The sequence below is a fragment of the Halichoeres trimaculatus genome, unplaced genomic scaffold, assembly GCF_033239565.1.
Source record: "Halichoeres trimaculatus isolate MK-OKI-2021-1 unplaced genomic scaffold, fHalTri1.1 fHalTri1_scaffold_1, whole genome shotgun sequence".
NCBI classification, from domain to species: Eukaryota; Metazoa; Chordata; class Actinopteri; order Labriformes; family Labridae; genus Halichoeres; species Halichoeres trimaculatus.
This window is the reverse complement of record NW_027437179.1, coordinates 41,652,772-41,723,988: the sequence shown is the minus strand read 5'-3', so window position 1 is coordinate 41,723,988 and position 71,217 is coordinate 41,652,772. Positions and strand designations below refer to the sequence as shown.

At 40.2% G+C, this 71,217-nt stretch overlaps 5 protein-coding genes across 5 annotated transcripts in view; 1 reads left to right on the top strand and 4 right to left on the bottom strand.

The window, feature by feature from the left end:
- LOC141797159 (dihydropyridine-sensitive L-type skeletal muscle calcium channel subunit alpha-1-like) overlaps positions 1-16,393 on the bottom strand; it is a 23,931-nt gene extending 7,538 nt beyond the window's left edge. Inside the window, exons 1-28 of the mRNA XM_074678631.1 lie at positions 16,206-16,393; positions 14,376-14,481; positions 12,167-12,306; positions 11,801-11,943; positions 11,560-11,712; positions 9,393-9,598; positions 9,212-9,315; positions 8,959-9,104; positions 8,759-8,840; positions 8,029-8,189; positions 7,705-7,930; positions 7,389-7,596; positions 5,533-5,653; positions 5,232-5,346; positions 4,854-4,956; positions 4,672-4,741; positions 4,437-4,569; positions 4,009-4,138; positions 2,178-2,237; positions 1,955-2,061; positions 1,746-1,833; positions 1,561-1,668; positions 1,437-1,489; positions 1,215-1,361; positions 786-987; positions 554-712; positions 361-471; positions 146-229 (exon numbers count right to left, since the gene is read on the bottom strand). Of these exons, the coding sequence (XP_074534732.1) occupies positions 146-229; positions 361-471; positions 554-712; positions 786-987; positions 1,215-1,361; positions 1,437-1,489; positions 1,561-1,668; positions 1,746-1,833; positions 1,955-2,061; positions 2,178-2,237; positions 4,009-4,138; positions 4,437-4,569; positions 4,672-4,741; positions 4,854-4,956; positions 5,232-5,346; positions 5,533-5,653; positions 7,389-7,596; positions 7,705-7,930; positions 8,029-8,189; positions 8,759-8,840; positions 8,959-9,104; positions 9,212-9,315; positions 9,393-9,598; positions 11,560-11,712; positions 11,801-11,943; positions 12,167-12,306; positions 14,376-14,481; positions 16,206-16,393 (3,654 nt within the window). The remainder of the gene's footprint in view (positions 1-145; positions 230-360; positions 472-553; positions 713-785; positions 988-1,214; positions 1,362-1,436; positions 1,490-1,560; positions 1,669-1,745; positions 1,834-1,954; positions 2,062-2,177; positions 2,238-4,008; positions 4,139-4,436; positions 4,570-4,671; positions 4,742-4,853; positions 4,957-5,231; positions 5,347-5,532; positions 5,654-7,388; positions 7,597-7,704; positions 7,931-8,028; positions 8,190-8,758; positions 8,841-8,958; positions 9,105-9,211; positions 9,316-9,392; positions 9,599-11,559; positions 11,713-11,800; positions 11,944-12,166; positions 12,307-14,375; positions 14,482-16,205) is intronic.
- A 3,375-nt stretch (positions 16,394-19,768) lies between these two features.
- On the bottom strand, positions 19,769-24,076 carry LOC141789587 (membrane-spanning 4-domains subfamily A member 4A-like). Its single transcript, XM_074669082.1, has 5 exons — positions 23,903-24,076; positions 22,590-22,700; positions 22,031-22,087; positions 20,091-20,234; positions 19,769-19,894 (listed from the first exon to the last, which is right to left on the bottom strand). Exons 1-5 carry the CDS (start codon positions 24,074-24,076, stop codon positions 19,769-19,771), a joined length of 612 nt encoding a protein of 203 aa, XP_074525183.1.
- A 2,703-nt stretch (positions 24,077-26,779) lies between these two features.
- Positions 26,780-34,798, bottom strand: LOC141789582 (membrane-spanning 4-domains subfamily A member 4D-like). Its single transcript, XM_074669067.1, has 7 exons — positions 34,625-34,798; positions 33,233-33,343; positions 32,955-33,011; positions 27,477-27,620; positions 27,164-27,280; positions 26,941-27,048; positions 26,780-26,833 (listed from the first exon to the last, which is right to left on the bottom strand). The coding sequence occupies exons 1-7, from the start codon at positions 34,796-34,798 to the stop codon at positions 26,780-26,782; spliced, it is 765 nt and encodes a 254-aa protein (XP_074525168.1).
- Positions 34,799-36,369: 1,571 nt separating this feature from the next.
- apobec2a (apolipoprotein B mRNA editing enzyme, catalytic polypeptide-like 2a) lies at positions 36,370-46,380 on the top strand. The gene is made up of 4 exons (XM_074677839.1): positions 36,370-36,608; positions 41,346-41,570; positions 42,981-43,288; positions 46,129-46,380. The coding sequence occupies exons 1-3, from the start codon at positions 36,397-36,399 to the stop codon at positions 43,282-43,284; spliced, it is 741 nt and encodes a 246-aa protein (XP_074533940.1). The 5' UTR covers positions 36,370-36,396; the 3' UTR covers positions 43,285-43,288; positions 46,129-46,380.
- Positions 46,381-59,592: 13,212 nt separating this feature from the next.
- On the bottom strand, positions 59,593-62,077 carry elf3 (E74-like factor 3 (ets domain transcription factor, epithelial-specific)). Its single transcript, XM_074678637.1, is given in 9 exon segments — positions 59,593-59,698; positions 59,788-59,983; positions 60,080-60,199; positions 60,286-60,372; positions 60,453-60,562; positions 60,649-60,784; positions 60,890-61,123; positions 61,650-61,804; positions 61,963-62,077. Coding segments are annotated over 8 exon segments (1,137 nt in total). The 5' UTR covers positions 61,798-61,804; positions 61,963-62,077.
- Positions 62,078-71,217: the final 9,140 nt, after the last annotated feature.

The window sequence follows — 71,217 nt, the reverse complement described above, 5'->3', positions numbered from 1 at the left end:
AGCCTGTCACATCTTTACGACAGTGTGCGTGAGACTGCGGGCCAGAAGGTAGCCAGTTCACGAAGGATCGGTTCATTGGTCACAGCTTCAGTCAGCAGGCGATACTTAAAACCCATAACGAGAGAAAGGAAGTCATGTGACTCACGTCAATCTCACTCAGAATGACGTCGACCACACTGCCGATGACGATGACGAAGTCAAACACGTTCCAGGGGTCTCCGAAATAGCCCTGAAACAGCAGCACAGAGTGAGGAAGAGAAGGCATTAGAAACAGGAAGTGCACTGTCTGAGATCTGTCCAATCAGAAACCAGATGTGACATGTCTTTGAAGCATCTTTATAACCTTCCATAGACACAGACCTTCGCTTTGAAGGCCATGAGCTTCAGGATCATCTCCACCGTGAAGAGGACGGTGAAGATCACGTTCAGCATGTCCGACAGGTCGCTGACGTGAGCCGATTGGTTACAGTGCTGAGGCAGGTAGACACTGATTGGTCAATCAGAAATAATCTCAAAGGAGTGTTAAGGAGTGTGTGTGTATGTGTGAGTGTACCTGCATTCCCAGACACATGGTGTTGAGCATGATGAGCAGGAACATCAGGTATTCAAAGTAACAGGAAGTGACGATGTACCACACCTGGTACTGGTACGGGTTCTTGGGGATGTAACACCTGAGGGGGCGGGCCTTCAGAGCGTACTGCACACACTGACGCTACACAGACAGCGGGGGTTACATAAAAGAGTCCTGTGTTTCTGTGTGTGTGTGTGTGTGTGTGTGTGTGTACCTGGTTCTTGTCCAGCTCACAGTTCTTGTACTCCTGCTCTCCCTGCTCCTGGAAGGTGACGATGACGAAGCCGACGAAGATGTTCATCATGAAGAAGGCGATGAGGATGAGGTAGATGATGAAGAAGATGGAGATCGCCACCCTGTTGTTGTAGACCGGACCCCGATCCTCCAGGTGGGAGTCTATGGCCTTATACAGGAGTCTGCAACAACACGTTCAACCCATCAATCAATCAATCCATTGATTTCTATTTATACCATCCCAGAAAACGTGAAATTTAAAACATCTAATCTCATCTTAACCCGCCATAAGTACAGAGCTTTGAAGCATTTAACAAGTTACAACGAAGAGGAACAACTTCCCTCTAACAGGCAGAAACCTCGGACAGAACCAGACTGGTGTTAGACAGACATCTGTGTGTGGTCTGACCTGGGCCAGCCCTCGAAGGTGGAGATGGTGAACAGAGCCAACATGCCGTTCAGGATGTTGTCAAAGTTCAGCTCCGAGTTGGTCCAGCGTCTCTGACGGAGCTCCATCTCATGCAGCGCCCCCTCCTGGTACTTGATGAACCAGCCCCTGGACACAGGAAGCAAAGAGTCAGACAGGTAAGGTTGAGGAACCGAAGGCAGGTTTGTCGTCTCTCTGTCGTACCTGCAGCTCTCCTCAGTCATCTGGTCTGGATCTGTGCACGAGTAAAACTTCCCCTGAGGGACAAACAGAGCGGGGATCAGCAGGCATCACTAATCGCTCACAGAGCTGATCATCAGATCCTTACTTTGAAAAGTTGGACTCCGATGCAGGCGAACATGAAGTCCAGCAGCATCGTCACCAGCACGATGTTCCCGATCGTCTTCACCGCCACAAACACACACTGAACCACGTGCTGCGGGAACAAACAAGACATGTTCAGTACAGCCACACACTCACACACACACATTTACCACATTTACACACACATACCTTTAGACCTTTGGCTCGATTGATGGCTCTAAGGGGCCTCAGGACTCTCAGCACCCTGAGGATCTTCACCACAGAGATCGCACTGGATCTACAGACACACACAGGACACACACACATTAAAGAAGATTAAAATCAGGATAAGGAATCAACTGTATTTGCTCTCAGTTCTGTGTGTGTGTGTGTGTGTGTGTGTGTGTGTGTGAACTGACTCCATGCCCATAGACAGCAGAGACACGCTGACCACCAGCAGGTCGAGGATGTTGAAGGAGTTTCTGCAGAAGGATCCTTTGTGGAGGATCGCTCCGTACGTGGTCATCTAAACACACACACACACACACCCACGATACACAATGATCATCAGAGGAACACCTGGACAGGTGACTTAGACACACCTCATTAAAGTTATTCGATATGGAGTTGTTTGTGTCGTACCTTTAAAACGATTTCTGCCGTGAAGACTGAGGTGAACACGATGTCTGCGTACGCCAGCACCTGGAAAGATTTACAGCTCAACGTTACGGAAAACCCCAGGTGAGTGTTATAATCCACAGAGCAGGAAACAACTTCACTTTGGCTTTAGTTTTGAGAAAACATTGTTTATAGTGATGTAAAACTGCAGTTTCGTGTTGATGACAGACCTTGATGTCTAAAGATACAGACCTGATCAAAATCTTAAGACCAGTTGAAAAATTGCTAGAATTTACATTTTGCACATTTGGATCTTAACGAGGTTTTAAGTAGAGCTACAACATGCAAAAGTAAGAAGGAGGAGTGTGACAAAAAGAGCTTTGAAAAAGTAATTTATTGAAAACAACAAGTAAACTGAAATAGGCTGTTTGTCAGCTGATCAAAAGTTTAAGACCAGTTTAGGACTCAGTAATGAGTAGCTCCACCGTTCTTGTTATTGATGCCAGTGTTTCCAGGAAGCTTTTGGGAACATTTCTCCAAGTGGTGAAGATGGCTTCATGAAGGGCATCAACTGTCTGGAACTGACGGCCATTTTTATAAACTTCCCTCGCCATCCATCCCCAAATGTTCTCAACATCTGCACGTAACCAGTCGCGTTTGACCACCCTGCTCCACCTGAAGCTCCAGTGTTCACTGAATGAAAAAGCCCAAGATCATGATGGACCCCCTCCACTGTGCCGGGTAGAAAACATCTCAGGTGAGATCTCCTCGTCATGTCAGTAACGTTAAAGCCATCTGGACCGTGAAGGTTACATTTTCTCTCATCAGGGGGTTAAACTTTTTCTACCTTTCAATGTCCCATGATGCTCCCTGGCAAAGTCTGAACGGGCAGTTTTGTGGTGTTGAAGGAGACGACGTCTTTGACTTGTTTTTGTTTTTGAAACCCTTTTCCTGCAGATGCCGTCTGATGGTTGTTGCGCTGCAGTCGGCTCCAGAAAGGGTCTTAATTTGGGTCAAGGACGGACAGCCACTTGGATCCTCCGGCTCAGCACAGGTGTAATTTTTGGGGGTCTACCACTTGACTTTTTTGTCCCATTATGCTCAGGATCTCAGATAATGTAGAATGACTGTCTTACTGCGTCCAACCTCAGCAGTAACGGCACGCTGAGAGAGGCCTCGCTGATGCAGCTCGATGATCCAACCACGTTGAAGAAGAGACAGCTTCTTAGCTTTAGCATCAGGAGGGACTGACCATGTGAATGCCTGACAGGAAGTGAACATTTGGAGCAGATTTTGGCTTTAATAGCCTGTGGTCTTAAACTTTTAATCAGCTGATAAACTACCTATTTCATATTTTTTTTCCGAATGTTTTTTGTCACACTCCTTCTTCTTGCTTTTGCATATTGTAGCTCTACTTAAAACCTCATTAAGGTCCAAATGTGCAAAATGCATAATCTATCAATTTTTCAAGTGGTCTTAAGATATTGATCAGGTATATGTGGTTTCCCAAATACCTGGCTGTGTTGGACATGGCCTAAATAAACACAAGGATAATCAGCACAGGTGTGAAATGAGACACAGGTGAAACATCGTCAAACTGGAGGGAAACACTAGGCCAGGAGGGAGGACTGAACCAAACACACAGGAAAACTATAGACAGTGACAAGATGAATCCAAAACACAGAAACACTAAGAATTAGACCCACATACGACAAGAACCAAATCAAAACTAAAAGGATCAAGAACTATGGACACAAACAGGAAACACAGAAAACAGACAAGAATAACAAAAAAGTGAAGTGTTTGAAGTGCAACTTTGCGAAAAAAAAACAGGTTTGAATGTTTGAGGTGTTACCTGGTTCCTGAAGGACATGGGGTCGATGGGGTCCTCAGCAGCCAGAGAGACCGAGGACAGCAGGATGAAGAGGAGGATGATGTTGGTGAAGGTCGTGGCGTTGATGATTTGATGGCAGAGTTTCCTGAACCTAAAAAATTTAGATGTTGATGATTAATTTTTCTCTGTTTGCAAAGTCCTTACCAGACGGGGGTAAGAAGTTCTTATCCATCCTTTCAGGATCCCCTTACAGTCAACAGGTGTCGGCACCAGTATCACCAGCCACTCTAGGAGCTCTCTTAAGACCAAAGATCAACTTTTATCTTGGAATCTGGGCATTCTAAGATTTTTCTAAGAATGATGTTGCCAAGATCTATTTTCAGTCTTAGGACGCTCTTTAAACACCTGCTCATGATACATCTGATTGATTGATTGATTGATCAACGTACTTGTTCTGAGGTCCGAAGATAAAGAAGGAGCTGGCCTCGGGCATTGGCACCGCCTCCTCCTTCAGCTGCAGGTCTGCCATTGGGCGAGGTCTGGGACTCTCTGGGATCTCAGGGTCCTCCTCCTCGTCATCACCTGGAGACACACACAGATGTCAAAAACTCTACCATAACTGAGACGATCAATCAGTCACCAGGGTCTCAGGGTGGATTCTTCAGGTGGACTGATAGTCATTACCTGGGAAGTCGGCTGGAGGGAACGGGTCCTTGATCTCGTTCACGTTGGACTCAAACTCGTCAATTTTGAGCTGAAAGACACAGTTCAACGAAGGACTCAAACATTCTGCTGAATCAGAAGGATGACGGTAGAGGGAACGTAGTGTCGATCGATGAACTGACGAAAGCTCTCTGTCGCCTCACCTTGGCTGTGGTAGGGATTCCCTCTACGCCTTTGGCTCGCTGCTCTGCCAGCTTTTTGGCCAGGTTGGCTTTCTCCTCTGAGGTTTTGTCTGGCATGTTGGCTCTAAAATCAGACCAAGGTTTTCAGAAACTCATTCTGTTCAGGCGACACACTCTACATATATCACTGATTACACGATTCATGGAAATCCTCAGTCAATTGGGTGCATCAGAGACTAAGGGTTCATCTTAGCTAGTGGACTGGCAATGTCCCAAAAAAAAGTGTTTTGATTCTGTTTGGCCAATCAGAGAAGAGCTTTTTCCTTGATCATTAAGAGGAAGATAAAGAGGAAGAGGATGAAAACAGAGCTGAAAGAAAAGAGGTGATAGCGGACTGACCTGAGAGCTTTCTTCCGTTTCTTCTCCTCAGCTTTTTCTTTCTGAGCCAATGTCAGAGACTCAGCTTCTGCCAGATTATCCACCGCGATCGCCAGAAACACGTTCAGCAGAATGACTGAACACCGGGGTCAAAGGTCAAGGTAAACCCAACATAAGCCACCGGATACACTTTTTCACAAAGGTAAACCCCCTTCACTCTTCACTGTCTCCCCCATCTCTTCGTTTATCTCCCTGATGCTCAATCCTTCTCCCTCCTTTTCATCTCTGTCCCCCCTCTTTGTCCCCCTTGGGGTGAGGATACAGTTCCCGCAGACAAACAGGATGATGAAGTAAATGCTGACGAGGATGCCGGGCATGCTGGGTCCTCCATGAGCCATGATCCCATCGTACATGACCGCGTTCCAGTCTTCACCTGTCAGGATCTATAACACACATAAAAACTTCATCATCATCATCATCATTACCATGGTGTTTACCAACTTAATCATCTTCACCATCATCTTCTTTACTATTAACACCAAAATTAGCAACATTATAACAACCACCTTTATCACCATTTTCACCATCATCATCATAATTGTCATGACTATGATCATGATCATTATCATCATCATCATAGTCATCATCACCTATTTTACCATCCTTATCATCACTAGTTTAACCATCATCATCATCATCATCATCATCACAATTATCAACAAAACCATTACAGTCGTCATAATCTCCATCACTGACATCATCACCATCATCCTTAACTTATTGGTTACCATCTTCATCATCATCAGCATCATCATCATTACCATCATAATAACCATCATGGTTACCATCCTTATCATTATCATCTTTGCCATCAGCATCATCTTCATTGTTATTATTTTATCATCATCATCATCGTCTATACCATCAAACCATCGTTAGCATCATTATCATAACCACCAACATCATTATCACCATAATCCTTGCCACCAGCAACGTCATTCTCATCGTCATCAACATCATTTTCATAATCATCATAATGGCAACCATCTTAATTACCATCACCACCACTACCACCGTCATCATCATCCTCATCAACATCATCATCATAATCATGATAACCATCTTCATCATTATAATTATCATCACCAGCACAATTATTAACATGGTCAATATCATTAGTATCATCATGGTTACTGTCCTTATTACTATCATCATCACCATTAGCATCATCATCATTGTCATTATTATTATCATCATCATCTTTATCATCACCTTCTTTACCATCATCATCATGGCTAGCATCACTATCATAACTGTCAACATCAATATTATCATAACCATTGGCATCAGCGACGTCATTCTCATCGTCATCAACATCATGGTTATCGTAATCATTGCCATAATTGCCATCAACACCATCATCATCTTTCTAACCATCAACAACATCATCAGCATCATTACATACCCACCTTTGTTGTCATTATCATCACTGCTTTTAGCATCAGCATCATTATCATAACCATCAGCATTGTCATCACCATTATCATCATCAACAACATAATCATCATGGTTATGATATTTATCATCATTATCATTATCATCATCATCATCATTGTCATCAGCATTTTCATTGTAATCATGATCATCACCATCATTTCCATCAGGATCATCATCATCATCATCATCATCATCATCATCATCATCATCATCATCATCACCACTGTCAACATCATAATCATCATGGTTATGATATTCATTATATTTGTTATCACCATCATTATTTCTATCAGCATTATCTTTTTAATCATTGTTACAACTATCATAATTATCACCACCACCACTGCCATTATCATCATCATTATCATCAACATCATCATCATCATCATCATCATCATCATCTTTATATTTATGATATTTATTCTCTTCTTCATCACCATCATCATCATTATTATAATTGTCAAGGTTACTATCTTCATCATCATCATTGCCATCAGCATGGTCATTTTCATCAACATCTCCATCATCAACATCATCATTGGCATTAGTATCATTACCATCTTTATCTTCATCATCATCATCATCATCATTTCCTGTTTCACCATTATTTTAACCAATCATCATCACATCATTTTGTACCTGGAAGACCGTGATGACGGTTTAAACAAATTGTCGTTGTACCTGGAAGACTGTGATGAGGGCCTGAGGGAAGCTGTCGAAGGTGCTGCGAGGTTTGGGCTGGTCGGGAAAGTTAAACTTTCCCCCAAACACTTGCATTCCAAGCAGGGAAAAGATGACGATGAAGAGGAAGAGGAGCAGCAGCAAGCAGGCGATGGATCTGACCGAGTTCAGGAGAGACGCCACCAGATTACTGAGGGATGTCCAGTAACTACAAAACCAACGAAACCACAGACATTAGTCAGCAACAGGAGAACAATCCACCAAACCTTGACCTCAGCCTGTGATGTTAAACCCTGTGGACCCTCAGAGGACTGACCGCGTGACCTTCAGGAGGCGCAGCAGGCGGATGCAGCGCAGCACAGAGATCCCCATCACTGACATTACCCCCATGTGAACCAGGATGAGCTCCATGATCCCTGTCGACACCACGAAGCAGTCAAAGCGGTTGAACAGAGACATGAAGTACGAGGGCAGCCCCAGAGCGTACATCTTCATCAGCATCTCCAGAGCAAACATGGACAGCAGCAGCTTGTTGGCATTATCTGAGTTCAGGAGAGGAGGAGAGATCATGATCAAACCATCCTCAAGATCTGATGACATAATGTGTATGTGAGGATTCTCGTGTGTGTGAGTGTTTTACCTTGCCAGCGAGTGAGTCTGGCGGTCTGTTGGTGGTGTTCGGTGGCGATGGCGAGTGTGTTGAAGAAAACAAGCGTGATGACCCACCAGTAGAAAAGTCGCGACTTCACATAAACTCGACATCGACGCCTCAGCCAGCGGTTCCACTTCCGAGCCAGCTTACTGAATCGGACATACAAGAAAACACAATGTGACGGGAAAATAAAAGCATAAAAATCAAAGGTTATAATAGAGAAAGTCTTGTGCTGATTTATGAAGACTGATATTTCATCTGATGTTTGATGAAGACAACCAGACAGATGCTTTGCTGTTGTCGTTCCGTTACGTAGCGCTAGGGTTTGAAACGTGACATCAATTAAACGTTGTAGTGGCCAACTATATGTAGTGCTATCGGCAGCTTGTTGCTCCAACATACCTGAAGGCTAACGTGACAACAATTAAACATTGTCAATTTGTACCGTAGTTTACAAGCCGTCTGTATTTAGCTTAGCTAGCAGCCTGGTGCTCTGAGACGTGTCTGAAATATGTAACGTTTGTTAGCCTTTAGCTCATTTCCTAGCCTTTAGCTCGTGCTCTATCCCTCTCCTGTTTCTCTTTCTTCTGCTCTTCTCTCCTTTTTCTGTCTGACAGTTCGGCTCCAGTGTCCACCATCACTACTAAATTAATCACAGAAATCATCAACAACAATAACAAAATCAAACAGTAAAAAAAAGTTCAACAGATTCACTGACTAGTAATAAATGATGAGCTGCATCGTGTCCATCTTACTGACACTTCCTGTTTCTGAGCCTCCGTTTTCTGTGTCCAGCAGACCTGAAGACAGACAGAGAGAGGAATCAGTAGGGCTATAGCTGGTATTTATTTTGTGTTGAAGCCAACCGGCTGTCAGCGTGTGTGTGTGTGTGTGTGTGTGTGTGTGTGTGTGTGTCACCCTGGCCCTCCTGGTCGTTGTCCATCACTTCAGCCTGGGTGATCCACTCCATGTAACCCTTCAGGTCTTCGTCCAGCTGCTGCGTCTCCCTCAGTTTCTGAAACTCTCCTCGAGACTTGGCCTTCTCACGCTCCTTCGTGAACTCTCTGAGGAGAATCAAACACACACACACTTATTAATTATAACACACAGACAGAAAGAGGCGAGAGGATCACAGAGAAACCAAACACTCAAAAAACTGTGGAGTTCATACCCACTGAGCACGCCCAGAACCAGGTTAAGGACGAAGAATGATCCAACCAGGATGAGTGTGGTGAAGAAAATCCAGGGCCACTCCATACCTATGGCATCGTTCACCTGTGACACACACACACACACACTGAGATCTTGATTGTACTGTGAGGACCTGTTGGCGCTGTTTGATCCAGTCTTACCCAGTACAGGACGTCGGTCCAGCCCTGCGTGGTGATGCACTGGTACACGGTCAGCATGGAGAAGCCCAGGTTATCAAAGTGTGTGATCCCGTTGTTGGGACCGGGCCAGCCCGCTCGACACTCTGTGCCGTTTATTGAACAGCGACGACCATTTCCTGCCTGAGCACACGGCGATGGTTTTTCATTCTCCACCGTGGCTATGATATCTGTTAGACATAAAACATGTAAACAAACACTTTATATCAGAAACATTAAACACTGTGTATTTAATTAAAGTGGCTCTGATATCTGTTAGAAATAAAACATACTAACAAATACTTTATATAAGAGACAATAAACACTGTGTGATTAATTAATGTGGCTATGATATATGTTAAATATAAAACATGTAAACAAACACTTTATGCAGAGACAATAAAAACAGTCCCTTTCATAACTGAGACTTTAATATCTGTTAAATATAAACAACATATAAAAATGTTAATAAACACTTTAGATAAAGGTCAGAGGAGCCAGCAAGTTTCCTGCAGGTAGCTGCTTCCTATGAGAGTAACCCAGCTGACGCTTAGCCAATGAGAACCACCTTGATATCACCAACAGAGAGCTTTCTCCAAGAACAAGGGTCTTCAACCTACAGCTCTGGCCCCTCATGTGGCCCTTTGACTCTTTTGCGGTGGCTCCTTGTAGTTTTAAAAAATATTATTGAAACAAAGAATTTTTATTTTTCTTGCAGAGGGTATTGATGATTAGAGACACTGACACATGCATTAACATTTTGTTGAACTAAATCCTCTACAAAAGACAAATCTGGAAGAAAAAACAGATTTTAATTCTGTGGGGATGAAGTCATTTAACTGACAACATGTCAGATTGATATACATTATTTATATGTGGTAAGACATTGGCAAAAAAAAAATAAATAAAAAAAGCTAATTCATCATTATAATCAATAAATGTTATAAAATTAAAATATTATTATATTTTTTTCCCAAATTTTCTGAAATCAAAAAATCTTTAAACTTTGAAAATTGTCTGTCATTTTTTGCACATTTTTTTTTACGTTTCTTTTTTTTAAATTGCAATTTAAAAAATTTTTTTTTTTTTATTAACAAATATTTTGAATGTTTTTTTCTTTTCTTTTCTTTTGCACATTTTTGGAAATTTTCTTAATGTCAAAATTTTTTGAATTGTTTCCTTTTTTAAATGTCAATTTTTAATTTTTTTGCTTAAGTTTTTTTTTATTTATTTAAGAAGCCCGTCTTTAATTACTGTACATAAAGTGTTTTTCATGTCTGTGTATTTTGTGAGTAATGCTGTTTTGTGAATGTAAGAAACTTTATACATTTGTGCTGCTGCCTATCTTGGCCAGGACACTCTTCTAAAAGAAATTTTTAATCTCAATGAGTTTTTTTTCCTGGTTTAATAAAGGTAAATAAAAAGTAAATTAAAAAAAAAGAAAAATTGGTAAATTTATTGAATTCATATAATTTATTTTTGTATTTTTTTAAGATTTGAAATATATTTGAATTTTTTTTGCAATTAATGTCATTATCAATTTTTTGAAAAATATTTTGCTAATGTTTAAAATCTAATTTGTTGGATCTGCATTTATTTTAGTACATTTTATTATTTGCCAATTTCTTAAAAAAAAATAAAAGGCATCACATGCACATTTTTATGAATTCAAAAAACTTCTTATTCAGATATTTTTTTTTCTTTTTTTTAAACTATGGACTTTATGGACTTATTGTGAAGTTTAAGTAAATTTTGTGGCTCTAGAAGGACTTTAATCAAGGTGAGCTGAGGCAGAGTGGCTGTGTGAGGGTCTGCCTGATATTCCCTGCACCGTGCCACAAAGGCCCCACATCCGTGACCATGGAGTGTGGTATGTAGCCTAATCTTCCTCTAAAAATATCTGCCCTGTTTTCTGAGGGGCTAACCTGAGAGGGCTGAGGGATAACCACGACTGTATGATTAGCTCTTACAGGGTCACAAGCCCCAGGAAACCGAGTCATGGTCTTCATCTGACTCTGGTCCCCAGCTTGGAATGTGAGGGACAGATAATCAAGGAAGAAGAGGATCATGGGACTCGTTCTTCAAAGCTTCTCTGTCTGAATTAGGCTGGAGTTGTCCAGACTGCTCCGCTGACCTTCAGGTGTGTGCTTACCTGTGCCGATGTGGTAGCAGGTCTTATGCATCTTGCACTTGAAGAGCTCCAGGCCCATGATGGAGTAAATGGTGACCATGAAGAAGACGAGGAGCGTGATGTGGAACAGCGGGAGCATGGACTTCAGGATGGAGTTCATCACCACCTGCAGGCCTGACACAGGTGAGAACAGGACATCACTGACTGCTGGTTCCTGAACTGATGACTGAACACACACTCAACCGGTCAGACGGGGACTCACTGGGGACTCCAGAGACCAGCCTGAGCGGTCTGAGGACCCTGAACGCTCTGAGGGCTTTCATATCAAAACCTCCTCCTTTCTCTCCAACCGGAGCCTCCACCCCGCTGATGTGGTTGATGGCATCCACTGCCACTGTGAACAACCTGCACACACACACAGGTACACACACATCAGGGTAAATAAATAATGTTTTGCCATTTCTACTGACTATTTTGAGGAATGAACTTCCTGTTTGGCACACGGTGAGGAAATGAACCAAAGCAACTGAGAAAAACCGTCAACAAACTACAGATCTCTGACGTACACACACTCACCATCACCATCATCGAACACTTTACATAGCACACACACTCGTGGTGAACTCACCCCACAGACACGCAGACAAAGTCCAGAATGTTCCAGCAGTTTCTTAAATAAGCGTCTGCGTGAAACAGGAAGCCATACGCTACGATCTTCAGGAAACACTCCACCGAGAAGATGATGAGGAAGATGTACTCCAGACTTTCCTGAAGAAAAACAATTAACAAACAGTTTAAAAAACACAATTTTTTCTCCTGTGTTTGTCTGGAGATCCTACATGTAACCATGGCTGAATTGTTTACATGTGAAATCAGCTGTTAGCAGCCTGTAGCATGTCAATGCTAACTGGTGTAAGGCCTGATGTTTCCCCACAAGGTGAGGAGAAGGAGGTGAGGACGACGTGCTGGTTCTCAGGTGTGAGCTAAGAAGTGACGACATGGACCTGTCCTTCCATCCATCGTTATTGGGAACGTAAGATCTATCTCCAACAAGATGGACGAGCTAGCTGTGCTAACCCAGCAACAGAGGGAATACCAGAAGGCAGAGTAGCATCATGCTATTCACAGACATGGCTAACGGAGCTAACACCAGACACCAACGTTAAGTATTTTCTATTCTTTTTGGAAATCATGGACCCTGTGTGCTCATTCTCAGCTCAGGATCCCTGATGGTCTGAGGATCAGAAGGGTCCATGGCATGAGAGGCTTAAGACTCCATGAATGCTGAACAATATCGACAGGTCTAGGAGGAACACATGCTGCCATCAGGGCTGTTTCAGGAAGACCTCAGAGGTTTCAGAGAGACCATGACAAACCACATTCTGCAGGACTACAGCAGCATGGCTCAGTAGCAGAAGAGTCCAGGTGCTGAGCTGACCTGTAGCAGCCCTGACTTCTTCTTACCCACTGAAAACATTTGAAGCATCAAAAAATGAATTTAAGACAGAGGAGACCCTGAAATGTGGAGCAGCTCTCTCTGTCATTTTCATAACTGTCTGTCTGTCTCGCGTGTGTGTCTGTCTCTCTGCCGTCCGTCTCCAGTTTCAGGATCTATTTTGAGTCAAATGACATCCAACGCGCTTTTTGTCCTTCTGTCCTTGGACTAAAAATAAGATATTTTAAGACTCTTTAATCCCAATGATATGAGATTAGCAAAGACTCATTTGTTTATTTTTAAAGAAAATTTTCAATTTTTGTTAAATCAAAAAAATAAATAAAACAATTTAGATAAGATCATAATCTAACAAACATGTCACATCTTATTTTAATGCTAACTGCTTAGAGAGGAGTAAAAATGGTTAATTGAATTTAATCCTGAGGAGGATCAGGATTAAAACAGAAAGTTAGACACAACACAAACTCTCTGAGTTAAAGGAAACATCAACGATCAGTCAATATCTAGATTACATCAGCTGATATTTAGCGGAACATCAGCTGATGTCTAGATAACTATCAGCTGATATTAATCAGGACATCATCTGATAACAAGATTAATGATGGTGGTTTAATTGATTCATCCAGGATGATATAAATGGTTAAAGATTAGTTAAATGAAGAAAATTAAACAACATATTCACAAACAAACTTTATTAAACCAGCAGAGACATTCATGTTACAAATCCACACAATGAATAAGAAGAGATTAAAAACTGAAATCAGACCAAAACACATTGAATGTAAAACAAGTTATACATGAGACATGATTGAAATATTTGAATTAGAACAAAATATTTCGGAAAATAAAAAAAAAATTACTGTTACTACTATGAAGTTTAATAATAATAATAATAATAATAATAATAATAATAATAATAATAATAATAATAATAATAATAATAATAATCAAAAAACAAAGAATTTGAATGTGTATATTAAGTATTCTTTTTTTATTAGCTTAGATTAGCTTAAAATAAGGACAAAAAAAATAAATTAATTAATATTTGTTTAGATTTGGCTCTGAATACATAAAGACTGATTGATTGAATGATTAAATAATTAAATAAATAAAATTAAACAAAAAAAAAATATGTATGACAAATCTGATAATACAGTTAATACAGACACATCAAAACAACAGGATTTAAAATAATAAGGTAATTTTAAATCATCATGCTGTGAGTGATTTGTTAGAAAAAAAACAACGATTTAACTTTTGAATTTAGAAATAGCTTAGTTAAATAAATAACACTTCTTCTTGTCTGTTTTTTAATGTATTAATTAAATTTGACATCCTTACACAAAATGTACCCTAATAATTAACAGACACATGCACAGACCAGATTGCTGTTGGTGTTGTTGCTGTCCTCTTCTGGCATGGGCAGGTAAACAGCCAGAGCGACACAGTTAGCAAAGATTGCTAATAGGATGATGATCTCAAACGGTCTGAAGAAAGGGTTATAGGAAGCTAACACAGCTAACATTAAAAAGCGAAAACAGCTAACATTGAGAAGCTAACACAGTTCACATCAAGGAGCTAAGGCAGAAAACATTAAACAACTAACAAAGCTAACATTAAGATGCTAACAGGAGTAATGCCCAGGTGAGCAGGATGTATGTTCAGTTAAATCTCGGGGTGTATGCAAACTTCTGGTTAACGTAGAGTGGCCTGTGATACCATGTTTGTTATATGATAAATAAATAAATTTCAAGAGCATAGACAGCCAACATTACAGAGCTAACATACCTTGTATCAAAAAGCTTGGACAGCTCATTTAAAGCGCTAGCAAGCTATCGATCATGAGCTAAGATGGCTAATATTCAGGAGCTAAAGATAATAAAACAGAGCTAAGACAGCTTATGTTAGGGTAACAGAGAGCTAATGTTTAAGAGCTAAGATAGCTAATTTTAAATAGCTCAGACAGCTAAAATTAAAGAGCTAAGACAGATAATATTAAAGAGCTAAGATAGCTAATTTTCATGAGCATAGACAGCCAACATTACAGAGCTAAAAGAGCTTGTATCAAAAAGCTTAAACAGCTCATTTAAAGCACTATAGAGCTATCGTTAAAGAGCTAAGACGGCTAACATTCATGAGCTAAGATGGCTTACATTTAGGAGCTAGAGATGATATTAAAGAGTTAAGACAGCTAATATTCAAGAGAAATAAGACAGCTAATGTTTAGAAGCTAAGGCAGCTAACATTACAGAGCTAAGACAGCTCAATTTAAAGAGCTAACACAGATAGTTTTAAAAAGCTAACACAGATAGCATTAAAGAGATAAAACAGCTAAAATCAAAGAGCTTAGACAGCTAACATTTAACGCTAAAACAGCTTATATTACAGAGTTAAGGCAGCTTACATTTAATGCTATGACAGCTAATTTTTAACAGCTAAGACAGCTAACAGTAAAGAGCTAACACAGATAGCATAAAAGAGATAAGACGGATAATATTAAAGAACTAAAATAGCTAGTAAAAAGGAGCTAAGACAGCTGGTATCAGAAAGCAACAACAGCTTACCTTTCAGAGCTAAGACAGCTAACAATAAAAAGCTAAGACAGCTAATTCTAGAGAGCAAAGACACCCAACATCACAGAGCTAAGAAACTACCATTAAATAGCTAAGACAGCTTATATTTAACAGTAAAACAGCTTACATTTCAGAGTAAGGATGGCTAGCATTCAAGAGCTAAGACAGCTAACATTAAAGAGCTAAGTCAGCTAATATTAAAGAGCTAGGCCAGCTAATTTAAAAGAGCTAAGAGAACTTATATTAAAAAGCTAAGACAGCTAGCATCTAAGAGCTAAGACAGCTAATATGAGAGAGCTAACACAGATAGCATCAAAGAGATAAGACAGCTAACATTAAAGAGCTACGGCAGCTAGTTAAAAAGAGCTAAGACAGCTAACATTAGAGAGCTACGGCAGCTAGCATTAAGGAGATAAATAAGCTGACTGACAGTTACATGATCTAGAACAACATGTTCTATGAAAACAATATCTATAAAAACCTGCTCTGGTGCAAGTTGATCTAGAATAAGATGATCTAGGATAAGATCATGTGTCAGGTGTTGATTGATTCCTGCTGTGACTGATGGAGGGTTTTTGATCTATAAATGTGGATCTATGTTACTCCAGAGATCCCTGAGGATCTGGAGAGCAGGATACTTCCACTCCACGATGCTGATGCAGGCCTTCCTGAACGGGTTCTTCAGCGTGAGGAAGAGGAGGGAACGGGCAGGGCGGGGGTTTCCTCCTGTGGCCATCAGCTTTTTTAACTTCTCCTTCTGCTTCCTCTTCAGAGTCTCCTCGTCCATGATGTAGGAGGTCAGCGGGGGGCTGCTGCTGTCCGCCATGGTGGGTTCAGCAGAAACTCTGAGCCACGTTCAGCCTGATGGAGCGCCCAAGGGACTGAGGAAGACTTGAACTGTGTCTTTAGGGCTGGAGGAACTGTCCTACAGGGTCTGAGTCATCTCCTTCAGTGTGTGTCTGATGGGGACCATGGCTCTGAGCTCCTGTCTGCTCCTGCGTCTGTCTCTGTCCCTCTGTTTCTGCTCTCACCCTCAGCTCTCTGAGGAATGGCAGCTGTCGTCCTGACGTGTCAGGGATTTCTTTTCTGAGCAGCTGTTTGGTGACAGAGTAAATATAGACAATGAGCCTGAGTGCAGCGAGCCAACAAAAGACCCACAGGTTGTCCTCTCAGCCTGCCCCCCATGGGGCATCAAAAACCAACACAGCCATGAGGTCATCTGACATTTAATCCTGCTCCACTGTTACTGGATGAGAATTATGACAGAAAAACAAGAAAACGTCCAGACTTTACCCTGAAAAATGTCTTTCATCTCTCTGTCTGTTGGCTCCTGGATTCAGCTGAGAGTCATTCAGATGGAGCAGAGTGAGAGGTCAGGACCAACGGTGACGCAAATCACCCATTGTAACAAAAACAGGAAGTAAGGGGGTGTTATCCTTCTAATCAGCTGTTTTCCCATATATCCAAATCTCAAAGTCGGCTGTCGTCACATCCAGGTCATACTGTATAGATTGTGTAGTTCTATAGTTTTTATATCTACACTCAAAAAAAGCAACATGAGTGTTTGTTCAATCAGCACAATTGAACATATTGCTTCAACTAGATCATTTCATGCTTAGTGTTGAACGTGGGTAAATCATATTTTTTTAGCACAATGTGCAAAAAATTTATTATTTTTTATTTTGTTCGCTTTTTTTTCTTCTACTTGATTTATTTATTTATTCATTCATTCATTCATTTATTACAAGTTATTTCTTTGGGTGTATTATTGTTGTATTGTGTATCATCGTAGCTATTTTTTGCACCATGCAGGACAGCTAAAATAGCTAATTTTAGGGAGCAAGGAAAGCTAACATTAAGCAGCTAAGACAGCTAACATTACTGAGCTAAGACAGCTAACATTCAAGAGCTAAGAAAACTAACATTAAAGAGCTAAGACAGCCAACATTCAAGGGCCAGGACAGCTAACATCACTTAGCCAAGACAGCGAACATTAAAAAGCTAAGACAGTTAACATTACTGAGCTAAGACAGCTAATATCAGAGAACTAACATGTCTTACATTAAAGAGATAAACAAATGTTGCTTGACTGTTACATGATCTACAACAATTTGTTTCATAAAAACATGATGCGTTCAAACATGCTCTACCATAAGATGATCTACAATTAGTTTAAGTTTCACGTTCATTGGTTATTTTTCTAACAGGTTTAGTAATATTAACGCAACATAAATGGTAATACACCCCAACCATTAACCCCAACCCCCTCACCCAGTGCCACCAACTTCAAATGGCAGCGTACATGAAGCAAAAGTTTTATCAGAAAAGGACGCCTAGTTTAATAAATAAATAAATAAATAAACAAATAAATAAACCGAGTATAAGAATCAAAAAAAAAAAATGACAAAAATTAAGTAATTTTTCTGACAGCTCATTGAAACTTTGAGTAAAGAAGGGACTCAGTGCATATGAGACCCCTCCACGGAGCGGACGGGCTGTCCGTGCCCTCCATACAGCCCATGTACCCAATGATTTTTACAGCGTGTCTTATGATTATAAAACAAGATCTGTTGATGGGCTTGGCTATATTTACCAATTTCCAAATGAAGAATAAAGATCACACAGCCAGTCCATGCAGTGGTGCACAGACAGCCTGTCCGTGTTGTGGTGCACAGACAGCCTGTTACCCCACAGCTCAATGTACAGCATGGGCTTATATCCACTGTGTTTCCACCTCGCTCACGGTTTCAAATGTCTTATTAATGTTGAAACACTCTTTTCAAATTAAGTTGGACTCAAACATTGCAAATTAATAGTGCTAATACTTTATGCTCATACAACAAATTACAGTTAGCTGGTTCAACAAATGTGGGTCTTGCTAAATGAAAGCAATTTGATAAAATGGAAATTTTTCCCAAAATTATGTTACGTTCACTCAACAAGTAATTTCTTTGAGTGCATTGTTGTTATTTTATCATCTAGCTGTATTTTGCACCATGCAGGACTGAGGTGTAGCCGTACACAGAAGGTGATCATCACACACCACAAAGCAGCAGTGAAACCTGCTCTGGATATCTGATCGACTGACTTACTCACCATAAGTACAATGATTTTTTGTTTGATAAACCACTGCCAGGCTTAAAACTAAACAGAGACATCTGTGTGTGTATTTGTTTAGTCAAATGTCGAGTTTCTGGGACATGAAGTAGGAAAATAAGGGTCACTGTGTTCTCAGTAAATAAAAACAGACAGCCGAGGATCAGCAGAAAACAGTTTAATAATTCACAAAGGAAAACATGTTGATTTAAAGGAGCTCAGTGATGATGGATCATGTTATTTTACTCAGTTTACATCAAACATCATGTTGATCACTGTGTTCTGGTGTGTGTGCAGAGCCTGAAATCAACATGTTGCATCAGATTATTGGCCGAGCTGGGCACATGTCTGTTAATCTGATGGTTTTTATTTATTCGTTTTAACTTTTTAAAATCTCTTTTATTTATTTTTTATTTTTTAACTTGTGTTAGATTCACTTTTCTTTTCCACAGTCATTCTGCTGTTTCCTGACTTCCCAGCAGGAGCAGACAGGGGGCAGCAGACAGTACCTGCTCTGAGGTGGGAGCTGCTGATGAACTAGTCATGAAGGACTCGGCCCTGAAAGCTCTGCTGAGACGTTTGGGGGGCAGAACGAGACAAGTTTTGATGTGTGAATTGTTTGATGTGTGTAGTGTTTGGTATTAACTGAATCCAGCTCTGGTCATCGTGTGTCATTCATCCATAACGTGGTCTGATTGGATTTAAAGCTGCTGTGATCTCAGCTCATCATGACAGGGTGTACGCAGGAGGTTCAGTCAGACCATGGTTTATGTAGCCCTCAGGTTTAGGAGAGACCACCACCTACAAAACAAGGAGAAAGAAAGTGAAACAGACTATTATCAGCTTCATGAACACAAAGGTTATTTCTAACCTCTGAGTTTCTGAGGAGCAGCTCACCTGTGGGGCAGGGTGGACCATGGTGACGGGTTGAACATGGGATGTAGGCGGAGCCTGAGCTGCCAGGGTAGTGTTTCCAGGTATAACATAGACCGGTTGCTGCTGCTGCTGCAACACACACACACACAAATAGACACACACACAGATAAAAACACAAAGCCACTCTAAACTCAGCTGTCTGCTACAGGATGAACTACCTCCGTTTGTCTCATCTCACCTGCTCGTTACAGCAGGGACAGGTGGCTTTACAAGCAAATCCTGCAACTGTGATCGTGACGATGAACTCCAGTAAATGGAAGACAGCCAGGACACCTGAAAAGCCCTGCATCCGGACCTGAAAGACACAAATGTCTTCATAATATCCTGGTAATTATACACCTGATGCTATCAAACAGCTTTAAGGAGAAATGACTGTTGTTTGGCATTCTAAAAATTCACCTTTAAGATTGATTTATCCATAGTTTGAAACAATAATCAAAATGTATCAGTGTCCATGGTTCACAGCTTGTAAATCATTATGCTAATCTCACCCTGTAGTGATCGCAAATCCACCGGCTGCTGTAATCAGAAGTCCAGCAGTAAAACATAATCCCAGCAGCGTCCATACAGTAGAGGATCAGAGCCGTCATCGAAACTACGGACGCCACAACGTTAAAGGCAAGGGACGTGTTCACCTGAGAGTGACATATGAAAGGAGACACGTCAAGGGAGACACTTCAAAGAAGACACATAAAAGGAAACACCTCTAAAGGGACACATCAAAAGACACACATTGGGAGTCATGTCACTTTAAATGAGACACAACCAAGAGGATACATCAGAGGAGACATCAAAGGAAACAGGTCAACGGAGACATGTCAAAGGAAACACATCAAAGGAGACACCTCAAATAAAAAATACATCTGAGGAGACACATCAAAGGAAACATGTCAGAGGAGACACATCAATGAAGATACATCTTAGGAGACATCAAACTAGACAGGTCAAGAGGGGAAGGATGAAGGAGATACATCAGAAAAGATACATCTAAGGAGATGTCATTGGAGACACATTTAAGGGACAAGTCAAAGATGAAATAACTGAGGAGACACATTTAAGGAGACACATTTAAGGAGACAAGTGGAAGAAGATACATCTGAGGAGACACTTTAAAGGAGACACTTGAAGGAGACAAGTCGAAGAAGATACATCTGAGGAGACACTTTTAAGGAGACACATTTAAGGAGACAAGTCAAAGAAGATACATCTGAGAAGACGTCAAAGAGGACACATTTAAGGGGACAAGTGGAAGAAGACACAATTAAGGAGACACATTTAAGGAGACACATTTAAGGAGATGTCATTGGAGACACATTTAAGGGGACAAGTGGAAGAAGACACAATTAAGGAGACACATTTAAGGAGACACATTTAAGGAGATGTCATTGGAGACACATTTAAGGGACAAGTCAAAGATGATATAACTGAGGAGACACATTTAAGGAGACATATTTAAGGAGACACTTTAAGGAGACAAGTCGAAGAAGATACATCTCAGAAGACACTTTTAAAGGAGACACATTTAAGGAGACAAGTCAAAGAAGATACATCTGAGGAGACACTTTTAAGGAGACACATTTAAGGAGACAAGTCAAGGAAGATACATCTGAGAAGACGTCAAAGGAGACACATTTAAGGGGACAAGTGGAAGATGACACAATTAAGGAGACACATTTAAGGAGACACATTTAAGGAGATGTCATTGGAGACACATTTAAGGGACAAGTCAAAGATGAAATAACTGAGGAGACACATTTAAGGAGACAAGTCAAAGATGATATAACCGAGGAGACACATTTAAGGAGACATATTTAAGGAGACACTTTAAGGAGACAAGTCGAAGAAGATACATCTCAGGAGACACTTTTAAAGGAGACACATTTAAGGAAACAAGTCAAAGAAGATACATCTGAGAAGACGTCAAAGGAGACACATTTAAGGGGACAAGTGGAAGAAGACACAATTAAGGAGACATATTTAAGGAGACATTTTAAGGAGACAAGTCAAAGAAGATACATCTGAGGAGACACTTTTAAGGAGACACATTTAAGGAGACAAGTCAAAGAAGATACATCTGAGGAGACACTTTTAAGGAGACACATTTAAGGAGACAAGTCAAAGAAGATACATCTGAGAAGACGTCAAAGGAGACACATTTAAGGGGACAAGTGGAAGAAGACACAATTAAGGAGACACATTTAAGGAGACACATTTGAGGAGACACATTTGAGGAGACAAGTCAAAGATGATATAACTGAGGAGGTGTCAAAGGAGACACATTTTAGGAGACAAGTCAAAGGAGACATTAAGAGCGAAACATATCTAGGGAAACAAAATTGTTGAGATAGATTTAAAGATACACCTGAACACACACACACCTACATGCACACTAAGGGACAGAGAGGATTATGGGAAACAGGAAATAACTTACCAGACAGCGGCTTGGAGATTTTCCAGCAGCCACAGTGAGAGATCCAGCTGTGATGTACTGAAGTTCAAAAAACATTATTATTGTTATTATTGTTATCATATTATCATATTTTTATAATTATATTATTATTATTATTATTATAATTATTATTATTATTATTATTATTATTTCATTATAATTATATTATTATTTTATTATTATAATTATATTATTATTTTATTATTATAATTATATTATTATTATATTATTATAATTATATTATTATTATTATTATTATTATTATTATTATGTTGTTTTTGTTATAGTTTATAATTGATAAAAAATATTTACAATCAGTTCATCAAGAAGCTGTGATATCATGAAAAATACAAAAATAAAATGATGATTTTTTTCTGGTAAACTGGACTAACTTCCAGAAGTTCATCACTCTGTGCCTCTCATTCAATAATTTATCTTCATTAAGTTTAGATTTATTTTAATAAAATTTTGTTCAATATCACATTTATTCACGTTACATATCAAATAAATAAATAAACGAGAAAAAGGTGAAGAAACTCACAAAGCCGGATCCCCACACGAAGATACCACTGAACACGCCAAGAGAGTCTGCACCAATCGCCATGACGATCCCAAACAGGAGCGCCATCACACCAATCATGATCTGAACGGTCTGAAACACACACACACACACACACACACACTGGGTGTTATCTTGTGATCATAGTTCTCTGATCAGCGTTTAATCAGGTCTGAAAGTTTAGGTTAACAGTGTACGGCAGCCTTTAAGGACAAAAAAAATGGCAAAAAAAAAAAAAATAGAGAATCCTCAGAGAGGAGAGAGAAGGATGGATGAAGGTCTGACTGTCTCAGGAGTTTTAGGAGGACCTGTCAATCTGAACTCATACATTGGGATCTTAAAGATTAATTCAGCTCCTAGATACAGGAAGTGTTGGTCCAGGGACTTTAGACTTTAAACCATAAGACATGTCATCGACCTGGAAACAGCAATAAACCACCTGTTTACTGTTTTATTCTTTAATACCTGCAGCCTACAGCCCAGATTGATAAAACTCACTAATGATTTACAGAAACCTGAGGGAGTTAATTAGACACGGCAGGTGTGTCCAGTTTTTGTTTTCACCGTACAAAGAGGAAGAAGGACAGAGGAAGAAGGACAGAGGAAGAAGGACAGAGGAAGTAAAGAAAGAAGGAACATGAAACAACAAAAGAGCAGCAGATAAAAACTGAATCAATGATCAGTTTCTGTTAAAAATCTTTTTAATATTCATCATCCTTTAAGTGTCTTTGGGAAATTTCTGTGCGTGACTCTGCAGCCGCATGATTATCATGTGTTTGGTTTAATAAATATATCACCTGACGGTAATAAAGATTTATTTTATCATCTAGGTGTCCTACATTTTACACACACAACCTCTTCCATCTGAAAGTCTCTGCTCCTTTTTCACTCTCTGTGTTATTTGATATCAAACCGTCAGGATTTCACTGAAGTATTTCTGTATCAATGACCTCATGTACCTCATGTTGAGTTCATTTATCTGAAATGACACATACATCTTTACATTTGCCAGATGAATACGAAGAAAATATCAGGATTAACTTCCTGAAACTTTATTTCCTTGTTTGGGATCTCCAAGTTCACTTCTTCACATTTCTAACTGAATAAATAGGAGACATTTCTTTCAGTTGAAAACAATCTGATACAATACTTCTCATAATAATAATCTAAAATAATCTGATGTCAAATTTTTTCATAGAAAATAATCTAATCTGCACTTTAATTTTTACATATTTTGTCTTGTTTCATATTTTTCACATTTGTTTTACGTCATTTCAGTTCAGCCAGAAACTCACCCCGACAGCCAGCGGGTGTCCCCGGATGAAGGACTGCGTCCCCACACACGCCCGCTGAGGCGAGCAGTGGGGCTGAGAGGGGATCACCTGGGTCAGGACCAGGACCCCACCTGTGGAGGTTGAGGCTGATCCTGAAACTGGAACTGGAACTGGTCCTGAGGCTGGAGAAGACATGGTCCAGGTGTGGCTGTTGGTTCTGCTCTGCTGGGTCAGATCAGGTGAGTGTCTCCAGGTGAGTGTCTCCAGGTGAGTGTCTCCAGGTGAGTGTCTCCAGGTGAGCTGACTCTGAGGTCTGACCTGCAGCGCTCTGATGCTCCTGAAAAACTCTCACAGGTAAATCATTCACCTGATGATACCTGCTGTGACATCACTGAGCTCTGTTCCTATTGGTCTGGGTAAGGGTTACAGTGTGTGTGTGTGTGTGTGTGTGTGTGTGTGTGTGTCATGGCTCAGTTTCTCGCTGACTAACCCAGTCCCGTCTGTATTTAGAGCAGCAGCTGTCTGAGTGTGTGTGTGTGTGTGTGTGTGTGTGTGTGTGTGTGTGTGTGTGTGTGTGTGTGTGTGTGTGTGTTAAGACAGTTAAAGGGATAGTTCAGTTTTTTTGAAGTGGGGTTGTATGAGCTCTATGTGACCACTAAGGACATTAGATACAGTAGAAAGTTGTCTCCTCTCCCTCAGTAAGACACAAACTGTAATCGATGGTGACGAGGAAATAGACGCTAACAGGGACAGACGGTACCAAATTCAAAGGCTATTTTCTCTGCCTACAAGAACTCAAATCAAAAAGTAATACCACAGTTTAAGAGTACGATACATCAAATATTTTTTAAGTGCATTAAGTCTTCGGAAATATAAACATTTATCTGGACCTAACTAACTGGTCATGTATCCTTCCGCGCAGCGCTAGTGCGCTCCATCCCCCCTCCTCCTTTCAGCTGTAGGGAATGTAAACAAGCTATGCTTCAGGCGCCGGTTTTAGCCTCGTGTAAGTTTGATCAAGTATCGTAATTCTGTTTTTTGTACTCTAAGGATTGTGAGGCAGTGTAGGAAATTCAAAATGAGTGACTATGACAGCGACGATGAAGTTTCATTCACTTTGGAACCAAAAGGATACCTGTATGAACCGTAGTACACAGAGCTGCTACAGATGGAGACTGAAAGGAATACAGAGGAAACATCTGCAGACACTGGACATCGAGATAGAGTCGGAAATACTCAGTGGTGTAAATGTCTGAGCTGTGACTCAATGCCCACGGATGCTGAGTGTTACTGCTGTCACGAGTGGAACTTGGTTACAGACACTCTTCAGGATTTGTCTGAGGACACTGCTGGCTCTCAAGCTGTCTGTATAACTCATCACACAGATTTCCCTGCTCTTCTGAATTCTGGAGTGTCCTGTAACAGCAACAACAACAACAACAACAACAACAGTCATGGCAGCAGTAACACTCAGCATCTTGATGTCCAGTGTCCGCGGATGTTTCCTCTGTATTCCTTTCAGTCTCCATCTGTAGCAGCTCTTCTTCTGTGTGCTCCGGTTCATAGAGGTATCCTTTTGGTTCCAAAGTGAATGGAACTTCATCGTCGCTGTCATAGTCACTCATTTTGAATTTCCTACGCTGCCTCACAATCCTTAGAGTACAAATAAAAGAATTACGATACTTGATCAAACTTACACGAGGCTACAACCGGCGCCCGAAGCATAGCTTGTTTACATTCCCTACAGCTGAAAGGAGGAGGGGGGACAGAGCGCACTAGCGCTGCGCGGAAGGATACATGACCAGTTAGCTAGGTATAAATGTTCATATTTCCGAAGACTTAATGCACTTAAAAAATATTTTATGCAGCGTACTCTTAAACTGTGGTATTACTTTTTGATTTTAGTTCTTGTAGGCAGAGAAAATAGCCTTTGAATTTGATACCGTCTGTCCCTGTTAGCGTCTATTTCCTCGTCACCATCGATTACAGTTTGTGTCTTACTGAGGGAGAGGAGACAACTTTCTACTGTATCTAATGTCCTTAGTGGTCACATGGAGCTCATACAACCCCACTTCAAAAAAACGGAACTATCCCTTTAACACTACTGAGCTAGGCAGCTAACATTAAAGAGCTATGACAGCTAATGTCAGAGAACTAACATGTCTATTGTCTTAATTAATGTTTTTATTGTTTTTTTTCCTTCTGTGCACTTTGAGATTTGGCGAATGTAAAGTGCGTTATAAAGAAAATCCATTATTTTTATTATTATTATTATTATGTTTTACATTAAAGAGATAAACAAACTTTGATTGACTGTTACATGATCTAGAGCAACATGCTTTTTAAAAACATACTCTTTTCAAACATGCTGTACTATAAGATGATCTGTGATAAGTTTAAGTGTCAGGTTCATTGGTTATCTTTCCTACAGGTTTGGGAATAGATATACAACAAAAAAGGTGATAAACCACCTAGTGCCACCAATCCCAAAGGGCAGTCGACATGGAGTAAAAGTATTACCAGACAAGGATGCCTAGCCCCTTAAATTAGTTTAATAATAAATATACCAAGTATAAGAATCAAAAACAAAAACAAACAAGCAAACAAAAAAGTAATTTTTGTTGTAGCAGCTCATTGAAACCATGAGTGCGGAGGGGAAGCGGTATAAATGAGACCCTTCCACGGAGCGGACGGCCTGTCCACGCCCTCCATACAGCCCATGTACCCAATGATTTTTACAATGTGTCATATGTTTATAAAACGAGATGTGTTGATAGTTTTGGCTATATTTACCAATTTTAAAATGAAGAATAAAGATTACACAGCCGGTCCATGCAGTGGAGCACAGACAGCCTGTCAGTGTCGTGGAGCACAGACAGCTCAATGCACAGCAGGGTCTTATATCCACTGACCATGGTTTATGTAGCCCTCAGGTTTAGGAGAGACCACCACCTACAAAACAAGGAGGAAGAAAGTGAAACAGACTATTATCAGCTTCATGAACACAAAGGTTATTTCTAACCTCAATGTCTGGTTCTGGTCTCTGAGGAGCAGCTCACCTGTGGGGCAGGGTGGACCATGGTGACGGGTTGAACATGGGATGTAGGCAGAGCCTGAGCTGCCAGGGTAGTGTTTCCAGGTATAACATAGACCGGTTGCTGCTGCTGCTTCAACACACACACACACACACACAAATAGACACACACACAGATAAAAACACAAAGCCACTCTAAACTCAGCTGTCTGCTACAGGATGAACTACCTCCGTTTGTCTCATCTCACCTGCTCGTTACAGCAGGGACAGGTGGCTTTACAAGCAAATCCTGCAACTGTGATGGTGACGATGAACTCCAGTAAATGGAAGACAGCCAGGACACCTGAGAAGCCCTGCATCCGGACCTGAAAGACACAAACATCTTCATTATGTCCTGGTAATTATACACCTGATGCTATCAAACAGCTTTAAGGAGAAATGACTGTTGTTTGACATTCTAAAAATTCACCTTTAAGATTGAGTTATCCATAGTTTGAAACAATAATCAAAATGTATCAGTGTCCATGGTTCACAGCTTGTAAATCATTATGCTAATCTCACCCTGTAGTGATCGCAAATCCACCGGCTGCTGTAATCAGAAGTCCAGCAGTAAAACGTAATCCCAGCAGCGTCCATACAGTAGAGGATCAGAGCCGTCATCGAAACTACGGACGCCACAACGTTAAAGGCAAGGGACGTGTTCACCTGAGAGTGACATATGGAAGGAGACACGTCTGAGGAGACACTTCAAAGAAGACACATAAAAGGAAACACCTCTAAAGGGACACATCAAAAGACAAACATTGGGAGACATGTCACTTTAAATGAGACACAACCAAGAGGATACATCAGAGGAGACATCAAAGGAAACAGGTCAACGGAGACATGTTAAAGGAAACACATCAAAGGAGACACCTCAAATAAAAAATACATCTAAGGAGACACATCAAAGGAAACATGTCAGAGGAGACACATCAATGAAGATACATCTTAGGAGACATCAAACGAGACAGGACAAGAGGGGAAGGATGAAAGGAGATACATCAGAAAAGATACATCTAAGGAGATGTCATTGGAGACACATTTAAGGGACAAGTCAAAGATGAAATAACTGAGGAGACACATTTAAGGAGACACATTTAAGGAGACAAGTGGGAGAAGATACATCTGAGGAGACACTTTAAAGGAGACACTTTAAGGAGACAAGTCGAAGAAGATACATCTGAGGAGACACTTTTAAGGAGACACATTTAAGGAGACAAGTCAAAGAAGATACATTTAAGGAGATGTCATTGGAGACACATTTAAGGGGACAAGTGGAAGAAGACACAATTAAGGAGACACATTTAAGGAGACACATTTGAGGAGACACATTTGAGGAGACACATTTGAGGAGACAAGTCAAAGATGATATAACTGAGGAGATGTCAAAGGAGACACATTTTAGGAGACAAGTCAAAGGAGAGATTAAAAGCGAAACATATTTAAGGAAATAAAATTATGGAGATGTGTTTCCACCTCCCTCACTGTTCAAATGTCTTATCTTAGTGAATATGTCGAAACACTCTTTACAAATTAAGTTGGACTCAAACATTGTAAATTAATAGTGCTAATACTTTATGCTAATACAACAAATTACAGTTAGTTGGTTCAACAAATTTGGGTCTTGCTAAATGAAAGCAATTTGATAAAATGGAAATTTTTCCCATATTTAAAATTATGTTCACTCAACAAGTAATTTCTTTAAGTGTATTATTGTTATTTTATCATCTAGCTGTATTTTGCACCATGCAGGACTGAGGTGTACCCGTACACAGAAGGTGATCATCACACACCTCGAAGCAGCAGTGAAACCTGCTCTGGATATCTGATCGACTGACTTACTCACCATAAGTACAATGATTTTTTGTTTGATAAACTACGTCCAGGCTTAAAACTAAACAGAGACGTATGTGTGTGTATTTGTTTAGTCAAATGTCGAGTTTCTGGGACATGAAGTAGGAAAATAAGGGTCACTGTGTTCTCAGTAAATAAAAACAGACAGCCCAGGATCAGCAGAAAACAGTTTAATCAGTGGCGAACCGTGGCCCCAGCCACTGGGCCTTCAGTAGGACCATGGGACCACACAATCAAACAAAGAAATAAAAACAATAGCCAGAATCATGTGACATGGAAGTTCAGTATATTGATAGTTTTGCAGGATTACAAATTTATCATGTGCCTGAACACTTCAATACCTGACACAACTTCAAACAATTAAAAAATGAAAATATAAAATTGAAAAAAATCAACTTAAAATCAATCACTGTGCTCACAATGGGCCTCATTCATGAACAGTGTGTACACACAAATTTGTGCTTAAATCGAGCAAACCTTTAGTGATATACTGTATACTCTTTCGGTGTCTCCTCCTCATCCTCCTTACAATAATGTACTCCATCTTTTTTAGATCACATTAATAATAAAAACTAAAACAGAGAAATATGGGAAATAACAGGTACATCCAGAGTAACATACATTTATTTTCTCTCTTTTTTTGCTCCATCTTTTCCCCCTTTTTTTTCTTTGAATTTAATGAAATGAGAGAACCAGATATATACTCAGTATCAGATGTTAAGGCTGTTTATTGTTGAATTGTAAGATGTGCATCAAACTTCCAGCTGTCGTCAGGTTAACTTTCCATTATGACAAACCGCTTTAATCTGACATCAGATGTGACGGGACAGTTAATATAGATATAAATGTATATGCTGGTTCAGACAGTTACATTAAATAGTGATTACTGTGATTGTTTACTGCATTAAAATGTGCCTGACACTCTGGAAACCTGCCTCTGAGGCTTTGTTGACATGTGCGCCTATCACCAAATTACAGCTGCGGAGGGTGCACTCCGCCCTGCGCCGAGGTTAGACCAGGTTGGAGCTGGCGAGCTTTCAGCCTTGAAAACTGAGTTTCAAGTAATCCAGCAACCACACAGTCTTCTCCGTTACTTTCTGCCATTTCTCTTCACGTTCTGCCAACTAGATCTTCTCTTTTCTCCTCACTCACTCACAGCTACAGTTAGGCGCTTATCCATTAAGTATTCGCAAATCCCCGGAAGATGACAGGAAATGATCCCGCCCACAACTTAACAAAATATGATTGGCTAAGACAGCTGTCAATGTCAAATTGTGTCCACATTCGCTTGAGTTACACAGGCATTCGTTGCAGTTACTGGAGGCCCTGCCTGCCAGAAGGTGTCACTGATTTACCCGGATACCATCAAAAGGAAAACTGTGATTGGTTCAAAATAAATAAATAAAGACAAAATTAGAAAATAAATAAATAAATTATTTAGGAGTACAAAAATTCTTTCAATATTTTTTATTAGGCCTTCACTGAATACCTTGAAGGCCCAGGGGTTCCCCTCTGAGTTGAATGATTCACAAAGGAAAACGTGTTGATTTAAAGGAGCTCAGTGATGATGGATCATGTTATTTTACTCAGTTTACATCAAACATCATGTTGATCAGTGTGTTCTGGTGTGTGTGCAGAGCCTGAAATCAACATGTTGCTTTAGATTATCGACCGAGCTGGGCACATGTCCGTTAATCTGATGGTTTTTATTTATTCGTTTTAACTTTTTAAAATCTCTAATTCACTTTTCTTTTTCACAGTCATTCAGTCGTTTCCTGACTTTCCAGCAGGAGCAGACAGGGGGCAGCAGACTAGAGGTGTCCCAGTCCGATATTTATATCGGATATCGGTCCGATATCAGCAAAAAAAACAAAAATCGGTATTGTATCGGAATGCGTCTAAAATCTCTGATATAAGCAGTCCATTCCAGACCCCGCTCCTGCTGTTTTTATTTGATTTGTTTAGGTTATTTTCTGGGTTTTCTAATTTATTCTTTCTTTTATTCAATTACTAGTATTTTTTATGTTTAATGTTAACATTTCTGTTACCCATTGGTTAATAATAAATAGGTCAGTTTTTCCTCATACCTACTGTTGCTGATTACTGTTCTTTGTTTGAATAATATCACTTCATCAAGCCTTTTCTAACATGACTTTCAACAAAATAAGTAATAAAAGTATGCATGTTTAATGCTGATATCGTATCGGATTAATATCGGTATCGGCTAATACTCAATGCTGCAGTATCGGTATGGTATCGGAAGTGAAAATGTAATATGGGGACATCCCTACAGCAGACAGTAACCTGCTTTGAGGTGGGGGCTGCTGATGAACTAGTCATCCATAACGAGGTCTGATTGGATTTAAAGCTGCTGTGATCTCAGCTCATCATGACAGGGTGTACGCAGGAGGTTCAGTCATAAACCAGACCATGGTTTATGTAGCCCTCAGGTTTAGGAGAGACCACCACCTACAAAACAAGGAGAAAGAAAGTGAAACAGGCTATTATCAGCTTCATGAACACAAAGGTTATTTCTAACGTCAATGTCTGGTTCTGGTTTCTGAGGAGCAGCTCACCTGTGGGGCAGGGTGGACCATGGTGACGGGTTGAACATGGGATGTAGGCGGAGCCTGAGCTGCCAGGGTAGTGTTTCCAGGTATAACATAGACCGGTTGCTGCTGCTGCTGCAACACACACACACACAAATAGACACACACACAGATAAAAACACAAAGCCACTCTAAACTCAGCTGTCTGCTACAGGATGAACTACCTCCGTTTGTCTCATCTCACCTGCTTGTTACAGCAGGGACAGGTGGCTCTACAAGCAAATCCTGCAACTGTGATCGTGACGATGAACTCCAGTAAATGGAAGACAGCCAGGACACCTGAGAAGCCCCGCATCTGGGCCTAAAAGACACAAATGTCTTCATAATATCCTGGTAATTATACACCTGATGCTATCAAACAGCTTTAAGGAGAAATGACTGTTGTTTGGCATTCTAAAAATTCACCTCTAAGATTGATTTATCCATAGTTTGAAACAATAATCAAAATGTATCAGTGTCCATGGTTCACAGCTTGTAAATCATTATGCTAATCTCACCATGAAGTGATCGCACCACCAGCTATTTTCCCAGCAGTGAAACATAATCCCAACAGCGTCCAGACAGTAGATGATCAGAGCCGATATCGAAACTAGGGACGCCAGAACGTTAAAGGCAAGGGACGTGTTCACCTGAGAGTGACATATGAAAGGAGACATGTCAAGGGAGACACGTCTGAGGAGACATTTCAAAGAAGACACGTCAAAGGAAACCCGCCAAGGAGACACATCAAAGGGGACATCTCGAAGGAAACACTTTAAATAAGACACAACCAAGAGGATACATCTGAGGAGACATCAAAGGGGACATTTCAAATAAGACACATCAAAAGAGATAGATTAGGAGACATGTTAAAGGACTCACATCAAAGGAGACACATTTGAGGAGACATTAAACGAGACAGGTCAAAGGAGACACATCAGAAAAGATACATCTGAGGAGACATCAAAGGAGACGCATTTAAGGAGACAAGTCAAAGAAGATATAACTGAGGAGATGTCAAAGGAGACAAGAAAAAGGAGACAAGTCAAAGAAGATATAACTGAGGAGTTGTCAAAGGAGACAAGAAAAAGGAGACAAGAAAAAGGAGACAAGTCAAAGAAGACACATCTAAGGAGACATTTCAGAGGAGACACCTCTTAGGGGACGTTTAAAGGAGACACCTGTAAAGGAACACATTAAAAGAAATACATTAGGAGAAATGTCAAAGGAAACACTTCAAAGGAGACATTTCAAATAAAAAATAGATCTAAGGAGACACATCAAAGGAAACATGTCAGAGGAGACACATCAAAGAAGATACATCTAGGGAGACATCAAACAAGACAGGTCAAAGAAGATACATCCAAGGAGACATCAAAGGAGACATCAAAGGAGACAAGTCATAGAAGACACATCTGAGATTACATCAAAGGAGACACATTTGAGGGGATAGTCAAAGGAGACAAGTTGAAGATGATATATAACTGAGACACATCAAATATACACCTGAACACACACACACACCTACATGCACACTCAACAGGAAATAACTTACCAGACAGCGGCTTGGAGATTTTCCAGCAGCCACAGTGAGAGATCCAGCTGTGATGTACTGAGGTTCAAAAAAGATTATTATTGTTATTATTATTATTATTATTATTATTATTATTATATTTTTTAGTGTTATTATGTTTTTGTTGTTTTGTTGTTTTTGTCATTGTTTACTTTTGGTAGTAATTATTTACAATAAGTTCAACTTATCATATTAATATCACATTTATTCATGTTACATATCAAATAAATAAATAAACAAGAAAAGATGAAGAAACTCACAAAGCAGGATCCCCACACAAAGATACCACTGAACACGCCAACAGATTGTGCACCAATCGCCATGACGATCCCAAACAGGAGCACCACCACACCAATCATGATCTGAACGGTCTGAAACACACACACACACACACACACACACACACACACACACACACACACACACACACACACACACACACACACACACACACACAAACACACACACACACACACACACTGGGTGTAACCTTGTGATCATAGTTCTCTGATCAGCGTTTAATCAGGTCTGAAAGTTTAGGTTAACAGTGTACGGCAGCCTTTAAGGACAAAAAATGGCAAAATAATAATAATAATAAAAAAAAATAGAGAATCCTCAGAGAGGAGAGAGAAGGATGGATGAAGGTCTGACTGTCTCAGGAGTTTTAGGAGGCTCTGTCAATCTGAACTCGTGCATTGGGATTTTAAAGATTAATTCAGCTCCTAGATACAGGAAGTGTTGGTCCTGGGACTTTAGACTTTAGACACTAAGGGCTCTAATTTCGTGGCCCAGCACAGGGGGCGCAACCCTGGCACACCAGGGGGAGGTGTCAGCAGATTCATGTTGGCGCAGTGACAATTTCGTGCCAAAAAAGTGCGCTGAAAGCTCGCCAGCTCCAACCCGGTCTATCCTCGGCGCAAAGCGGAGGCGTTTGTCACTCAGGATTTACCCATGATTTCCCATATTTCTCTGTTTTAGTCTTTATTTTTAACCTGATCTAAAAAGATGGAGTACGCTCATTTGATTGGTGAAAACAGCGCTCGGCTGTGTTAAACCCACTCATGGCTTTTCTCCTCCCTCTCTGCCATTTGCGCCGAGGGAGGCGTGGACGCGCAGCTCTGCGCTCCTCTGCACCTTGAATGCGCCTCTCTTGGCACTGCAGGAAACTTGCAAGGTGTGCCGGTCACGCCCTGTCCGCGCGGCAAAGGCCGGCGCAGGGCAGGTGCACCTGCGCTTGCGCCTGGTCTATGAAATTAGAGCCCTTAGACATGTCATCGACCTGGAAACAGCAATAAACCAGCTGTTTACTGTTTTCTTTTATTAATACCTACAGCCTACAACACAGGGTGATAAAACTACATTTGCCAGATTAATACCAAAATAATTCAGGATTAACTTCCTGAAACTTTATTTCCTTGTTTGGGATCGCCAAGTTCACTTCTTCACATTTCTAACTGAATAAATAGAAGACATTTCTTTCAGTTGAAAACAATCTGACACACTACTTCTCATAATAATAATCTAGAATAATCTGATGTCAAATATTTCCATAGAAAATAATCTAATCTGCACTTTAATTTTTACATATTTTGTCTTGTTTCATATTTTTTTCACATTTGTTTTATCCCATTTCAGTTCAGCCAGAAACTCACCCCGACAGCCAGCGGGTGTCCCCGGATGAAGGGATGCGTCCCCACACTCGCCCGCTGAGGCGAGCATTGGGGCTGAGAGGGGATCACCTGGGTCAGGACCAGGACCTCATTTGTGGAGGTTGAGGCTGATCCTGAAACTGGAACTGGAACTGGTCCTGAGGCTGGAGAAGACATGGTCCAGGTGTGGCTGTTGGTTCTGCTCTGCTGGGTCAGATCAGGTGAGTGTCTCCAGGTGAGTGTCTCCAGGTGAGTGTCTCCAGGTGAGTGTCTCCAGGTGAGTGTCTGACCTGCAGCGCTCTGATGCTCCTGAAAAACTCTCACAGGTAAATCATTCACCTGATGATACCTGCTGTGACGTCACTGAGCTCTGTTCCTATCGGTCTGGGTAAGGGTTACAGTGTGTGTGTGTGTGTGTGTGTGTGTGTGTGTGTGTATGTGTGTGTGTGTGTGTGTGTGATGGCTCAGTTTCTCGCTGACTAACCCTGTCCCGTCTGTATTTAGAGCAGCAGCTGTCTGAGTGTGTCTGACTTTGTGTGTGTGTGTGTGTGCGTGTGTGTGTGTGTGTGTGTGACCTCCTGGGTCCTTTAAAGGTGCTGCAGCTGCTCGTATTTTTAGACTAAGGAAAAATAACCGCGCGCAGGAAGAGCACACACTGAAGGATTATTTAATTGGTTAATCTGTGACTGTTGCTTTAATGAGATTAGATTAACCATCATAAATTAATCATAAATTATGTAATCGTTATGTCAGACCAGAGAATCAGCTGTGAGCTCATCGAGCTGTGATCAGGAGCACGTCCTTCACAGATTATAATCAGGGCTTGACGTTAACACCGGCCAACCGGCCAAATGCGGGTGGATTTTGGCAGTGGATGATAACACCGCCGCTCCCACTGGCCACTTCGGCGTATGAATTTTATCTCAAACATGGAGCAGAGAGACAAGCAAAAAGATGACTCTGATGATGAAAGCTCTGAGGAAATTTAATTTATCTCTCTTTCATTGTCATTCTCATGAAAAAAGAAATGATTTTCTGATCACAATCGTTGATAGATATTTAAGCAGACAGAGTCTCTTGCTGAGTTTTTATCAGTCCAATTAATCCCCTTTACCATTTTATTATAAGCATTAACAAACTACTATTTAATTACTATGTCTTTTGAGTGTGCATAGGGGTCATTTACATTTAAAGAGGTTGTAAATCTATTTTAAATAAACTTTAGCATTTAATCATATTGAACATAATTATCCAACAACAAATTGTGGCCAGTGAAAATACTGAGTGGCCAGTAACTCGGGGATACCACTAGCCACAGTGGCTGCTGAGCAAAAAGTGAATGTCAAGCCCTGATTATAATCTGTGAACACTGTTGCTGTTGGTGCTCCAGGTTCTGGTTTCAGGGCGCTCTGCCTCAGCCCGGCAGCTGGCGTTGGCTCTCCGGGGACTAAAACCTGGAGCTGGACCTGACAGGAAGTGGCACGGTTAAACCAGCAGGGATCAGGGAGCGCTGTGATTGGCTGGGTGGGGTCAGGCCTGTGATTCAAACATCAGGTGATAACATCTGGATGAATTAAAGAAGCTCAGTTTCATTAAAAGACAATAAATCAAGATCTTTCCTCACCCCCTCCTCCCCTTCCTCTGCTTGTCCCTCTGTCCCTCCTCCCCCTTCCTCCCTCCCCTCCCCCTCTGTCCTGTCTTCAGATCTGGGTCCTGCTCTCTGCTCTCTGCTCACTTCTTTATTTCCTCTCGGATGTTCTGAACCCGTCGTGGCCATGGCAGATAAAAGTCGATCTGTGTCGAGGAGGAAGGAGAGGAGTGAGAAGGAGTCTGGAGCAGCAGAGGAGGTGAAGAATGAAGGAGGGAAGGATAAAGGAGAGAAGGATAAAGGAGAGAAGGATAAAGGAGAGGCTGCAGGAGGTTCTGAGGAGAACGGAGAACTTCAGGTCGAACCGATAGAACTTCCTCCCTTTGAGATCATCGCAGGGTGAGTCTGGGCTGCGGACCTAATGTGACTGATCTGTGTGTCTATATCGACATATCTACATATCTATATATCTATATATCTACAAATCTCTCTATATGATGATTGATAAACTCAGATTGAATGGATTTGTAAAGTTTTACACTTTGAAGTTGATCAGTTTTGGTGTGAAGCTGCTAAAATAACAAGGAGTCTAAATGTAGAGCTACGTGAAAGAACAGCTGTTCAGTCCTCATGTATAGAGCCGCTTGATTATAGAGCTACTTAAGCTAGAGTTGTAGCTCAAACACAGACCTGCTGGATTAAAGATCTGCTTGGATAAAGAGATGCTATGCTAGCTGAGCTGTAGATCTGCTCAATCATTCAGCTGCTTTGACTTTGACAAAGAGCTGCTAACGTAGATCTGCTCTAATGTAGAGCAGCTTAAATGTAGAGCTCCATGAATGTAGGACTGGGTAAATACAGACAGGTTTAAATGTTGAGCTGAGTAAATATAGAACCGTTTGAATGCAGGGCTCCGTAAATGTAGAGCTGAGTGAATACAGAGCTGCTTGAAACGAAGTTGCTGACCTGCTTAAAGGTAGAGCTGTTTGAACGTAGATCTGAGTGAATAAAGAGCTGTTTGAATGTAGAGCTGCCTGTATGTGGAGCATTGTTAATGAATATAAAGCTCAGCCAATGAGGAGCAGCTGGACTAAAGAGGTGACTGAATGTGGAGCTGAGTAAAGGTTGAGCTGCGAGGACCTGAGGCTGTGTTGTGCTTTCTGCGAGAACGTGACGTGAGGAAATCAGATGCATGAGATCTGCGCGACAGAATGTGTAAGGCTTTATGCTTAACACCCTGCGTGGCGTTAGTTGGTGTCCATTCATCCATTTAGTGCAAATCAAATTCACAAAATGTAAATACAAAATTAAAGCTTATTGCCACTGTCAGGGCATTAAAGTGATGCTCTGGGATGGAACAAGTTGGGTCCTATCACAAGGTTTAGAGCAGAAATTGCCCCTACAGCAGTGATTTTGTGCAGCAGAAGCCCAGAGCGCTCGCACCAAACACCCCCTCCCTGCTCCTCTGCAGGTTTCCTCTGCACTCAGACGGAGCCATATTTTACTTGACCAAAAACACAAATAAACGGACTCCCACCAAAAAAATCTGATATCAGTCTGCATTCACGCTTTATTTAGAGAATTTTCAGCGCGTTACTTTCACACAAACGCTAAATAAGGCTCTAGTTCTCATCGTGTCTCTTCGTCCTGGCAGACTACCTGCGTTTGTTTATATCTGGCACGCCGCGCGCGCAGACTGATACACTAAGTGGTGAGCAGTGTTGGGAAAGTTACTTTTAAAAAGTAACTAGTTATTGTAATAATTAGTGCTGAGAAAATGTAATTAGTTACTTAACTAGTTCCTAAATTATAAAAGTAACTAGTAACTAGTTGCTTTACTTTACTAAAAAAAAAAACGTTGATGGCTCAGTAACAGAAAGGTCAACTTTATAATTTTAGCTACTATTTTTATGACTTGTAGTGGAACAATAAAACACAACAGATAGATTAAGAAATATTGACAGGAATATTTATTTTTGTAAACCAGAATTGCTCTCTTTTCGCAGTGTAACAGTGACTAGTTTCTTTGCCGTGTGTTTCGTGGTCAGGTGCTTTAAAAGATTGGCATTGCTGGATTTCAACGTGGATAAACGTTTCTGCCCTGGGCAGAGTTTGCATTTCACAACAATGTTTTTGTCGTCTGCCTTTACCTCCACCAATTCAAAATAATGTTTGTACTTCCATCCTGCAAAGCTGGCACCGCTGCCTTCCATTGTAGATGGTTGTAAGGTACTCGTCTGCTCGCTGCAGCTCATCTTGTCGTGTTTGTTGACTGTGTGCGCGCTTGATCATACTCATGTCTGGGTGTGTGCAGCAGCATGGGCCCGCCAAACTCTGTTTCTGATTGGCTTACCGTCAGAAATTCTCTCTTCTCCATGCTTGTTTTGGTTACTCATTGTGTTTTTCTGCCAATTTCACTTCCGGTTCCACCGCGGTCAGCAACAGACATTTACAAAATAAAAGCATGTGAGCAACATGCACTAATGTGCGATAAAATATTCAACGGTGTTAATAGATTGACGGGTTAACGCGAAAATAATGCGTCAACTTTCCCAGCACTAATAATAATAATAATACATTTTATTTGGAGGCGCCTTTCATGACACCCAAGGCCACCTTACAACAAACGATAAAAAACATTGTAAAATATCATTAAAACAGATCATCAGAATAAAAGCAAGTGAGGTGCACAGTGTTCAATTAAAGTGAGTAGGCCAGTTTAAACAGATGAGTTTTGAGTTGAGATTTAAATAGGTTGATGGAGTCTGACTGTCGTATGTGTGGGGGGAGGGAGTTCAAGAGTCTGAGCAGCTGAAGGCTCGGGCACCCACGGTAGTGAGGTGTGAAGTGGGGATTGTGAGTAGTCCAGCAGAGGTTGAAGGTTAGGGCGGAGGGTGCGGGAGGGAGTGTATTCATGGAGAAGGTCACAGAGGTATGAGGGGGCTAGGTCATGCAGAGCTTTGTAGGTGAGGAGAAGGTTCTTATATTGAATACGGTATTGAACAGGGAGCCAGTGTAGTTGGATGAGAACAGGGGTGACATGGTCCAATGATACGGGCAGCCGAGTTCTGATTGATTTGCAGTTTATTGATGAGTTTGGTGGGGAGAGCGGTGAGGAGGGCATTGCAGTAATCAACGCGGGAGGTGACAAATGAGTGAACCAGAATTTCAGTGCTGGATTGGGACAGTGTTGGGTGGAGTCTGGAGATATTGTGAAGCTGGAAAAATGCAGTCCTGGTGATATTTGAAATATGAGGTGCAATGGAGAGGGTGCTGTCCAGAATGACGCCGAGGCTCTTAAAGGGATAGTTCAGTTTTTTTGAAGTGGGGTTGTATGAGCTCTATGTGACCACTAAGGACATTAGATACAGTAGAAAGTTGTCTCCTCTCCCTCAGTAAGACACAGACTGTAATCGATGGTGACGAGGAAATAGACGCTAACAGGGACAGACGGTACCAAATTCAAAGGCTATTTTCTCTGCCTACAAGAACTAAAATCAAAAAGTAATACCACAGTTTAACAGTACGATACATAAAATATTTTTTAAGTGCATTAAGTCTTCGGAAATATAAACATTTATCTGGACCTAACTAACTCATGTGTCCTTCCGCGCAGCGCTAGTGCGCTCCGTCACCCCTCCTCCTTTCAGCTGTAGGGAATGTAAACAAGCTATGCTTCGGGCGCCGGTTGTAGCCTCGTGTAAGTTTGATCAAGTATAGTAATTCTTTTGTTTGTACTCTGGACATCAAGATATAGTTGGAAATACTCAGTGGTGTAAATGTCTGAGCTGTGACTCAATGCCCACGGATGCTGAGTGTTACTGCTGTCACGAGTGGAGCTTGGTTACAGACACTCTTCAGGATTTGTCTGAGTTAGAGGACACTGCTCGCTCTAAAGCCGTCTGTACAAGTCATCACACAGATTTCCCTGCTCCTCTGAATTCTGGAGTGTCCTGTAACAGCAACAACAACAACAACAGTCGTGGCAGCAGTAACACTCAGCATCTCGATGTCCAGTGTCAGTGGATGTTTCCTCTGTGTTCCTTTCAGTCTCCATCTGTAGCAGCTCCTCTTCTGTGTGCTCCGGTTCATACAGGTATCCTTTTGGTTCCAAAGTGAATGAAACTTCATCTTCGCTGTCATAGTCACTCATTTTGAATTTCCTACGCTGCCTCACAATCCTTAGAGGACAAACAAAAGAATTACGATACTTGATCAAACTTACACGAGGCTACAACCAGCGCCCGAAGCATAGCTTGTTTACATTCCCTACAGCTGAAAGGAGGAGGGGGGACGGAGCGCACTAGCGCTGCGCGGAAGGAAACATGACCAGTTAGTTAGGTATAAATGTTCATATTTCCGAAGACTTAATGCACTTAAAAAATATTTTATGTATCGTACTCTTAAACTGTGGTATTACTTTTTGATTTTAGTTCTTGTAGGCAGAGAAAATAGCCTTTGAATTTGGTACGGTCTCTCCCTGTTAGCGTCTATTTCCTCGTCACCATCGATTACAGTCTGTGTCTTACTGAGGGAGAGGAGACAACTTTCTACTGTATCTAATGTCCTTAGTGGTCACATAGAGCTCATACAACCCCACTTCAAAAAAACTGAACTATCCCTTTAAGAGCCTCGGGTGATGTCGGATGATGGTGAGACTACATCCATGTTTTATACAGTCTATGAAATTTCCAGATGTGCGTGGTGCAGACACTTTCCACGTGAAAGGGACCACTCGAAGGGGCGTAGGTGCGAAAATTACGTCATTCAACTGCACGAAGCCACGCGGACCCTGCAGACGCATCAAGCATAAATCAGCCTTTAGAGCTAAATGAATGAAAAGCTGCTCAAATGTAGAGCTGCTTAAAAGTGCAGCTGTGTAAGTGTAGAGCTGAGTGAGTGCAGGGTTTATTAATTATAGAGCTGCTAGAATATAGATCTGCTTAAATTCAGAGCAGAGTAAATGTAGATGTGCTTGAATGTAGAGCTGCTTTAGAGTAAATTTTTTTGAACATTGAGCTGAACAATCGTAGAAATGTATGAATGAAGAGTTTTGTAAACATATTTCTCTGTCATCCTTCACTGCATCAGAGTCTTAATCATCACACACTGACACATGCTTCCTGTCGTCCACAGAGACCGGATTGATCCTTTCGTCTTTAAGTTCCAGTTTAAGAACGTGGAGTACTCTTCAGGCCGTAATAAGACCTTCCTGTGTTACCTGGTGGATTGTGGGAATTCTGCTGTGGGGCTGCGGAGAGGATGTCTGGAGGATGAACACACAGGACCTCACGCGGAGGAGGCCTTCTTCACACAGTGCCTCCCTCATTACGACTCTACTGACAAATACACCATCACCTGGTACTGAGCCCTGTCACACCGGCACCAACACACGAGTCCAGAAAGTCTTTTTTTTTTTTTTTTCAGCTAAAATTAACAGCGTTATTTATTCCTCACCATGTTTTCACTGTGATCATGACTGAATGTGAAGTGGCCAAATACCATGGTTCTTACTTTAATAACAATATAGATCAACAGTCTTCAACCTGTGGCTCTGGGGCCTCATGCGGCCCTTTGAGCCCTTTTCAGTGGCTCCTTGTAGCTTTAAAAAATACCATAAAATAAAATGATTTTTATTTTTCCTACAGGAGGTATTGATAAATTAAAACACTGACACTAAATAAAACCATGCATTAACTTTTTGTTGAACTCAATATGCATCACATATTGCAATAAGGCTTTCAGTCTTTTTTTTCGAAACTTTTGCAAAATTTACACTTAAAAAATTAAAAAAAAAACAGGTTTGAATACCAGATATCACATTTTTTTTTAATTTGTGAAAATCTTTGCAAATTATTCATATTCCTTATTTGAAAGAAAATGCAGTTTTTTGAAGATAAGTCTCACTTTGGCAATTTATTTTACTTTTTTTTTTTTTTTTAAACATCACATTTGTATACCAAATGTCCAATTTTTGACATTTTTGCAAATTATTCAAGTTCCTTTTTTATTTTCAAAAAAAAAAAAAAAAAAAAGCATTTTTTCAAAGAAAATTTAGCAAATTTTTGAATTTACTTTTGCAAATTTTACATTTTTTTCAATTTTAGAAAAAAAAATCACACTTTTATTCCACATATCCCATTTTTGTAATTTTGGCACATTTTTGCAAATTATTCAAAGTAACTTTTTTTGAAAAAAAGAATTATTTTTAAATCAAGCAAATTTTTGAAATTACATTTTTTTGAAAAAATAAAAATTTTGGCAAGTATGTGAAATGACAACATTTTGGAATATTTGGCAAATTTTGCACATTTTTTTCTTCTTTTTTTTTAAAATGCAAATGTTTTTAAATTTCAAAATTATTCAAAGTCTTTGTGATTTCTTTTTTTCAAAAAACACTAATTTATTCAAAATAAAAACCTAAGACATCACATGTACAGTTTTATATACATACAAACCTTTCTTGTTTAGATATCTTTTCTCCTATATTTTCACTTTATTTGATATGTATATACTTTTTTTTTGTCTTTGTAGTTATGATAAAGTACATTTTGTGGCTCCTGAATGACTTTAATCAGGTAAGCTGAGAAAAAATGGCTATAATGAAAGTAAAGGTTGCTAACCCCTGATATGGATGAAATCACATTAACAAGATGAATTTTCAGCTGTTCTCACGTCCGTATCAAACTTTAACTTTTTTAATTTGCACAAAACAGGAGTCACACAGTGAAACAGACAAAAATAAAACAGATGTTTTCTCTGCCCCCTCAGGTACGTGTCTTCCAGTCCCTGTGCTGCGTGTGCAGCAAAGATCGCCGAGGTGTTGAAGGCCAAGAAAAACATTAAAATGACCGTGTTTTCTGCTCGCCTGTTTGAGTGGGAGGAGCCAGAGATTCAGGAAGGACTCAGGATGCTGCACGCTGCCGGCTGTAAACTGAGGGTGATGAAGCCCCTGGACTTCTCCTACACCTGGGACACGTTTGTAGAGAACGAAGAACAACCTCTGAACTTATGGGAGGACTGCAAAGACAACTACGAGTACTACCACGAAAAACTGGCCGACATCCTGCAGTGAAACGGTGAGGTGAAAGAAACTATACGTTAATCAGTGGTGTGCACAGACTTTATGAAGGACAGGGGCAAAAAAAAAAAAATCAAAACAGAGACAAACAGAGTGCAGTTCTATCACCCAAGAAGGCAGTGAAGTGTGTTCTGCCAACCAGGAGGGCACTTTGGTGTGGTTTTGCTGCCAAAAGGACACTTCAGCATGTGTTCTTTAAAAGTTGACCTATGGCTAAGCCACGCCCCCTCCACTCACTTCTACAAACTGTGAGCATTCAGTAACAGGTGCTACAGCAGGAGTCACAGTCGGAGACATTTCACAGGATGCAATTGATGATTTTTGGAGACAGAAATATCACAGATCATCTAGAAGTCAGCAAAAGGCTCTAAAGTTGACCATGGAGGGAAGTACAGTACATATTTACTCTGAGTCATTCTGCACAACGTTTGAAAACCTTTGTTATCTCGACTATTACAGAAAATCTAATGAAGCTAAGCTCCAGAAGCTAACGTTAGCTTAACAAGAGCCCTTTGGACAGCAGCCAACAATGATGTACGATCAACAAAGAACAAAAACTAGAACAAAACAGGCCAATGAACTCCCAACAAACAAAGAGACATGATCAACAACTCAGCTAGGAGCTAACGTTAGGCTAACTCTATGTTAGGCTAACTCTATGTTAGAAAAAACCCCAGTCCGTCAGACTGCAGCGGTGGATGTCTAGTGTTAAAGAGTTACATGTACCCCATGAACACAGTTTGACCATTATTAAACTCAAAATCTCAGAAAAACCTCATAAAACTAAACAAAAACTGATTTTCTGTGATGCATTTCAATGGAGGTATGGGCAGAGAATGTCCGAGTGTACGGGAAGGCTATAGAGGGATTATTTGTTTATCAACAACGCCGGATGGGCGTGTACTGCAGAGTGTAATAGTTTGTCAACTGTTGTGGAGGAGTTAACCACCAAAAAACACATTTTTAAACTAAATATCAGCACTTATACTAATGGTAAACAACTCCCAGGTTTGTGAGATAGCCGTGATTAGACAGAAGAGATCAGCAAGTGGACAGATATTAGGTGAAGACGTTTTTAGCGGAGAAATCTGGCGTGTACCCAGAGAGGAGTTTTAAGACCAAGGGCTCTAATTTCGTGGCGCAGCGCAGGGGGCGCAAGCCTGGCGCACCCTGCGCAGTGCTAAGTTTGTGCAGCGCACCGCCATGCGCTGCCAATTTGACAATTTGGTAGATCGTCTGCGCAGAGATGGGTGTGACTGCGCGCCAGGGGGAGTTCACGGTGCACCAGGGGGAGGTGTCAGCAGATTCATGTTGGCGCAGTGACAATTTTGTGCCAAAAACAGCGCAGAAAGTGCACTGAAAGCTCGCCAGCTCCAACCTGGTCTATCCTCGGCGCAAAGCGGAGTGCACCCTCCGCAGCTGTAATTTGGTGACAGGCGCACATGTGAGCACATGTCAACAAAGCCTCAGAGACAGGTTTCCAGAGTGTCAGGCACATTTTAATGCAGTAAACAATCACAGCAATCACTATTTAATGTAACCGTCTGAACCAGCATATACATTTATATCTATATTAACTGTCCCGTCACATCTGATGTCAGATTAAAGCCGTTTGTCATAATGGAAAGTTAACCTGACGGCAGCTGGAAGTTTGATGAACATCTAACAATTAAACAATAAACAGCCTTAACATCTGATACTGAGTATATATCTGGCTTCTCTCGTTTCATTTAATTCAAAGAAAAGAGGGAGAGAAAAGACGAAGTAAAAAGAGACAGAATAAATGTGTCACTCAGGATTTACCTGTGATTTCCCATATTTCTCTGTTTTAGTCTTTATTTTTAACGTGATCTAAAAAGATGGAGTACATTATTGTAAGGAGGATGAGGCGGAGACACTGGGAGAGTATACAGTATATCACCAAAGGCTCTGCTATTTGGTGATGACAAACCAGGAGTGCAGGTGGATCAAAAGTATTCTGAATGGATAAGCCAGCTGTGTAACTGTCCCTTCATTTTGTTCTCCTATTAATGACAAAGGAACAGATTAAATCTGTCCTTTCTGCCATTTGCGCGGAGGGAGGCGTGGACGCGCACCTCCACGCGCCTGCACTTGCGCCTGGTCTACGAAATTATAGCCCCAACTGTCACTGGATGCTCATGACTGTATTCTACTTACCAGACTGTGACAGACCAGGACGTAAACATGTGTCAATAAATCAGAAACCCTCCCAGACCAAAAAAGTCTGGGACCCTGTTCATAATAAAAGAACCAGAAACTACGTCCAGAGTTAATTATCAACCCGTTGCTGGTGTTTCAGTGTAAAGTGTGACCCTGTTAACTGTTGACTCTCGGCCGTTAATCACTGACACTGTCGTATGAGGGTCACCAGTTAGCATGGTCGCGATTAACTCAAAAACACCGGTTGCTCTGTGACGGTCCAAACTTGATAGACATTGCTTCTGCGGTATAGTATTGTTCGTAAAAACTGACCACAGAACAACCGTACATTTTGATGCCGATAGTTGAATTTAGTGTCACACCGGCACAAACACACGAGTCCAGAAACTCGTCTGAATGAATGGAGCTAAATGCTGCCTCTGCGGTCAAAATGTGTGCACATCTCTACGATGACTTCGACTGATACCCCTCTGTGCACACCACTGACATCATCCTGCTGTGAAACAATGAGGTGAAAAGAAAATTACCTTTTTAAAGTGACCTCAGTACAGATAATTTAACTTAACGCTATATGAAAGTGAAACAGGAAGTAAATAATCTGTACAGTATCCTACAAGACGTTAACTCTCTGTCTGTGTCTGTCTCACTCCCTTTCAGGGTTTCCGGTCAGTCCTGGTCCCCGTCCTTCGTCATTGTTGGTGCAAAAAAAACATAAAGATGATAAACTTGTCTATATGAAGATGATTTAATTAACTTTTCTGCAATATTAGTTTTGTATGAGTGTGTAATTTTTCTTCTATTTCCTGACTTTAGAGTTTATAAATTCTGTCACCGATCAAACGTCAGGTGGACACGGTGTTTAACGCTTTTATTTATTTTATTTTTTTATGCTGGTGGTGCTAAACTTTTTCTTTTTGAGAGGAAATGACTTTGTGTGAGTGTGTGTGTGTATGTGTGTGTGTGTGTGTGATTGGATCAAATGGAGTGGATTACATAATCCAATCCTTGTTTTAATCTGGTTCAAACCTTCAGTATGTTTTGTTCAAAACTTTTCTGTTTGATCTGAGCCATTTTGATCCAGAAAAATTAGGATTTCAAAGTGGATTTCAGGAAGAAAATGTGGTAAAACTTTAAAATTGGTCGAATAATAAAACATTTGTATCATGTTTTTATATAAACGTTACAGTGAAAGTAGATAAAGAAGCTGCCAATGAAGCCTTACACTGAAGTTAAGTAAGACTAAAGTAAAAAATGAACTTGTCCTCATGAAATAATCAGAAATAATTTTTAACAAAGTCATCTATTACTATTATGTGTGTCTGAAAATTCTTTATTTTGTTAACTATTGGACATTTAGCCTTTTTAAATTGAATGTGTTTTCTAAATACCCCAGAGTATTTGTTCATGTAGATGAGTTTTTTGTTTGTTGTGGCTCAGATGAAGGGTCATAAAATAAATTATAAAAATAGACGTTCATGTTATTTTTGTGTTTTGTCTCAAAATCTGTTTTTTGGTAAATTTGGTAATCTTGAAAACTGGTGTATCTGGATCAGGGGGATCTAATCTAATCTAAAAACCTACTTTGAAAACTAGCTTAAAACTAGAAAATGCAATTTCTAAACCCAGATTATTTTGATCCAAATTATTTGAACAAATACAAATATAGCAGATCACCACAGGGGGGCACTGTGCACTTAGTTTCTCCTCTGCTGTCCGCCCTGCAGATGGAGGCTGAGTCATGTTAAAATGTCACTGAGTTTGGTCAATTTTAACCCAGAGAATAAAAAAATCAAGGCTCTAACGATGCTTAAAAAGACATAACGAAAGAATCTCAAAGACAGAAACTAAAAACTCTGAAGCCGACAGTTTCCCATCAGTCAGCTCACCTTATCTCTACAGAAGCCATCGTATCAGGTTTTATCTTTATGTATCTTCATATCAGACATTATCTGCACCTTCCTCAACACACAAACAGCTCCAGACCGGCCCATGACGACTGAGACCAGATCCTCTGAGACCACATTAGCTACCAGCTAAATCCCAAACACCAAGCTTTCGGTTCAGGAACACACGGATAATCATTGACAAACGGCTTGATTTGCATACGGAGTGGAGGGATTTCCCCAGCTGGTTCTGAGGAAATACTGTTTCAACACATTGTCCCTGAGTTCTGCTGGATCAACATCACAAACACACCCAGGAATGCCACCCCCAAAGCCGTGGACACTTTTTAAAATCCTCTGTAACAGCAGAAGTAAAACTCTCCTCAGCTCAGTTCAAACTTCAGTTTAAGTCTCTACATTTCCCCCAGTTCCTGCTCCAGTTCCTGCTCCAGCTTCTGGGAGATCTGCTTATCACAGACCTTTCCCAGGAGTGTTGTCAGACACCACAGTGATAAAAACTGGGACCATCTCTCCTTATCTCCAGGACATTTCTTGAACATGTATGTAAAACAGTTACAGGAAATGTTCCACGTCCTGAAGGCGAGGCTGATCGTCTTTTCATAACAACTGCTCACCCTCAAACCAGCTGACAGGTTACGACAGCTTTAAACTCATATTAAAGGTGAGTCAGCTGGCCAACAAGATACACCAAGGGTCTTCAACCTGTGGCTCTTTGACTCCTTTGCAGTGGCTCCTTGGAGCTTTAAAAAATATTATTGAAATAAAGAAGTGTTATTTTTCTTACAGAGGGTATTGATGATTAAAGACTCTGACACTTCACCTCCTACAACATCAACAGCCCACCAACTTTCCATGCACCTGTGGCTAACCTCAAGTTTTACAGCCCTGGGAAGATAACTACATCTACAAAAAGACTAATCTGGAAGAAAACACAGATTTTAATTCTGTGTGGATGGATTCATTTAACTGACAACGTGCTGGATTAATGTACATGATTGATATGTGGCAAGACATTAGCAAACACCAACAACAAAAAAGACGAGATAAGCAATATAACTTGTATATGTTATCAATTTCAAGTGTTCAAAAAAAAGTTTTTCCAAATTTTTGAATAATCAAAATTGTTTGCATTTTTTGTAAATATTGTATATTTTAGAAAATAATGAAAATTTTGGCAAATTGCTAAAATCAAATATTTTTTGAACCTTTTAAATAATTGTTCAAATTTCAGAATGTGTGCAACTGTGGCAAAACAGCAGATAACAACAACAAATGGAAGAGTTGAGCAGAATTATTAATTTATATGTAAAAAAAAAAAAAAGTTATTATTTTTAAAGAAATGAAATTTTGCATATTTTGTTTGAGATTTTTGCTAATTTTGGATTTTTTTTTTTTTTTACAAAAATCTTTGGAAAGTTTTGGAATCTCAGTTTTAAAACTTTTTCACAATTGTTAGAATCCCAACATTTTTGTGATTTTTTCATGTTTCAAAATTTTTCTATTTTTTAAATTTTTCCTTTTTTTTCTTTTTCTTTTTTCTTCTTCTTTTTTTTAACAATTTACTTTATTTTTTCCACATTTTTTTAAATTTCAAAACTGTGTTTTTTTTTTTTTGCAAAATTTCAAATTTACAATGAATTTAATTTTTTTCATATTTTTGAAACTTTATATTTTTAAGAAGACTTTGCATAATTGAAAATGTTTAAGAAAACGTTCAAACATAACATTTTAATTTTTTTTTTTTTTTTTTTTTTTTTTAGAATTTTGGGCATTTTTTTCTATTTCCATTTTTTTATATGTTTTTTTTCATTCCTTTTAATTTTTTGGAAAATAAAAAAACAAACAAAAAACAAACAAACAAAGACATCACATGTACATTTTCATAAATTAAAAAACAAACAAAACTTCTTACTTAGATAATTATTCAATGGTTATTAAGTATGCATATATTTTCATACACTCTATGGTCTATATGGTAAAGTCAGTTTTGTGTCTCCTGAATGACTTTAATCCAGGTGAGCTGAGGAAAAATGCTTCTGTGAAAGTAAAGGTTTCAGACCCCTGGTTTAGTGAATGAGTAAATAAACGATAAATAAAGATCACATATAAATAAAGAAGCTATAAGTTTGAGGAGGCTAATCTGGCGCTCCAGCTTTAATCGTTCAGTGTATCACTGTCATTTTCTTCTCACGATGCAACTTTTTCCCCTTATATGCGGGTAGGCGGCTTGGACAAAGATTTTGGTTTATAAAACAAAGCTTTACGGTGTTTCCTGTCACATGACATCATCTGCTTCCTGCTCCTCCCGGCGCAAAACATGGTGGCAAATCGTTCTGGAATGAGGCAATTTTCATAAATGTATTATTTTCACCCCAAACATATTTATAATTATTTAAAAGCATCGATGACATCATGGCAATGAGCCAACGCTGTCCCTGTGACATCGTGGCGATGGAACTTTATCTGTTAGGCTGACGTTGGTGTGCTGTCTGGGTATGAGTGTGTTATATAATCCACTGTGTGTGTGTGTGTGTGTGTGTGTGTGTGTGTGTGTGTGTGTGAGCATTCCCTCAGGGTTTATTTGATTTAATAAATGTGTAAATGTATTTTCCAGCTCATTTTGAATATGTCAGATGTTTCTGCGTCCTGTGAGGAGATGACGAGTCGAGCTGATGAGCTTCAATCCAGGATCAACAGATCGAAGCTTCTCTATCACACACACATTTAAGGCGTTCACTGTGTTATCTGTCGCTCTGCATTTTTTTGGACAGTTTCATCCTTCTCTTTAACAGAGTGCAGAGGTTAGAGTGGTGTGTGTGTGTGTGTGTGTGTGTGTGTGTGTGTGTGAGGAGACGTCAGTCTGTGTTAAACCGGTCTGTCTATTGTTCACCTCCAGTAAACTGACACTTGAATCCCTTGTTGTCGTCTCATAATGGCTCCATTGTGCTGAAGTGACGGGCTCAGGTGCTTCAGAGCAGTTAGTTAGACTCATAATGATGTAATGGACGGGGAAGAATTCCTTTGTCTTTCTCTTATTGTCGTTTTCTGGAAGGTTCAGTTTCTCTTTGGCCGGCGTTTCTGTCCCTTTGTGTCTGCGGACTGAAAACATTTAAACTCATCTATCACCCTAGGGTTTCTCTGAGGAGTTCACGCTGAGGTATCGTGGTCTGAGGGACGCCCTCAGAGTCAAATTTATGGAGAAGAGGTGTGAAATCACCTGCACGTGACACAACTGCAGGCACCAAACTCAGAGGGAGGAGGGAGCTGACAAGTGGAAATATTTAATCAACACAAACCAAAAATATCTACAGAAGAGAGACAGCGCCACAGGTCTGGTCTAAAAATATCTGAAGAGCTAAAACCTGATGTTTCTCCAGCGTCCGCCTGAGGCTGGCTCCAGACGTACGAAGAAGTCAAACACACCAAAAAAAAAAACACAAAAAGAAAAAAAAATCATTGTCTCCCATCTGAATTGCTAGTTTCTGTACCAGCACACACAGTACGGGGGCTGGTCTTCTTTTCTAACTCAGTGGTTTACAGCCGTGTTTCCCGAAATTTTCTTCAGGTGACCCACTTTTTTGAAGGGAATAAGCCACGGCGACCCAATCCAAAATATGTCCAATCTGTGAACCAGTTGACAGAATAACTGTGCTTTAATCATGTTCCTGCATCATCTTACATTTATTTATTTATTTTTATTTATTATATTTATTTTATTCTTTTCTAAAATAAAAATTGATACAAAGGAAAAGAAATAAAAGATCCCCAAAACTGAATGAAAAGGAGCAGAAAGAAGAAAACTCTTATTGTATCTGCCCCTTCTTTCACAGGATACAAATCAACAATCACATGTCAATAATATTAAAAAATTACAAAACAGACCATCTGCAGGCAAACATGCCTTTTAACACATCAGTCTTTTCAAAAAGAAAAAAAGAAAAGAAAAAAAGCCAAAAAAAAAACCAAATTTTTCCCCATTTATGCCACTCAAGCATGACCTTATTTAATTTCACTGTATTTCTGAGAAACCTGGATTTGATCATTATTGAATACCCCGAATCCTTTTAATTTATTACAACTTTGTCTTTTTTGAAATCTTGAAGGTTAATTGGTAAAAGTTTTTTGTGAGTCTTGTATAAAATCTGTAACATTCCATAATCGACTTACTCACCAATTTCTAACAAATTCAATTTAAGAAATAAAGGGTTTGAAGGACTGGTTTACTTGCTTCTTGTATTAATTCTTATTGCTCCCCTTTTTTTTGTTACATCTTTTTTACCAGCCAACAAGCTGAACATATTTGACAAATGCATTACAGCATTGTTGGGCTTACACTCTGAAAATACCTACATTTTCACTAAGGGTTAGCCTGCTTGCTTTTCAGGATTGTATCCCAGTCACGTGGTATTCAGGACAAGATATTAAAATGTGATGTTCACTTAAAATAAAGGTAACAGCTCAGTCCATGCCTCTTTTTCAGCGTGACGTCACTGTAAAGCTGCAGAAATGAGCTGTAACAGCTCGTTTCTGCTGCTGGTGCCGGTCCAAGGTCCAGCAGACTTTAAACTTAAAGAGGTTTTAAATCTGGCTTCAAATCTTTCTTTTGGAAACTAGCAATCAAAGTAATCAATGGGTCAGCTCTTTCATATGTGTGATGGTGACACAGTGACAGTGTTTTCCTCTGATGCTGTGAAACAGTAGGAAACATACGGTGGTTTGCCTTTGGTTGTTTGAGTAGCGCCACCTCATGGCTTCAGACTTTTGGAAAACAGTTACATGTTTCCAGGTACAGTAAACATTGTTGATGACCCTTAACAAAGAAAACATGACCAGCTATGACGGTGTGAGGAGCCAATCATCAGTAAACAAATCAGCAAGGGGAGACTTCTTCTGGTTAAGGAAAGAATGAATTTGGTGCAAACATTTTGAAAACTAATTTGGTGACCCATGAAAAAATCTCTGGCGACCCACCTTTGGGTCAGGACCCAGACTTTGGAAATGACTGGTGTAGAGGATATTAAGATTGTGAGTTCACCCAATCAGAGGCTCAATTAGAGACTCTAACACCAAACGCAAATCGCCTGTAACGCGCGGCGTGAACGCTTGAGTCTGGATGCTGGACTATTTTAACAAGCTGAGGGGCTGATGTGTGTCACTGCACATGCAGAGCAGAGAGCCGTTCATTTAAAGAGGAAAGCCCAAAAGAGCGTCTGAAAAACAATGAGCTGTGGTTTCATCATGACAGGAGAGTGTGTGAAAGCTTTGGAGATCACCATCAAGGTCTGCTGCCTCTCCCTGGTAATCCACCTCCACTGGCCCTGCCTGGCTGTTCCCTGAGACCTCATCCTCCACCCCCTGAACCCCCGACCCATGTTCCCGGAGGTCTCCCTGGGGATAATGAAGGGGTGGAGGAAAGAGAGGAGCACAGAGAACTTCCATCTTTTCCCTGGCTCTGTCCCTGCCCCGCTCCTCCCTCCTCTCTGTCAGGCTCAAAACTCCACTGAGGAAAACACAATTTAATAACTTCTTTATAAATGTGATCAGTTACCAGGGAAAGTAATCATTGTGTTTCTTTTTTGATGCACCTTTAATTTTGCTAAAGACGTCAGTTTTTGAGCAGGTTTTGCTCTGGGACATAATGCTCACGTCTGTTTTTGTCTTTTCCATCTGACGCTGAAGCAGTGTCTGTTTACTCCCATCCTGAAAACGCCAACGCTCCTGATTTAGGAGGGATGCTTCCACTTTCTAACCCCGATTTGTAATTTCTCCAGATTAACCCCTTATTTTGAAGTCTGCTCCTGTCATCACTGAAATTTTTTCCAAGTCAAAACAAGTCGTCTATGTGTGCCTTATATTTTAACCTGGAAAAGCATCCACCCCTCTCCATGGAGTTGGTTTGATCCAAAGACACTGCATGAGATCCTCTCTGGCTGAGGTTACACAGACACACACAGGTAGCTGTGTGAGATTTGTAGCTGAAAAGTTGACTTTAGCATCAGCTCTTTGTTAAATACATGTCAACATGGTTGTTCTCATCGTTACTTGTGTGTTTGACGCTGGAGGACACAAACCTCCTCCACCTGTCACTCTGTGAAGAGTCAGAACCACTGTTTGCTCAGTTAAACCTCTGCCTTTGATGTCAGATAGCTGATCAATGACTAAGGCTGTCAGCCTCCATGTTCAGGTCTTCACACACTAGTTTTTTTTTTTTGTTATCTTGCTTTAATTATCCCTTCACTCTCTCCAGCGTGTGCTCGCTGCGTGAGAACAGCTGATAAGAGATCACGTGTGCCGTGTCTGAGACACTCCTCAGGTTGACCCTTTTACCTCAGCTTCTGACGGGAAGTCTTTACAGCTCTGGGTTTATGACTTTACCGAAAACACTAAACACACTTATGGATTTATGGCTGCTCCGAAAACTGAAGGCTGTTACAGTGACGACAACCAAGATGAGATTATCCGCCAGGCAAAGGCCCCGGATGGTGAGGAGAAAATAGAGTGTGTTTTTAAAACCTGGAAGATCTGAGGCTGTTAAGGAGTTTTTTCTCCTAGATTAAAAGGCCCTTTAATTTTATTTGTCACCAATTAATGTTCAGGATTTGTCCTTTAATTAATTTGCTCCACATTCAACACAGGAAGAGCCTTTTTCACTTTCATGTTGACTCAGCAGCCAGATGTTTTCAGGTCAAAGCCCCAAACAGCCAGGGGTTTCAGACCATTTTGACCCATTTTTCTTGGGACCCACAAAATATTCTACCAAAGAAAGAGAAGACTCTCCTCTTTCATATTCCAAAAGAAAGTTTGTTTTTTAACTTTTCTTCATTTTTAGTGATGGGCAGTAGAACGTGGACTGCTTTCACCAAAAAAGGCCAGTTTTTGACCAAAAAATGAAGAAAACGACTGATGCTAATATTTTATCTTAGTGACACCTCAAACATCTGAACAGTGGCTTCCTCCTTTAAAAGAAACAAAACCAAGCGAAATGAAATCAAAAAACAAAAATAACAACCTTGATGCTAGCGTTTATAGGAAATTGCACCAATGTGCTAGCAGTTAGCATCGGTACATCTTTGGTTTAGAATTTCAACTTTTATCACAGTTACTCTCTGTCAACAATACTGAGAACTCCAAATGAAAGAAAAGTTGTGTGCAGGCTCAAAGCTGGCGACATAACTACGGCAAGGTTCCAAACAACTTAAAACATTGCTCCAGCCACTAGAAGGCCTACTTGCTAGGCGCCACCCTGTTGGTTGTGGCTGCCTGTTACAGCAGCTCCCTGGTTTGTCCATTTCTTGTAATTTTTTTCATCTCTTTTTCATCATTTTTGCATTTGGAGTGGGTCATTACTTTGTGTGGCTCATTTGTTGGTCATAGATACCAAACTGGTTTTGTCCAGTTTTACTACTTTTTCTCCTGTGTTTGTCTGGAGATCCTACATGTAACAATTGCTGCACTGTTTACATGTGAAATCAGCTGTTAGCAGCCTGTAGCATGTCAAAGCTAACTGGTGCTAGGCCAGATGTTTCCCCACAAGGTGAGGATAAGGAGGTGAGGACAATGTGCTGGTTCTCAGGTGTGAGCTAAGAAGTGACGACATGGACCTGTCCTTCCATCCATCGTTATTGGGAACGTAAGATCTATCTCCAATAAGATGGACGAGCTAGCTGTGCTAACCCAGCAACAGAGGGAAAACCAGAAGGCAGAGTAGCATCATGCTATTCACAGACATGGCTAACAGAGCTAACAGCAGACACCAAGGCCACATGTGAAGAGCTTCACCTGCTGTGAGCAGACAGGATCCAGGAGACAGAGACTGAACAGACTGCTGAAGAAGCTCAGTCCTGGACCCTGTGGAGGTGGAGGCTGGCTGACTGGACAATGATGGACAAGCTGTCAGCATCTATTTTCTTAAGGAGCTTTTTATACTTTCTAAACACTTTCTTACTTTGGTTTTCTCGATTGCTGCTGTGATTTCTCCTGAATTTCCCCTCAGGGATAAATAAAGTATTTTCTATTCTATTCTTTTTGGAAACCATGGACGCATTGTGTTTGGGTTTATTACTTTTTTTTTTTTTTTAATAAAGTTTGAGGCCCAGAATTTTTGTTACATTATCAACCAGTTATTGCATATTAGACTTATTATATATATTTTTTTCTTATATTCTGGTTTAGTTATCACAGTTTGGGTTGTTGTCTCGGGCACTTACATCATCCCGACACAGGAGGTAGATTCAAAACATATTCATTAAACTAAATAGCAACCAAGAAAAAATTCCTTTAACAACATTTATTCTATCGATTTTTTAATACGATATAAGTTGAAAGTTAATAAACTTTGCACGTTAGGGGGTATTTGTCAGAAAAAAAAAAAAAAAAAAAAAAAAAAACATTTCACCTTGACTGCAACTTCTACAGAAAGGTTACAGAGTTTATACGTACTGTTACATACACAGTATGACAGAGTGAGTCTGCAGATTAAACAGTAACAGTGTGTATGACTCTGTGTGTGTGTATGTGTGTGTGTGTGTTCAGTAAAAATATGCTCCTCCCTCTGTGGAATTATTCTGGCACACATCGAAACGTTTCCAGTAAAGTACGTGCTTCACGCTCTGACCTGAGGCCAAGTTTACCTGCTCGACAGGTATGTTGACCTCAAAGAAGGTGCATGCGTGCGCGTGTGTATGTGTGTGTGCGTGTGTGTGTGTGTGTATTTTGGCAGTCTTCTGCTGGTTTCCAGATTACCACTGTTAGAGGAAAAAAATGAGGTTTTTAACTGAGGTTTTAATAAAGTCAGAGTAATGTCGTGACTAAGTTCCTCCAATCATTAACTTTGTGTCAACAGGAGACAGAAATGTTCCCGTCAGATTTTAGTTCTTAATGTTGATAAAAAAGGGGATTGAATTGTTAAATTAATCATTAAATGAGATACAACAGTTTATGTAAGCATCACTCCAGTCAGATTTATTATTCATCTTCTTTTTTTGGCAATCGTCATCTTTTTACTATCGTAGTTTCCTCTTAGAGATAAATACAAACTTTATGATGGATTCAAAAACAACAACACCAACAAAACTTAATCATTTTTACTTATCATGGTCATCATTAAACAATAATAACTAACATTTGTCATTGTTATCATCACCATCATCACATCAGGAATTCATTGTTGTGCTGTTTTCCCGTTCGTTCACCTCAACAATGTTTCGTCAACTTTTTGTCGCTGAATGTTTTGAGAACCTGAACCAACCTTCAGACAGCACCCAAACATCTCCAGTTTTAGGTTTCAGCAGACCTGAGTAGCGGATTACCGAGCTGGATCCAGAGACCCGGCACCTTAAAGCTAAAGTAGAGTCAGGAACCAGAAACCAGCAGAGTGTCTGCGGGCCGGGTCAGAGCCGCTGAAGGAATTTAGGGATATCAGTGAAGTCTAAGACCGGCTGGACACACATCTGTCAGAGAGCACACACACACACACACACACACACACACACACACACACACACACACACACACACACACACACACACACACACACACACACACACACTCTCCTTCATGCCTGCTGACTTTCACACAGTGTTTGTTGCTTCTCGCTTCGTTTGCAGACCTTCATGCAGGTCTCAGGTAGCGTGATGCTCTCAGGTGTTCAGCTGCTTGTGTGTGTGTGCCAGGTAACAGGTGAGGTTGTGTAATTCTGCCACACAGTGAAACTATCCCAGAGAGCAGGTCCCACCGGTTCTTTTTGGTAGTCTGGGGCTGAGGGACGGTTTTAATGAGGAGTCAGGTCGGACTGAGTTTATAAAACACATGTGGTCTCACTGGGACTCCAGTAAAGTCTATGGATATAATCTATCTATCTAAATACTGCAATGACTTCATTTTTATTTGAAGACGTATGTTTGATGCATGCAGGTCTGCTGGTTGTACCCAGGGTCTCTAAAAGTAGTCTGGGAGGTCGAGCCTTTAGTTATCAGGCTCCTCTTCTTTGGAATAACTTACCGGTTGGGGTCCAGGGAGCAGACACGGTCTCAACCTTTCAGAGTAGACTTAAAACTTTCCTTTTTGATAAAGCTTACAGTAAGAGCTGGATCAGGTCTGAACCAGCTCTTAGCCAGGGAATGGCCTGCTGGTTTCACCTTAACCGTCGCCACAACGCCAAACTGTCTAACATGAGTCTGGTTCTGTCCGAGGTTTCTGCCCATTAAAGGAAAGTTGTTCCTCTCCATTGTAACTTGCTAAATGCTGCTAAGTCCTGTACTCATGGTGGATTAAGATGAGATCAGACTCCTTATCTGGTCTTGATGTTGGGTTTCTGTTGATCAAACTTTACGAACATTAACGTGTCTAGACCTGTGAATGTTTTTGGGAAGTCTTCAGATAACGTTTGTTATGGTTTGGCGCTATACAAATAAAGACTGATTGATTGATCGATCTTAATAAGCAACTTGCAAACTTTTTTTTTAAAACACCCTGTCCTCTGTGATATTAATGGATCTGGAGTTTGTTGCAATCGACTTAGAAATTGTGTAATTTGTAAGACGTAGAATGACTGAGGCCCTGACGCAGATGAAAAAACTCTTTCCTGTAGAATGTGAATCATACTTTCTGTTGGTTAACTATTCCTTTTCATTTCTGTATTTATTTCATTGTACTAAAATCACCTTGGACAAACTACCCAAAATGCATTGCCAGGGTCATTTCAGGGATTTTGAGTCCTTCTGCAAAGCTGATGGTTAAAATGAGATGAAAATGTTACATTATGATGAGATATCTATCTATCTATCTATCTATCTATCTATCTATCTATCTATCTATCTATCTATCTATCTATATATATATATATATATATATATATATATATATATATATATATATATATATTTATAAATTTATATATATTTATATATTATTCTTTATGTACCCAAATACCAATATGGATTTTAGAGAAGTGTATTCACTGCATCTTAATCTGTATAGATAATCTGATAATCTATAGAATATATCTGCGTTCATAGCTTTTATTTATGTTTCAAGTATCACAGTACCCCATCCATCTGTAAACAATAAATCGCACAATTTGTCCTTATTTATGAATAACTGTAGTTTCTCTGTACATAACACTATATATATATATAAATGCATTACAACACAGCTCTTCTACTGCTTTTCTTAAATTTAGATAATTGATGTCTGTAATATAATCAAAGACTTATAAAAAGCAACAGACACTAATTTTTGCTGACATTTATGTTAATATTGGTTGAGATGTAAACATCTGATGAATGATGAGCTTGGTAGTAAAAAATGACAAGTCTTCTGTTTGTTTAAAAGAAAAAAAATCTAATTTATGGTGACTCATGATCCAATCTAATTAATGTGATCATTGCAGTTCATATATAACATTAATAGGGAAATTCACTTAAACACTCTGTAACACCACACACATAGACCGTAGTCTGGGATCAGCTTAACTGACTGTTAATCCTTCTTTAATGTCTTCCTGTTTGGGATGAACAAACAAATAAATAAAAAACATGGCTTTAAAAAAGTACAAAAAATGACTTAATATAGATTTAAGAAAACAAAAGTTTTCACAAATATAGGGGTATAATTATTTCCCTCTGAATTTAATCATAAACAATCACAAAGTGTTCATATTGATTCACATAGATGAGTATATTTTAAATACATGATAAAAGCATATTTCAGTGTGTAAACAGACTTTAAAATAAGTGATACTGATAGACATGGAGTGCACATCATTACTGACAAAACATGAAGACACATTCATCAAACATTCGTCTTTTTTTTTTACTTCACAAACCAAACTTCACCTGGTAACCACGGTAACCATGCTAAACACAGGTACCAAAAACAGGCGCCTCCCTGTACGACCTGTAAACCCAACAGACTCCACACAAAAAGACGAAGAAAACACAAATATCAGAGCAAACTGCAGTACGTTTCTTTCCTGCCGCTTCGACAGAAACTCACGAGTATCAAAAAAAAAAAAAAAAAAAAAAATCAGTGTTCATTTACGTCTCTGTGGTGACAGCAATCAGAAACACACTGTACAACGTTAATAATGGTTCATAAAACCTACGAGAGCCAAAAACACTGGCTTACATTTTCTGCAACACCGTCCCTCTGAGAGGAAGTTTGTGTCTTAAACATTTAAAGTTTGTTTTGCACAAATCACGTTTCTTTGATTCCTCGCTCAGACGCCGATCTCCTCCATTTTCCAGCCGCTCGAGTTCTTCCCGAACTTATAGACGAGCCTCCTGCCGTCCACCCGCTCCAGGATGTCCCTCTTATAGTAATACCTGTGAAGGAGAGAAGGCGGGTCAGTTCGTGCTGGTTAGAGACGCGTAGGACCGATCACGTGGCGGCCTCCAGCGGCTGACGGACTCACCTCATGGCGCGGCTGAGCTTCTCGTACGTCATGCTGCTGTTCTTCTTCTTCTGGCCCCACATCTGAGCTACGGCCTCAGACTTCAGGAACTTAAAGACGCCTTCACGACGGTCCTCCCACTTCATCAGGCCCTGGTTCCTTTCAGGGTGGATGAGGATGTCTCTGATGAACTCCCAGAGGTGAGTGCCGCGAGGAGCTGCGCACCAAACAGAAGGCGAATCAGCTTATCAATGCAAAGTGTGACAGGCGGCGTTTTAAAGTCTGCTTTGCATCGAGAACCATCTCTCCTCACCATGTTTGTTTTTCTTTGGGTTAGCATAGAAGCTACCGCTGCTCTCCCTGTTGACTTTAGGAGGTCGGCCTCGGGGCCGCTTCAGACGGGACTCGCCTTTCTCCGTTTTAACGTGGACTTCTGCCAACACAACGAAAGACAGTGAGAAGTTAACCCAAGAGAAAACAGAAAGTAAAAAAGAAGTTTGATTCTTCCTCTTTACTCACTTGTAATAGAGGGGTAGGAGAACTCTGGGTCGGACTCAGAGCTGCCGGATTCTGGTGAGCCCAGGTTTGAGAAGCCAAACATGCCGCCTGGAGACGAGAGAAGACAGACGTTAAACATCAAGTCCAAGAAGAGAAATCTGAACAAGAAGCATAAAGAAAACACTCACTGTTCGACGAGGAGCTGAACTCGCTGTCGGACTGATTATCGGACAGGTACTCGGAGTCTCCCCAAGGCGCCATGGGCTCCAGAGACAGACCGCTCAGGTCGTACTCCTCCCTGAAGTCAAAGTCTCTCCTGCTGTCGACTCCTTCATCTGTCGGCAGATCACAGCGAGGGTTAGCCAAACGTTTGAACCCAAAAACGTTTCACGCTAGTTTGCAGAACACTCACTTTGACCGAACTTGATGGTGCTGAGCAAAGGGAAGCTCAGGTTGTCCAGGAAGTGGTCCAGAAGCTGGCAGGTCTCGTTGAGTTCTGGTCCAGAAAAGCTCTGCAGCTCTGAAAGAAACAATGAGATGTTGGATCGTTGGGGTTGGACGGTCTTGTTTCTCATTTCAAGTCAACCAGTGACGTCATGTGAGTGCTGTGAGAAGCTTCCTTTACCGTATTTAGTCTTGTGCTCTTGTAGACCCTGGTGAAGCTGTAGTCCCAGCTGTGAGCCAAAGACCCCCATCATCTGGTCCTGGGTCATCGTGCAGAGGCTGGGACCATCCATGGTGCAGCAAGACAGACTCACTCTGCTGGCGTCAAACTTTGAGCTCTCCACGTGGTCGCTAATCCACTGGAGGACGTTTTCTGCGCTCCAGGAGTGTGGGCTGATGTGTCCGTACCACTCACCTGCAGACAGAGCAGAGGTTAGAGCTCATAAGGGGGTCATCCTGAGATCTAAAACCAGACTTTAACGCTCTTCTATAAACTGAGTGTTTCATTGGTTTGATAAATTTGTTGGTTTCACTTCCGAGGTGAACGTGTCGGGCTGTGTGACGGTGACACAGGTCATCAGTCTGTGAAGGTGTCTCTGAGGTGAGCCAAACAAAGCCGGAGCTGTTAGATCTCTGAGGTGGCTGCATTCTTCAGTCTGACCGTTAAAGCCGGTTAAACGTTAGCTCGCTGGTCAATGATTGAACGCACAGAGACTGAATGAGGTCAAAGCAAAGTTCAACACGCTAATGGTGTCGCTGACGTCTGACAATAAAGGATGGTGTTTACTGTGAGATTAGACTTCAGCTGAAACCAAAGACGAAACTCAGGCTGGATTATAAAAGAGGCGGGACTGAGGTGTTTGGTTTGAGTCCCTCAGACTACAGATGGTTTCTAACAGATCTGAATCTATGAAAACTGAGACTTTCTCTTATTTTCTTACCGCCCATGCTGGAGTTGTATGCTTGGTTGCTGCTCTGCAGGGTGGTGATGCTGGGCAGCACGTTGGCCGGCTGCAGCGCTACCTCGCCGTTCTGGTACATGGTGAGGTTGGCGCAGGTCAGCACGCTGCTGAGGCACGGTGACGACATTGAGACTCTGGGATATCCAGGAGAAATAGTCCAAAGGTGTTTTAGAATCAGAAAAAGTGTCTTTCAGAAACATTCGCTCGTGATGAACGTGCATGAAATGACGCTAACGTTGGTGACCTAATGTGAGCTACACTCCATCACAGTTATCCAGCTGACTTTGCTCACCTGTGTGCAGCAGTGTGGTCCACGCTCTGATGAAGGACGACGCTCAGACCTAGGATAATCCTCTGTGTCAGGATGAATGTTTGCAGACCTCTGTGTCACTCTGAGCCAGAGATGCACCTGCTTTTGCTTTTAATACCTGAACTGAGCTTTATAGCCTGCATGGAGAGGAGAGGAGGGAGGGGGGTGGACTCAGGTGAGTTCAGGGGAATTCCACCTGAAGCTGGCCACACCTCCTCTGCTCCTCCACTTTCCCGAGAACTGGATTAGCAAAACAAACCTGCCTCCGCCTCTCTGAAACCTTTTATTTCATGAAACACCATCAGACTGAGTGAGGCGTGTTGTTTCTTTTATTTTATCGCTGTGGAAACAAAAACTCTTATGAACACCTGGGTCAATGAGTCTCATGAAGAATCCTGGAAGTGGAGCAGTGTGTTTGAATAAACATCTTTTGAATTCATTTATTGGGTTAATCTAAGGTTAAAGATGTGTTATAGAGCTGCTGTGTTGATTGATTTATTAAAGAGGTAATATAAACTGTGGGTGTGAGGCGGTGTGCCGTCAATCAACTTGAGCTGATGTTGAAATGATCAGGGTCTATGAGGAGCTGTTTCTGAACTGAGCAAACTTTATTTCCCTGATGGGTAAAAACCTTACAGGGGGGAGGGTCACAAAAGGCCTGTTAGTCACATTTCGTAAAATAGCTGCACACACACACACACACACACACACACACACACACACACACACACACACACACACACACAGTGATATCAGCAAAGAGACGCTTTAACCAGAGACTGACAACAAGATAAGACTTCTTCATCAAGATAGATTTCAGCAGCACTTAGATAATACCTCATGATAACAAACTAAGCATCTATATATATATATATATATATATATATATATATATATATATATATATATATATATATATATATATATATTAGTGCTGTCTAGTGATTAAAAAATAATAATCGAGTTAATCACATGTCTGTTCTGTGATTAATCATGATTAATCACACATAGTCCTTTGGCTTAATAAAGTTTATAGATAGATATGACGTAAATTTTTGAGCCGTGCTGTCAAATGACTAAAATGTTGAACCAGATCATTTTCAGGGTTGCTGAGTATTTTAATTATATTTCATTTTGCATGAGAAAACAGTGGTGTTAATTAAACACCATTAATAAAGGTTTGTGTTAACAAAAAACTTCTTGAGCTTCTTGAGGAAGCCTTGTACAATGCATCTTAAGAGGCAACTTACAAAGCCTTGGTAGAAACCATGTCCTCGACATTATCCCTGCAGAGTGTGCATGATATTTAATTTAAGTTGACTTTTCCTTTTTTATTTATTGATTAATTTAATTTTTAGAATTTATTAATGAATGTATAATAATTTATTATTTTTTATATATTTAATAATAAATATATTAATTTATTTCATTTATTTATCCATTAACATATTTATGTATTTTTTTATTTTATTTGAATTTTTAATTTTTTAATTTTTTGTTTTTTGTACTCAAATCTAGTTGGACAAAATGCCCAAAATGCGTCCCCAGCAACATTGATTAGGGTTTTGAGTCATTTTGCATAGCAGATGAGTTAACTGATTGAAAATTTTTAATCAGATTAATCATGATGATGGGATAAATCTGATTAATGCTTTAATTTTATATATATATATATATATATATATATATATATATATATATATATATATATATATATATATATATATATATATATATATATATATATATATATAATCTTTGTCTAGTCATGTAAACAGCATTGCAAGTTTATAACTGAGAAATAAATATTTTTAGTTTTAAATATTATTTTTGTATAAATATGAATACGTTACCACAAAAAACACACACCAAACTTTTTATTTTTTTCTGCTGTCTTTGAGGAAACATTTTGTTGGTTTAAAAATAGTTTTGATATTTTTTTTCATTTATTTACTTCTTTATTTACTTATTTCTTTATTCATATTTTTTTCACATTTTTTTAATCTATTTATCTATCTATTTATTTATTTATTTATTTATTTATCTTGTTTATTTTGGGGATTATATTGTTTCTGTGTATGGTTGTGTGTTTTTTCCATTCAATATGAAAAATATTATTTCTCACAACCAACAAACTGTGATATTTTGTTCATTTTCCTTTTCAGTCCCTCCATTTATTGAATGGTTAAATTTAATACCTTTACATCCTTTTAGTTGTTTTAGTTTAAGTGGGTAAAAACACTTGACTCACTTCTGACTTTTACCAGGGTAAACCCTGTCTGGCCATCCAGAACATGCCTGCTTCAGGGAGACCTTACAGTTTTCAGAGAGACAATGATAAACCATGTTCTGCAGGACCAAGGAGATCCTGAACTGTGGAGCAGCTGGAAATCCAGAATCCAGAAACTCCTGGTTCACAGTGGGCGCTGATCAGAGAGGAGCTGAAACAAGTTCCTGAACCAGCTGTTTGAGCTGCTGTTGGATAGAAACAAGTTTTGGTTTCTCATTAAAAGAATTAAAGATAATCATCATTTCTGTTTATATTTTTTAAATTATAGTAGTAACAGAAACGATGATGTCAGAGCTGTGATAATGTGAGGGATGCTCTGAGCGTGTTTTAGTCACAGGAACAGAAACACATACCTCTGCCCTCAGACACACACACCTGAGGTTAAAGACTGTTGTTTACAGAACACTAACAATGACTAAAGGGCACACACACACACACACACACACACACACACACACACACACACACACACACACACACACGAGCAGGTTGTTAGAGGAGTGCTCAGGTGTCATGTTGCACAGAGCTGCTAAAAGTGTCACAGACAAACAGCTGCCGCCTAGTGTTTGAGGGATGAACTGGACCCTCACTTCCTGTTCCACACTGAAGAAACCAAAGCCTGGACTCAAACTGTTCAGTTACTACCAAACCTAAACATATAAACATGTTATCTGACTTAATGTGGAGTATCTCTGAGGTCAAAGTGCTGTTATTACAGTTTTTTGCCCAGCTGTTAATCTCTCTTCACTGGCTCTGATCAAATCCAAAGCTCTTCTTCTTGCTTACAAAACATTGACTAGAACAGCTCCTGCCTACCTAGGATCTACACTCTGCTTCTAAAAGATACTTGGTGCTCCCAGCTCAGCGCGGCTCCAAATCTCTAGCCAGACTCTTCTCCTCTGTTGTTCCCAAATAGTGGAATGAGTAACTTCAGGGGTTCCCGATCTTTACTTTGCCAAGGCCCCAAACAGCATCTGCTTCTGAGGTCCCTCTTTGAAAACCAACAGACAATGCTTCAAATTATGTAAAAAAAAAAAAAAAAAAAGAGATTCAAAGACCTTTATTTGGTCAACATAATTAGAGGTAGACCAATATATCGGCCGGTCATTTGTCTCTATCGGCCATCGGCCGTATTTTCTTTTAAAAAGACGATTTTTGATCCGTTGTATAAAATGACGCAATTTTTGATCAGGCACATGTGCGGGCAGCTAAAGCTGCCCCTCAAGAAAGGACCCCTGTGGCACGCTGGATAACATTCATTTACGTCACAGTGGAGTGTGCTCGGTGGAATCCAGGCTGTGGAAAAGCCTGCACCTGTTGCATCTACAATGAATAATGGTAAGATTTGTTGAACATTTTATCGTTTTTGTGGCTCTATGGCTCTCCAGTCTGCAGCACGTTGTTAACTTCAAATGCTACTTTGTGATAAGTTTTAGCAGTGAGAGATTAGCGTGGTCTAAGTTGACTTTACTTGAACGTGTTCAACTGTGTTGGTGAAAACACATCACTACTGTACTGTTAACAACAGAACAAAGTAAATACGATGAAATGGCGAGAGTAAAAAAAGGAGTAAAGAATCAATCATGGGGCTTTTTCTGAAACATGTATTAGCCACCCGCAAATTCCTCCACGTAAATGCATGACCGGAGTTATGTTCTCATCATTTACAGTCTGCGTAGAAATGCATTTACGTTTTGCTACATGTTTTCCTTTGAGGAATGAAGTGCCCACTGCCCAGTAAGTAAGAGAGACAGACACACAGACATATAACACGTAGGTGTAGTAGTATTATAATCAGTTCATTATGTTTGAAATTGCTCATTTATGCACTATTTAAAGTGATACTCTGGGATGGGACAAGTTGGGTCCTATCACAAGGTTTAGGGCAGAAATTACCCCTACAGCAGTGTTTTTGTGCAGCAGAAGCCCAGGCGCTATTATTAATATTATTATTATTATTATTACTTTCACACAAAAACACCGCTAAATAAGGCTCTAGTTCTCATCGTATCGTTTGCGGGCAAATTGTGAGCATGGAAGCAGAGGTGGCAAAAAAGATGAGCACCTCAAACTTGTGGAACCACTTGCATACATTACATACTTTTGTTCAAATTATATTAATAAGTTTAAATTTCTTTTTTGACATTTTAAGAAGAGTGTGAATGTTTACGACTGCTTGTTACATTGTGTGTTTACTCAGACAAAATATTATTGTTTTGAAAGCTGAATAAATGTTCAGAGGACTGGACACCACTTGTTGTAATAGATTTCTTTTAGTTGCTCAGAAATTGCTGCGTTTCACAAAAATGTGATAAATATATATTTATTTAACAATCGGCCTGAATATCAAATTGGAAAAATTGGCTACGCATATCGGCATCGGCTGCCCAAATTTGGAAAGCATCGGCATCGGCCCCCAAAAAACCCATCAGCGGTGAAGTACGGAGCTTTTTTAGTCGCTCATGATTGTGATTGGTCAGCTGCCTCTGAGCCCTCCTCTTTTCCGTGCGCGTTCACGGCTCTTGATGAGTCAATCCTGGGTTGAGTTGACCGTGTTGATAACTTGCGTTGTGCCATCGATTATCCTGATTGCCATTGTTACGGTTACTCAATCCTGGATAGGTGTGAGTTACCGCGGATAAGTTGACCGCGCTTTGTGCTATAGGCCTCAGTGCTGTGTGCTCAGTTTGGAAGCCGCCATGTTTCCATGTGAGTAAACGTCACACGTCGCTGCTTGTTTACGTCAGGACAGAGCACGCGCAGACAGAACCCAGTCTGACAACTTTCCGATTCAGCGTTTACATGACAGGATTTTGCTTTTAATCGGAATTGGAGGAAAATTCTACCCCTGTGAATGAAACTCCATTCAGATTCGGCCTGTTTATTCCAAATGAGGTGTTTATTTGGAGCATTTTCACTCTGTTTGGGCTTCTAACCCGATTCTATTCAGAATATTTGGCTCCATGTAAACGTGGCTTGTAACTGTCTTTAACAAAATGAGCATCTGTTGCTCCACTTCTGCTCTTCGCATTCACCAACACACCAGATGATCGGCCCAACTCTACTTTAGAGGAGCTCTAACAAAAGCAGCATCTGGACAAGACAGTTATAGCGCCACCTACAGGCCTGGAATGCTTACTACAGCGTTTTCAGTCCCTCAGCGTTTCCGTGTAAACTCTGATTTTTTTTCCCAGCGTTTCCACCAAGGGCGTAGGTTTGCATAGGGACGGTAGGGACATAACACTACCAACTTTTCAGGAGGCACAAATTGTCCCCACCAACTTTTAAACAACTTTTTGCATTATATGAGGTCAGTTATATAGGGAATTTAGATTGTCTTCCCATATGTTGTAAGGATAGAACTGACCCTACTGTTATTAAGTGAATTATTTTCAGAATGTTCAGACTTAAATTCACCCCTTTTCACTCGCTGAATGTGCCGGTCCATTTTTTTTCCTTAAACGCACGTTAGATTGGCTAATGACACACACACGCACACGCACAACATGCCGCCTCCTTCGCAGAGGAGGGATATTAGAAGTTTTTTTCGGCCAGCAGCAGCCACTGTAAGTAATGTAAAAAGACGTCAGTGTTGTGGAGGTGGGGAACACACCACTAAATTTGCTACTGAAAGTCCGACCTGCATCAGAGTTAGCGTAACATTAAACTTTGTGAACTTGCTGACCTGCAAAACTCGAGTAGGAAGCTTGTTCTGTTGAAATGTCCTACTCATGCAAAACTTGCTACTGGAGGCTGATTTGACAGCCGAAGCACTACCGTTGTTTTTCAATTTGTTTTGTCGAGATGCATACAGGTAGAACGTTATTAAAATACCTTAATATAATAAATTTAAATTTGCAAATAAAATCCAGACATTTATTCTGGAAGTTTTCAAAATGTTTCTTTAGTAGTTTTTGAAAATGAAGGTTTGAATTGAATGGTGTATCAGGTGAACCAATACACATGAAAGTTAGTATAAGTCAATACAGATTTATTTTGCATTGATCATTTAGCCTATCAATTAATTAGGTTCATATTTGTGGGAAATGTAGCTCTGACCCCCGTTCACTCGATCTGTTTGGTCTTACTAATGTCCCGTCCCCAGCAAAAAGTGTACATGCAGGTTATGCTGTTATATTGTCCCTACCAATGTTGAGACCAAACCTACGCCCTTGGTTTCCACTGCGTTTTTGGATGAAACATTATCGTGTAAACAGGGCCTCGAATTCTTTTTTTTTCTTTCCCGCCAAATTTCTGAAGGCCCCCTTGCAGCCCCCCAGGGGTCCATGGCCCTCATTTTGAGAACCGCTGAATGACCTAGCTCTATACGATCCACAGAGTCCGTTTCTACGTTCAGAGGTGTGTGAAGACTCATCTGTTCAGGGAACACTTAGACCTTAATCTGAGCCTTCTCCTCTTTGTCCTCAGAGGGGGGGGATGATCCAGAAGGTCTCAGACTCAGCTCTGAGTGAATATTTAGCGCTGATCAATGAATGTTATTGAAGGTTGAAGTATATTGTTGCAGTGATTAATTGTGGTTAGTTAAAGACACATTATCCCACCTGCTGCCAACAACTTGTAGCACTTTGTCCCGGTAAGGTTTTCTCTTCTGTCTAAATTCTTGCTTGTGGTTTATGTTGCTTTGGACGAAACTGTAAAACTGTGGGAAAGTATCAGTGTCTTAGCAAAGATTTCCCTCTAATGGCTTAGAAATCTGACACGTTTTTATAATCCATGTGAAAGTTGGTTTTTATATTTCTGTACGTCACTTCACACGCGCCTCCTTTGGCTGCATAAACTGCTTGTAATCACATGATTTTATTTTTTATTTTCCATCAGAGTGTCACCTGTGTTATCACAGTGGCCATTGTAAAGTTAATGTGTTTGGAGGAGATGAATCACTGAGCGGTTTGTGTAGCTCATCTCCGGCCGCTGTCACAGGGACAACAGCCAAGAAGTGGGCGTGGCCAGATGGCGATGTGGTAAAACTTTTTTCCTATAACTGCATTCAGAGCCGGCCTTTGGAATGTGTTTGAGCCGATAATGAACCCCCGCATGTTTTCTCCTAAATTTCACAACGTCCGTCACGCCCAGTTTCCACTGCACATCGGGGAAATGTCAGCCAGGAATGCGGCTCTGCAGGTTTCTGCTCCCTGACTGAATCCAGTTTTCATGGCCTAGAGACTAACAGGCAGATATTTCATCACCTGCAATTCACGCTCGTTCTTTCTCCACCCTTCATCACTCGTCTTCACCTGTTGCTAAATGCTGGGGCTTTCCACGGGCTGTGCGTATGTGCTTTGAAATCAGCACGGTGACAGTGTGGAGAGGAGGTCTGTAAACCGTTAGCAAGGTATGCTGAGTAAGTTATGTCAGCTCGACGTCTGTGAGCTAAGAAAAGCAAAAACATAAAGATACAACATATTTTTTAGGGTTTATCACAGAACTCAGGTGGTGGTTGTTGGTTTTTTTTTGTTATTGTTTTTTTGTTTTGTTTTGTTTTTTTTTCTAGAAATCTAAGAGCCGGATAAGCAGTGGAAAATAACATGACATGACAAATTTAAGAGCTCAGGAACAAGTCCAACAGCAAAAAGCTCCCAGACAGGAAAAAAAAAAATAAAAAAAAATAAAAAAAAATATATATATATATATATATATATATATATATATATATATATATATATATATATATATATATATATAAATAAAATAATTAAAAAATATAAATAAATAAATAAATAACAAAATAATAAAATAATTAAAATGAATAAATAATAAATAAAAAATAATAAAATAATTAAAATGAATAAATAAAAAATAATAAAATAATTAAAAAGAATAAATAAATTTAAAATTTAAAAAAATAAAATAATTAAAATGAATATATAAATAAAAAATAAAAAAAATCAGAGGCCATAGAAAATTACACAAAATGTATTTAAATGGTTTTAATAATATTCATATTTAATAAAAATACACAGGGCCATTATGGAGTCGACTGGTCCAGTGGCAACATCATGAGTCTATCATGTAACTCTCTGTAATTTTTTCATAACATAAAAATAAGTTGCCTTGAAAAAAATAATTGGTAAAAATACAGAAAAGCAAAATAAAATAGTCAACCTGTCTCTGTTAAATACACACTCACCAGCCACTTTATTAGGCACACCTGTCCAACTTCTCGTTAACACTAATTTCTAATCAGCCAATCACATGGCAGCAACTCAGTGCATTTATTTATGTAGACATGGTGAAGATGATCTGCTGCAGCTCAAAGCGAGCATCAGAATGGAGAAGAAAGGTGATTTAAGGGACTTTGAACATGTAATGGTTGTTGGTCTGAGTATTTCAGAAACTGCTGATCTACTGGGATTTTAACCCACAACCATCTCTAGGGTTTACAGAGAATGGTCCCAAAAAGAGAAAATATCCAGTGAGCAGCAGTTCTGTTGGACAAAATGCCTTGTTGATGCCAGAGGTCAGAGGAGAATGGACAGACTGGTTGGAGCTGATAGAAAGGCAACAGTAACTCAAATAACCACTGGTTACAACCGAGGTCTGCAGAAGAGCATCTCTGAACACACAACACGTCCAACCTTGAGGCAGATGGGCTACAGCAGCAGAAGACCACACCGGGTGACCCTCCTGTCAGCTAAGAACAGGAAACTGAGGCTACAATTCACACAGCAACACCAAAACTGGACCATAGAAGATTGGAGAAACGTTGCCTGGTCTGATGAGTCTGGATTTCTGCTCCACAGTCAGATGGTAGGCTCAGAATTTGGCCTCAACAACATGAAAGCATGGATCCATCCTGCCTTGTATCAACGGTTCAGGCTGCTGCTGCTGGTGTAATGGTGTGGGGGATATTTTCTTGGCTCACTTTGGGCCCCTTAGTACCAACTGAGCATGGTTTAAAGTCCACAGCCTACCTGAGTATTGTTGCT

Excerpts from the sequence above, each read along its gene's own strand:
- LOC141789587 (XM_074669082.1), bottom strand. The coding sequence starts at position 24,076 with ATGTCTTCTCCAGCCTCAGGACCAGTTCCAGTTCCAGTTTCAGGATCA. Across the intron at positions 22,088-22,589 it reads TCGTGTGGGGATCCGGCTTT|TACATCACAGCTGGATCTCT; the intron begins GTGAGTTTCTTC and ends TTTGAACTTCAG. Across the intron at positions 20,235-22,030 it reads AATCTCCAAGCCGCTGTCTG|GTGAACACGTCCCTTGCCTT; the intron begins GTAAGTTATTTC and ends TGTCACTCTCAG.
- apobec2a (XM_074677839.1), top strand. The coding sequence starts at position 36,397 with ATGGCAGATAAAAGTCGATCTGTGTCGAGGAGGAAGGAGAGGAGTGAG. Across the intron at positions 36,609-41,345 it reads CCCTTTGAGATCATCGCAGG|AGACCGGATTGATCCTTTCG; the intron begins GTGAGTCTGGGC and ends TGTCGTCCACAG. Across the intron at positions 41,571-42,980 it reads GACAAATACACCATCACCTG|GTACGTGTCTTCCAGTCCCT; the intron begins GTACTGAGCCCT and ends CTGCCCCCTCAG.
- LOC141789582 (XM_074669067.1), bottom strand. The coding sequence starts at position 34,798 with ATGTCTTCTCCAGCCTCAGGACCAGTTCCAGTTCCAGTTTCAGGATCA. Across the intron at positions 27,621-32,954 it reads AATCTCCAAGCCGCTGTCTG|GTGAACACGTCCCTTGCCTT; the intron begins GTAAGTTATTTC and ends TGTCACTCTCAG. Across the intron at positions 26,834-26,940 it reads TGGTCCACCCTGCCCCACAG|GTGGTGGTCTCTCCTAAACC; the intron begins GTGAGCTGCTCC and ends CTTGTTTTGTAG.